Source organism: Homalodisca vitripennis, chromosome 4, assembly GCF_021130785.1.
Source record: "Homalodisca vitripennis isolate AUS2020 chromosome 4, UT_GWSS_2.1, whole genome shotgun sequence".
Classification (NCBI taxonomy): domain Eukaryota; kingdom Metazoa; phylum Arthropoda; class Insecta; order Hemiptera; family Cicadellidae; genus Homalodisca; species Homalodisca vitripennis.
The window spans coordinates 119,711,689-119,783,777 of NC_060210.1; the positions used below are offsets into that span (position 1 = coordinate 119,711,689).

At 35.9% G+C, this 72,089-nt stretch overlaps 1 protein-coding gene across 1 annotated transcript; it reads right to left on the reverse strand.

Annotated features, from left to right (window-relative positions):
• Positions 1-3,151: 3,151 nt before the first annotated feature.
• LOC124361169 (innexin inx1) lies at positions 3,152-32,708 on the reverse strand. Its single transcript, XM_046815209.1, has 3 exons — positions 32,123-32,708; positions 28,177-28,692; positions 3,152-5,383 (listed from the first exon to the last, which is right to left on the reverse strand). Exons 1-3 carry the CDS (start codon positions 32,642-32,644, stop codon positions 4,811-4,813), a joined length of 1,611 nt encoding a protein of 536 aa, XP_046671165.1. The 5' UTR covers positions 32,645-32,708; the 3' UTR covers positions 3,152-4,810.
• Positions 32,709-72,089: the final 39,381 nt, after the last annotated feature.

Consider the following 72,089-nt stretch of genomic DNA (forward strand, 5'->3'; position numbering starts at 1 on the left):
TTGAGTGTAAGAGATGTAATTTGGATCTAAAGCTATGATTTCATTCATTTTGAGCTTCTTCGTCGCCGATCTTTTTCTGTACCTATTCAAACAAAATAACTCCAGATTCCAGGAGTCACGTCTGTAACCTGACAATGCCAGATTCCAGAAGCTGCATTAAGAGGAAGTTGACCTTGAGCTAAAATCAACATTAAATTGAACCCACCCTTCCCTCCATACCTACTTTAAGTCTAGTAATTGGAGATGTAACCTTGTTAAGTAAGACACTTCCTGATAGGGAAAACGTCCTGGCAAAACTACTCGCAACCATTAGTGCAAGCTTCGACAACTGGAATTGTTATTCAATACTAATGATATATGTAACACTGGATCTTTTGTTAACCTTTAAGCTAGTCCGATAATAATAAGTAAGTCAAGAATACAACGCTATTTTAATAGGATTTGCAGAGAGAATTTAAATTAAATATTTATAAACAAAATTATAATTTTATAAACAAAATTCAATATTTCGTTCTCCAGCTAAAGTTGTTGTAACATAAAATAAAAATATGTTTTGAACTAATTGGAGAACAATAATTGCATATTCCGTTATGTTTAAAATTCGTGTCCGAATAATAAAATAAAACAAATACATAATATGAGTTTCAGATAAAATTAATCTTTTTGCAATAAGAGTTCAAGGGTATATATATAAGTTTGTATATTCTACTTATGTAATGTGTTTCATTTCTAAAGGCATCTTCTCATTAAGTTTTGTTTAAGTTTTTGTTCTAAAGGCTTTGTTTCTCTTCAAAGGTTGATACATAATCAACGCTCTACTCTGTTAAACCAACGAGCTTTGAATATAAAATGTGTTATGCTAATGGCACTATTGCAAGCAATTTCTTTTAAGTTGTCATTATTACTTTTTAGATTTTAAAACATGCCAGCATTTTACAAGACATAGAGAAATCTTTAGGTTAAGTGAGACGTCGAAGGACGAAAAATAGAACCAATACAAGAGATAAGATACCGGGAAGCCGGTTCTTCGAAGTTTCAGATAAAACACTGTTCCTAAACCCATCTTTTTGCCTCGTTCTATATGGAAAAGTACCGTAAACATTCTGAGGGAAAATACTTTAGATTTGTCAGTTCAGTTTGCAAATTATGGACTCCTGAAATTAGCCTATCTTTACATTTTTCGTTGATATTGTATCTAATATCAATAAATGACCTTTGTTTAAACGGGCTATTCTTTTTTAGAATTGTATTATGAAAAAATAAATACTTACTTCGAGTCAATAGTAGACTATAAATATAAAATTATAACAAAATTTGCCCAACTTGTATTAGTTAATTTGATTTATTCCCAGACTTCCTTAACATATTAACATGGCTCAAAGCGTAATCAACAATATGTTGGATAGTATAATTGTTTACGCAATTGATTTTACAAAGAAAGAAGTTTTTAAAAGTACATTTTCCCATGGTAATGGGTTACTTTCCAATACAGCTGAGGTCTGGGAATCATCGTTTCCTCGTACTTAAGTCAGCTGACTTTCCCTCTCTAAACATTTCTTTCCCTACGTAAACATCTCTTTCCCTGTATAAACAATTGAAATTCCTGTTTTGGCCAACATGAGCACTAATTAATGCTCAAGCAGCTGTTTTTAACATCAAAATGAATTATTATAATATAGAGTTATTCTTTTATGAAAGAATTACTGTTATTGACAATGAAATGTCAGATAACCTATTAAAAGATTTTGTGTGCCTTTTTGTGATGAAAAGTATCATTTAATATTCATCTCGAAAGTTCTACTGCTGAGCTTGATAGCATTTTCCCTGCTTGACTAGACTACAAAAGACCTTGGGTACTTGTTAGGTAAAAGCTGCTTCAGTTTACAGTAACGGGATTCGCACATTTCATTTATGAAACTAGAGAACCAAGTATAATACATATTCAAGACGTGTGCCATCTCTCCATGGTGTACTGTCTTGCACAGAGGGTCACAGTATAAGCATAAATATAGCATTATGGCATCAAGCCAAGTCACTGCGAAACAGTTACTAAAACAGTTGTCAGCATAAAATAGTGTTATATATCCTAGTGACATAAGAATTATCTTTGCCTACAGGTAAACAATTATATTTTATTTATCTTCATTAAAACTATATTCGTAACAGCTTCCAATATGGTTCAAATCAAGCCTCAACAGTTCAATAGCATGTTCTCCGATCACTGCTGAGAAACTTAGGAGGGTAAACCCTTGCAGACTGTTTTATGGAACATGACTACCACAGAGCAAACAATCAACTGTAACTAAAACTCATTTATGTGTTCCGAGTTCTAGAAAATCTCACCGAATTGTTATTTATATTTTAGTCCAGGAGACTAAGGCAAACTTCCATTGTATAAGTACACAAACTGGTTTTTTCTTGAAATTGATGGAGACATTTTTCAAAAGAAAAAAAATCAAATGTCAGCTACGCCAGAGGCCTGAATAGAATGTTATCAAAAGAGTTAAAAATATTTCTCCATCTATCTCAAGAAAAACCCAGTTTATGTGCTTATACAGGACCAACTGGTTATCAATGTCTAAACTTATTACTTCAAGTTAATAGACCTAAATATTATTTACTCTTGTAAATGATTTAATATTAAAACAGTATTTTAGACAAATTCTTTACGGTGATTTTATCATGGAGATAGGCATGATGAAATTTTGAACAAGAGTACAATAAATGCATCACAGTATCATGAACTGAAAAAGACTTTTCATTGGTGTTGAGATTTATTTAGAAGTTAACATATTGATAATGCGCACAATCTCTATATTAACTAAACATTTATGATGATCCTACAGGGTTTTCTCAATACTGTGTTGTCCACTCTTGGTTTCCAAGGATTAACCCTATTTATTTTAGAGTCAAAAGCCAGTTCTGTGGTCTCTTGATATATATATATTTTACACTTTATACTGAAGGGATTATCTTTGTTAAGTGCAACTCTTTTGATGGGTTCTATATGCATCCTTCGGTACTTCACTGTATCAGTTCAATTAATTTAAAACCTTACCTTAATTTGCTGATTATTTTTATTAAATGACCCAAGTTGCATTTTTGTTACAGAGAGCTCGGAATGGGATATGGAAATGAAAGACACGACAAATACTTGAACCAATTAGTTATGTATTTATATTATAGCATATTCAGCATGCAGAACAGATAGTACCTTATAATTATCTAGGTAATATGGAACATTCTTGTAATACGGAACAAGCCTTGCCTGTATGGCAAGGTAATATATCAGCAATATAATCTCTCTACATTCCTACAATAAACCTTAGTATCAAAATGTGTCTTTACATCTAGAATGTATGGAAGTTATTTGGACCCACAGCCTAAATTTGATCTGGTCGGTGCGGTGGAATAGTACTGCTACTCGTACATCCATTCACACTCTTATTGATGAAATCGGTAGCATCCAGTCGTTTTGTCACCAGTCACAATACAATCGAAAAGAAAAATAAAACCGCTGTGAACACATTCTGAATAATGATTCCTTCAGATTATTTGTGCAAACTGACCAAATAAAGGACGGTAACTAGGAAACTGAAACTGTACACAATGAAATCACACCGCCAGATCCAAAATGTTCCAGGGAACATGGTTGGAAGACTGCAGAGTAATGTATATACCATCTTAAAAAGTACATCGGCGGACTTACCCAACAATAGAGATACCAATATTTCTGAAATCTTAATAAATAATATAATAAATATATGATTGAGCTTGTAGAATGCATGTTCAACTACACGACATACAGGGCAAACACAGAGTGCGAAATATGAACTAAGTCAACAGCACATGATTCATGTATATACAAGCTACGTACAAATAAACACAGTCTGTTGGGGTAGAGAGAACACACCCCCAACTCACGGTCCACAAATTAGGCCATCAACTACTTATGCAGCTTACAAAAATAAATAATCACAGTCAGGAAGAAACACCGCAGTGTTTGAAGGCACTTCGCCGGCAGTCTTAGGCAAGTAAATGTATGTTCTGTATGTACGTCTACAATTTGTGTATTCAATACTTTGAAAAATGTGTACACTTAACCATTCAATCTGATACATAATTATTTTTATATAAAAACAACAATATAGGACTCATTCACACTAAGCATGTCCCGTAATAAAGAGAGCAGAGTGGAAATCAGCAATATGTAAAATTAATAATATTTTGGAAAGTATACAACCATTTCAAATATAATTGGCTATATCACTGTATGAAACCTGAAACTCTACAATATACAGTTACTTTTAGTATAAAATACATACAAACAAAATCATGATTGTACTTATAAAGTTGAAACCTTGAAAAACGTTAAACAGGCTTTAAGAGATATGGGGAGGCTGTGTAAAAAACTCATCGTTTGTACATAAAATACACAATACTTCATTAATTCAACACATCAAATGTTGTCTTATGATACCTTTCAAATAAGCCATTAGTAGTAAAGTTCTCTTACAAATAACATATCTCAGTCTTAATTATTATTCGTGGAAATGTTGTGAGATTTTAATAAAAAATGTCTTTAAAAAAATTTACAATACATTTTCAAACGGACCACTGTACTTCAGAGCAGCGTACAGAGGTTTTCGTTACAACATAAAACATCCGTGGGACGGCCTGGACACCGGGACTGTAATGAGTCGCTAAAACAATAAACATGGGCTATACAAATTTACAATACGATACAGGTGCCCTAGGGATCTAGGGGGATGGAATAGGCGGACCCCCCAGAGTCAAGGGGTCGCCGGTATCATTGACTGTTGCTGGCGGCCGTCTCGATCTTCTTGGCGAGTTCGGTGATCATCTCGCGGTAGATGATGGCGTCCATATTGCCCCCCAGCATGTAGAGGATCCACCAGTCGCCGACGTCCGTCTTGCGCACGATGGCCTCCGCCACCTCGATGGGGATGAGGCGGTTCCGCGCGCGCAGCAGCCTGGGTCGCACGGAAGGGCAGCATATGATCAGTGCGCGCCAGATCACGAGGATCGACAACATGGTCAGCAGTAGGATGAACCAGAACCAGATGAAGATGTAGGTCTTCTCGTTGACGATGTTGAGCGGCAGGATGCACAGACTGTCGTGCTTCTGGATGGTACCGGAGGCTCCGTACTTGTGGAAGGTGCACTTGGTCACCCGCGGGAAGATGTAGACCATGGGGTCCATCCGGTCCTCCTGCACCTGCTCGGAGAAGGACATCACTCTCCAGCCGTAGCTCAGAAATTCGCCGTCAAAGAACTTGTTCATGAAGTAGAGCTGCACCACGATGTTGACCAGGCACAGTACCTCGCAGAACCAGTAGCGGATCGCGTACATGTTGTGTCTCTGCAACACAAAACAGATCTGTTGTAATTTCGCTGGTAATATACTATCAACCTGCCTATCCACCTACCAAACCATTCTCATACTGGAAACATGTATTAAGGCACACTGTATCATACGAGCATAATAATGTTTTTACATAACAACTTGATTGAATAGTTATGTCAAAATGTACATCAACATTGCGCTGCTGTTTAATTATCTATTGCGCCCTTCCTTTATTCTAGTAGGTTTAAACATTTCCAAGACAACTGGAGCACTTCAGAGTTGTTCTTGAGCGAGCATTATCCATACTATGTTTTGTGTAGATTAAGGGTGGATTCAGTTTTTCTTAGAACTGCTTACTTTTTGTAAGGAATAAGAACATAGGTATTATATATAACATTAGTAAATACTTGGAAGTTTTAGAGCTCTAATACTATAGATACCGCCAAGCTCAGTAGACACGTCATGGAAAGGGTCGGACAGAGCCTGCCTGGGGGGCGATAATTATTGCTCCAGGTGACCTTCTGAAACCCCAGCCTGCCGAGGACTCTTCCTGCTGTTTCTTTCGTGGAACACCGTAAAGGATATTTACATCACCTCAATTTTCAAGAAAATTGGCAATTTCGCAGTGGAACGAATACAATTTGTTCTAGGAACATGTTTTAATTGTACATGAAAAAAGTAAAGAATGCGTTAATTCTCAATATGAACCTCTCAAAGAGCACACGTAAAAAGCCTTCAATGATATTTTTGATATATTTGCTCCAAAATATTATCATCCAAACACAAGAATTATTATAATTCCTTTCAGTTAATATTTTTGTAACTTGTGAATGTTGTAATAAAGATAATGGAATCACAACAAACAGTATATTTCGCTGAGAGAAACATATCTTTTTCTTTCCACGAACCACTCCTTCCACTGTATTAAAAATACATAAACACGTCACAATAAATGATGCAAATTTCTGAAATATTACGAAACAAGCACGTTTGTGAACAAGTACTCTCTACGATAACGGGTTATCTGATTTAAAAAAAAATATGATAAGACTAAGGTGACAACATACGAGTAGTTGAGTTATGTGCGAAAGATATAACACCAGTGTACTTACAAACATATTAATTTATGTTGGGATAAAATCAAACATTGCAGTATTATCTTCGGGGAGCATAATTTAAATGATGTGAAAGTTTATCAATCTTCAATAATGACCTCCATAACCATCTTTTGGAACTTCTCATTTCCAAATTTTTTACGACCAGTATCTCTTACGGTAGTTGTTGTATTGTACAGGCTGCATTGCCTCAAACAGATCCAACTGCAGTATTGATTAACAACGTTTCTAATAAGCAGAAGAAAGATGAACGAAAGTCCAAAATTTACAAGATCAAGATGGTTTTAAATCTCTTTGAAAACAAAAACAGGATTTCCAAGATTAGGTAGTAAGCAAGTTGTGAAAGGTGTAAAGTACACTACGGTCTGATGAACTTTCTGAAAGGCGTTTTAAAAACGGATCACATGTCGGGCTTCTATCGGCTACCGTCCGCAGCAGGCAAGAGCTGGAGCACTTCCGCCCTTTCTGGAAACCCGAGACGATGTACCAGCAGAAGCTCTTTCGCGCACAAAAACAGGAGGTCTAGCGGTGGTGTACCTTACCATAACAGGTAAACAAGGGAAGATCGGATCTAACAGAGGGTTGAATTGGGAACACCCTCCTACCCGAGATGGAATCTCCTTTGGATATCAAACCTGGAAAGAAATGGTGGAATGGATAGTGGTGATGGTGATTCATGACAGGGTAAGGCCGCCTAGTATATACAATACCTCAACCTCTCACTTAAACCTGTCACAATGGAGTGTGTGTGAGAGAGAGAAAGAGAGAGCGCGAGCATTTAGGAGTCAGGTTAATGCTTGACTTATCTGGTCTTGACATCAGTGAATGACAGGTTTATCAACAAATCAGTCACGGAAGTAATACTCACTTACGGTACACGATTAATCGAATTAAATTCAGAGATATTTTATTGTGGACTAGTAAATGCAGGTTTTAATTTCCAGTACTGTTCGTATTTCAATCTATGGAAATATTCCAATACAATCTGTTACAACCGCATTCAAGTTTTTTTCCAAAAAATTCAAATCCAAACGCAATTACAAACTATATCCGGCCTCGATGTCTACCAGATCACACGAAATGATCCACGCAGCCAAGGCCTCCAAGGGAGACCGGACACATCTAGAGCCGACTGCGTCCCCATGATTGATGGACTTATAAATTCAGATATTAATTTCCAGTATTGTTCGCATCTCAATCTATGGGAATATTCCAATACAATCTGTTACTACCACATTCAAGTTTTATCCTTATGTTTTTTCCAAAGAAATCAAATCCAAACGCAATTACAAGCTATTTCCGGCCTCGATGTCTCCCAGACCGCACGAAATGATCCACGCAGCCAAGGCCTCCAAGGGAGACCGGACACATCTAGAGCTGACTCGGACAGTGATGGCGGCCCCCACTGCGTCCCCATGATTGATGGACTTATAAACGGTGTCCCGCCCGGTCTAACGGTCGGCTTTAGTGAGCTCAATGAGTTCAATCTTGGTCTCCATTCCTTTACAGACTTCTCTTAAGTTGATCATGAACCAAGAGCAATTACTTGCTTCCTATGTTTAATATTGCCTGTAATCATAATTCTTTATTTAACTATATCTCCGTTTGCCTTGATCTTTTGTCTTCATTGAGACATGAAAACACAGTTGCCGCCATCAACTATCTTACTATACTTTGTTTGAAGTTCGTTTTTGACGTTGGAGAGATTGTGAAGGAAACAGGATTTTTCCGGACATTTGCCATCTGACTTACGCGTGTCACAACGCTCTGGTATGATTGATTTAATTTAACCTAGTTTATAATTACGTGTAGGTTAGTAATGTACCTGAAGAAGAGATCACATTACAGATCTCGAAACGTTGTAAACGTTGTATACTGATTGTTTGTATCACTAAAACGATAGCAAATGTCCGGATAATCCTGTTTCCTTCATCTTACTATATAGTCAACTATCTTATTCAATGGAAAGACATTTTCATACTTCCACATTAAATTTATTTAAAAAGCGCTTTCGCCGGTTAAGGCATCATCCTTATTCAACGTTAGATTTAGCACCAATTTACTAAAACAACAACAGCTGAAACACTCGCAACAGCAGATACAAAAATGAATGAATACCAATTAGTGCTAACGCTCATAAAAGCGCAATTTAAAAGGGAGATATTTTGCGAAGCTAATCAATCCAAACTGTATATTTGTTTCTTACGAAAAGGTCTTGCAAACGTGGTGCCATATTCCGATCTTCTTGTTTAAAAATATTCGGTTCACACCAGCTTTACGGAAACTAGTGAAAAAGGTATTTGCACTAGAATGTGCTGCAAGGTTTATAATATCGATTAAAGAGGCTTGTAATACGTTTCTGAAGCTATGGAAATATTTGCAAAGATTATAGAGCTTTCCACCATTGTGTAGAGTTTAGATCACACCATTACTACAACAAGACGATACAGGGGAAGAATATTCCACCTTCTCTATCTAGTCTGTGTGACGTGTGCTCTGATTCTATGCAGTGACATTACTTGGGTTCATTCTCTCGTCTGGACGCTGTTGGTGTACCAGTCAGGCATTACTTGGGTTTTAAAGTGGCAGTTCATTGAAGACCTTTGCAATTTTTTTTGCATGTTTTACATACTAGGGGGTTTTCGCACCTGAAGAAGTGGGTGGATTCCAATCCTCGAAATGCAGTGTTCTACTTTTCAAAATTATAATGAAGGCAAAAATTAAAAATCCTATTATCCTTTTTACGTGACATCGTCAATATAAAAAATCAATTTAATTTTTGGATTGACGATCCTTTGCCTGTAAACAATGTATATACTTTGAGCATCTTACAGCCCGAAGCTCAGTAACTCGTATCTCTCGATCGTAAACCCCACAAGTGGAAATATAAATGTCCAATTTAAAGTAACATCAAACGCGTAACTGAAAACAGATCAGATAATTGCCGATCCTTCGATAAGCCTAAACGGGTTTCCAAGTGGCACGTGAAGCCGACGGCGGTGTCATCTGACCAATAAAACAGGTTTGAATAATGGTCACTACTTCTGGTCTCCCGGTCGACACAAATCATCCAAACAAACGACCGAACGTCTGTAACGAGCTCTCCGGTCGATGAAGCTATCGATCTCTCTCTCGCCACTGCTCTGTACAATGTGGACCGCACAGCACACGGTCTGTAGTCGTCGTAGCGGTGGGAGCACCGCACATGGTGGATGGCGCTTTGGCTGCGTTTGGGGGCGAAGATGATCCATAGTGACTTTGACGACTGCTGAAATCTCGTGAAGCAAAAGCGACAATGAATGAAGTCTCATGAAGCGAAAGCGACAGTGAATGAAGTCTAAATGATGCGAAAGCGACAGTGAATGAAGTCTCATGAAGCGAAAGCTACAGCGATTGACGTCTCATGAAGCGAAAGCTACAGCGATTGACGTCTCATGAAGCGAAAGCGACAGTGAATGAAGTCTCATGAAGCGAAAGCGACAGTGAATGAAGTCTAAATGATGCGAAAGCGACAGTGAATGAAGTCTCATGAAGCGATGTACTCTCTCGACTCTTGCTGGACAGGGACAGCAGTTGCATAACACCGAAAAGGAATTTGCGAAGTCTTCAAATTATATGTTCATGAGCGTAGAATGGGTTACACAGCAAGATCCTAACAAATCACTGAAGGTAACTCTCTCTTAGAGTAGAATATTGAATAAATAATATCGTATTTTTATCGTGCACGATTCATTCACGAAGTGTAATGAAAACTGGTCGTCTGGGAACGCGGCTTAGTGTTCGACCCTAACCAGAGCTACGGGGGCTAACGTGTGCGGGAGCCCTATGTGAAGCCCATCCTAAAGGACTGTCCACGTCATTGGCCAATTCAAACTTATCTTCCAATCATTGTTTTAACGCGTAACTGTTTCTCACACAATCATTATTAATCATTGTTTTACTACCGTGAGAAGTCGCACTAGCGATGTCGTGTACATTATTAGTACACATAAAACGTTCAGTTGTTCATGTTCATAATCAGAACTCAAGTTGTTTACAAGTAAAATTGGTTTGATTGTGGCGCTCTAGTCGTAAATCACGGCTAAGTACACAAACAGAAATATGGCGACAAAAAGAAAATAACTTCATTATTATTATTAAATGAATAAAGAATATAATGTTTACAGTCCTAGAAACTGTACAAAAATTGAATTGTATGTGTACGTAGAAAAATATTAAATAATTTAAAGTATGTTTTACGTTTCAATAATATGTTTGTAAATAGTTTACACTACAATGAATGCATACAGTACAGGATTAAATATTACATAATGTTACCTTATTACATTATTTTAAAAATTAACTTGCAGCTTAAACACATCAACTAAATATAACTCATAAAAAAATTGTACTCAAGACTGTATGTATTTTGGACATAATTACATTGTCTTAGAGCTCTAAGCAGTAAATTTATTGACCTCACAAAAACTAAGATAAAAAGAGAGTCAAGGAACATAAAGCATGTATAAAATATCAACAAGAAGGAAGATCGGCCATGGTAAAATAAGCACTTCAAACTGGACACTGTTTAACAAGTAAAGTTATTATACGAAATTAAAAAAAAAAATTATAAAAAAAAAATTAAAAACCAAAATGATTAAGTAAATATTGAGCCCTTCCAAAATTTTCCCGTCAACTGTATTTAATCTAATAAATGTAATAATGTTTTCACATACACATTAGACATACTTCCTGGCTTTTAAAATTGTATCTCCTTGTATTTTTATTATAAGTACTACATTTTTTATATTATTACAGTTAACTACTTTTATTTCAGCTATGTGAGTCTGGTGATGTTCCTTTGAAAACGAAAGGCCTCACAGACATTGACATAAAATTGTATCATCATTGGAGCGTTTCTTTTTAAATTAAGAAAGTTTATTAGATTTAATTGCTAAAATACATCGATCAGTTCTTCATTGTGGTCACTTTGCACTCATAAATTTCCGTACGCAACCCTACGCGCGCCACGCCGCCGCTTCCATTGATTACAGACAACAAACCCTTGTCGCGATTCCCAGTAACTCCAATGTAGTCTGTACCGAGAAAAGAAGTCGCTGATTACCGTCAGAATCGTTCTGGGAAACTGATCTCGTCCATGAGCGGTGGGAAGAACAAACACGTCCTACTTCTCTGGTTCTTGCTGACAATGGTGCAACTTCAGTAGGCGCCGCAGAGATACCGACAGTTGGTTGTACAAGGGTCACTACACAGTTTTTGAGAAAGGCGTTGAACTTATTTTGCTTATTAAATAAAAGACATACTTTTCCTGACGCTTTAGACAACCATTTATCCTCCTGAACCAACCTTTCAGGCACTGACAATCACTATATACTACTTGAAAATCGCTTATGTTGATATTTCACTGCCGGAAAGAGCCAATGGGCGTTTGGAAAATAAGGAATTAAGTTGGAAGCCATTGTACATAATCCAGTGTGATGCGTTGTGCTCTGTGTCAAACTAAACATTGTCGTGAAGAATTAGGATTATTCTACTTAAGTCTTTTTTTGATTATTTATTTATTTATTTTATTCGTTCTTCAATTTTCTGAGGCAAGCGGTTATTAGTGTATCATTTAGCATTAAAATTGCGTGGTTTTCGAGAACATCAATGGGAACATGTCCTGTGAATGAATACAAGTTGCAAACACTCTCTTTCCAAACTTACGAGGGTGCTCGATTTTATTGGTAATATGAAAAAAATCAGAACGGTTGACTGACCTTATGTTTTAGGGCCAAATTATTATTATTAATTATCATTCATAACAATATCTGGCACCCAATGAGCCATCACTGCTATAATTGTTAGACCTTATCTGACTCCATTTCAAACGAGATTCTTTCTGTGGTTCAACCAACCGGTATGGCCCCCATTGAGAAAACAGTTCCTTACATGAACGTGTTAATGAAGGATAGTGTAGACTTGGCGAACTAATCCTAGGGCCAACTTAACACTACATATTTGCATCTCACTCGAACCAATTTTAAAACTATATAAAAATATTGCAAGAAAGTCTCTTCTACCCATGGCTTGTATACAAATGATTACGTTATCCATATTCTTAATCAAGGCTAATAAGATATCACGCTTTAATTCCAAACAATGGCCGCTATCACTAAGATATTAAGTTGGTTATCTCAGATTTCTTTTATCTCAGTAATTTGTTTATTTCTGAACTTTCCTATCTAAAAATTGTTATAAACAGCCATATCTCATAACTTATCAAGTGACTACTGTATGTTGAATTAAGCCCCTACGTTTTTGGAAACATAGCAGCTGAGATCTGGAAATTATTTTTTTATATACATTAATACCTCATCTAGTTAGACACGTCTTTTATGCAAATATCAACACTTCTCGTCTGATAGATATTAGGTACGATTGAAGAAAAGACAATTCACCGAGACCTCCCACCAACTCTAAAGTCCAATTTCTATGGCTTATTCTTAATATCCAAAATATATGGGGAGGGGAATTTATAGGTGATAACGGATAATGGTACAACCTCAGCGAAACCCACCACTATCAGTTATGTCAAATATGAGTTAACTGGTCAGCAACTGTATGATTCCAATAGTGTTGATCTAAATTACCAATACATGTTTTTCTTTGATTATCTTTTGAGGCCCTATATGAGACATCAAGGGATGATTTACGTAACTAGCCTACATCATCAACGGTACGCCTCTGCTTCGGAATCTTTCTTAAGAATATCAAGAAAATGATCCACACCTACAATGCCAAAAGTTGGTCGAGTTCCAACAAGAGTATTCGCATTATCCTTTAGAATTATGGATAATTAATCTATTTTAGAAATAACTGTATTATTAAATATAGACCTAATTATAGTTAGATAATTTATTGAAGGCATAGATTATATTGTATCTTTTAATATCTACTGTAATTCCTCATGCACCCGGTTTAAACTATGCTTCACTGTGGGGAAATTACTAACTGGGGGAGGAAGCTATTTTCTTCTTAGGAAGAATGTTGTAAAATCATTGATTACCAGTTATTCTGTAGAATTTTGATTCTTCGAATGATGAAGCATTTTTCATAATTTTAATCTATCTTTAAAGTTCCAAGGGTTTATTTTTATATATTTCCCGCTGACAAGGAGTTTTGCACGAATTGCCCGCTAAAGTCAAGTTGATGAAAGTTCTATAAACAACCGCAGAGAACTCCCGGTCATGTTCCAGGTTCATGCCGTAGAGATCAATACTGGCAGCATCAAGCATCTGCAGGAGAGAGAGCGAGAGAGAGAATGCAAGGGGGAGACCTACGCTCCCACCTGTTCTTTGCTTACACGTGGGCCGTTGTATTTAAAAGTATAAAACACTGTGATATGACTTTCTCCTCACTTAAAGGTCTCAAATTCTAGATTTTAGAGAATAGAATTATTTACGATAGAAATACTGTTTTCCATGATTTCGATCATAAACTTCAGAAAATGAATTTTTAATATTTACGTGGAAAGATTGTATTGTATTTTTGAACAGTTCATTTTTTAACTTCCGTCGTCAAATGAGAAAAAGCAAGAAGTGAATAAAAAAAACAACACTGTATTTGATTTAAGTGCAATACAAAAGAAACTGCATGGAATGCGTAATTAGAGCATGCAAAAAATATATGGGTAGATAAAACGTATACTGCAAACTTGATAGTACGATTAAAATTTAAAAATTACGCCGATGTTATTCGACGACTACCAGTTTGACATTACACCAATTACAAACTTGGGCTAACTAAGTTACCAGCTTCAGGTGGTTTTAACTGCGAGGCATGAAAGAACGTCGAGTGCTGGTTCGAGAGTTAGTCGATTACAACCTTGAGAATAACTCTTCCAATGATTACAAAATTATATCTAATATCCGATAGCACGTCAGCTACAAGCATCAGAGGTTGAAGGTACTAACTCGATAGTTCAGCGACCACAAGCTAAAGAGCAGGGCGGAATGTATAGCCAACCCAACAAGTGTTCTAGTTACGTTTTAGTACGCAAAACGATAACAAACTTCAAAACATGGACTATCATTAAGAATCGTGTAAATTCAATCCGTTTCCAAACAGAACAAGCGTTACAGCAAATTGACCCGTGAACTACATTGCATAACCATACCAGCGAACATTAGCAATGAAAATTACCTTTAAAACCATTCGTCCATTTTAAAGGCACTTCGGGCGAACATTCACTTAAGATTACGGCTTGTACAACCTCGCCGTTTATCTGCTTTCCAATTTTAATTGCGGCACTTACACGTTTACATCCGCCATCACTCTAAATGGACGCAATTTTAGGGCAAAACGTGCAATATACGTCCCGGTTGCATCATCATCTTCGTACTAGATCGTAACTTTGATCGTTGGCTTTGCTAACATGCTATAATGTTCTGATCGCGAGCGAGATTATCATTACAATGAGATCAATGTACTGTTATAATATTAAAATCAATCACATTTAGTACAATACTCTAGTCGATTGAAATTGAGTATAGTGTAGATCATAAACTCAAGAAAAGGAAAAATCAGAAACTTATCTTTTTTTCTATAGCAAAATGGTTTTCTCTATAGCACAATCGGTTTACATTCTTAGTATTCTTAGTAATCATATTGGTAAGTTGGTATCCTTGTGACAATAATCTGTATGAACCACGTTCGTTTGGTAGATCACAAGATAACATATGGCGTTCAATGAGTATGTAGCTCTGCCACGATGCCTAGCTGTCTTATTCTAATGTGTACATGTCAGGATGCCGTGTTACGTAACACTTCCTGGATGGTAATATCCATTAAAATGCACAATTAGCCTTGAGTTTTTTCCACATACTTGAGTACAGTGTTACAACATTGCAGGACTAATTCCTTAACACTTTTTGAGAGGTGTGTTTACATTTTTACAACTTGTAATTAAGACATTGAAATTTCTGCGTTGAACAGCCAGCAGTAATATTTAGTTTATTTATCACTCTGGGAAACTAAAGGGCCATTAAATGATAACAAATTGCCGTAAAACAACCCCGTTAAATAAAATATCTCACAAAATTAAGTTTAATATTTAAAAATGCCTTATGGAATAAATGTAATATTAGCGTTACTTAATTTTTTAAATATTCGGAAAGAAAGGAATATTTAAGGTACAAATGGGAAAGGAATGATAGGAAAGGTGCAAGTAGACAAAGATTGCTTATCTCGATACCAGCTTAAGCGATATACGAGTATTTGCGATCTCCGCTTAAAAAGACTTGAATCATATATACTCTCGTAACCCATTAAATGTTCTTAACTCTGTCACAATAATTGCTATGATTAAGTAATTTATACTTCTAAACGACTTAGCAACAAAAATATACGTGTGTTGGCGCAATTTTACTTTAAACTTAAAACCACAAAGTTAACCATCATTAATACATCGCTAGAGGAAATAGATTATTTTCGCTTCAAGAAGGCTCTGGGCCAAAACCATGTGATTTGTTGCTGATGGGTCGAAAGTTGGATATCTAAACAGTGTATAACTGTTAGGAATATATGCGGTTTTATCATTCAATGTTTCAGAAGCCGTCAGATTTATGAATATAAGGTAGTCAAAAGTACTACTTTGGTTCTGCAGCACATTCCACAGTCTGAGAGAGACGATGTAGAGTCCAGATGCAAACAACAGAAAGATCTTGGCGGCCAGAACCTCAACACCGAATTCCAGAGGAGGACAAACAACATCAAGAACGAGTCTGCCGAGGCAGTGTGGTGGCCAACAAATATAGTCAAACGCTTCGCAATTACAAATTAAAAACGAATTCCTATTCCATTGTCTATGGTCACACCGTCGAGTGCCATCTCCCAGCTCTGCTCTCATTTTTATAATTCCCGTCGTATGAATAACCACAGTTTCATTTGAAAGGTTAACAATGGAATCACACACATTCAGACAACGCAAAACACTCTGGACTGGTGCAAACACGCAATCTACTGTATTCCTTAATAATTACTGGGACAAAAGTCCTTATCTAGTTTTCATAAGAGTACTTTGCAAATATAAAACAAGTTCTAATTTATAGGCACAGAATTATGGGTTATTTTTACTGTTACAAATATTATTAGAACGTATCCAAACTCTTTCTAATTTATTAAATACAAATACTGTTTATTCAGAACAAAAAACAAAAAATTATTAAACTCCACCGTATAAATATAAAACCCACACACGTGAAAAGAAAAACTCAAGTGTTCGGTAGTGGATTTATAATATCTGTAAAACTAGACATCTGCCATAACGATAAGACCAAATATAAAGGGAGTATATGTTTGAAATTTATCATTGTATTTATGTGGTAAAACTCTACAATGCTGTGTGCTGCTAGAGATTTCTTCTACTACCGGCAACAGCAACAGCAACAGCATTTACACCTGGTAGTAGAGCGAGCATCCTTTTACATGACATTTCACTCAGTGGAATGATTGTAGATGAAAGAGATGACGTGTGCAGGAAATGCTTACGAAAGTTACATTGATACATGCATTGGATGACGAAGAAGCTGAGATATGCAGCAGTCACAGCCAACGAATGATCACGAGCTAGAATGACGAGTAGCTAGGATGACGTCTGACATTCCTGATCGCAGCAAGAGTATACCCAGGAATGATCTATATAGGATGCTGATTGAGAAATCGAACGTATTTATGTGTAGTAATCATCTCCTTCCTCGTTATGCAACCAAATAAGGAGCTCCTAAAGTAGAGGCTGCTGATGTTAAAGGTATTTATGTATATGGTGGTGTACAACTTAAGCCTGGGTAGTGATGGGGGCCGGGAAGATTCCCAAAAATTGGAAATTCATGAAAATTTGTAATTTTAGATGTTTTAACAGTTAAAGAACCTGAAAACTAGGTTAACTACGTGAATTCATACATTTTAATCCAAGAATTATCATTCCATGCATTAATTTCTCGTATAGACAATATCCAGGGAATTTATAGAACTAAAAGGATTTCGATTGCCATTATTAAAAGCTCAAGCATTTAAAATTCAAGCACGTTTTAAGAAGTAATTTTATCTTGGAACTCATGTTCTAATTCATAGATCTAAAATATTTTAAAACTACCTATTTTTATAAATTCCCTGTTTCTTTATGTTTTTCAGCTTTCCCTGGGAGTATTTCCTCGATTTTAAATTCCCAGGAATTTTACATCTCTAGGGCTGGGTGCAAACAATGGAGCGAAAGGTTTCCGGGTAGTCCAGATATTTTAGCAAGCCAAATGGAACAGTTTTCGTCTCATATCGTGAGGTAACCGGACTAACCCGTCAACTGTCACCATATTGAGAATTTTGGATTCAGAACCGTTCTTAGGTATTATTCATGGAAATAATTGGGGATTTCTCTTCGCCTTTGACTCCCCGAGACTAAGGAGGATCCTGCGCATTTATTTAGTCACTGAAGTGGACAATGCAGGAACGTGGGCTCGGCAGTGAAATCCCAAAAGACTCATTCGATCATTCGGCGCTGCCAATAATTGAATTATTATTATTGCTAATTCCAGGAAACTACAACTAATCGTGAACTGATAGCTGACGTAGCGAAACGCGATCAATAATGTAAGCACGGAAATAATAACAACTGCTTTTCTTGTGCCACAATGATAATAATAATTATTCGTGTTAACACTAAAACACCAATAAACCTACATACATAGCAATCATTCAATCATTCATTGTATCCTGTGATGGAATTAAAGTAACCCGACCCCTTTGCACTCAACATCTATTATTATGTACAGTTTGAGTTCTGCACCATGGTTCGAAAACTGTGATAGCGTTTAAATCACTTTACTCAGTTTACGGTAGAGTGATCCAGAAATTAATTTATATAAATAAATATGTATAATATTTATATCAGCATAACCGGGATGACGTTTTACTAGGTATACTCTTAACTGGCTTATAGTAGTAGTGATTAATTGAAGTAATGTACCGATACACGATAAAGTACACAATAGAAAGCGTGTTGGCAGATACAACCAGTTTATCTAGAAGCAGCTGATAACGTTATCTGTTGTGAAAACTGATTGTTAACGACCCCGAAGCAGAGCTAAACTGAGCTGTGTGTTATTAGAGAAACATTAAATCATCAATAATCTTTGAAAACTATACATTTAGACTGATCCGCAAATGTAGCTGCGCTTGCTATGCATCTTTGATACACCATTCCAAAATTTGTACTAGGCACATCGCCGCTGAGGTCAAAATGCGTTATACATCCAGAAATGTTTCAGTTTAAACATACACAACAACAATTATAATTCATAATTAATTAAGGGCAAAGGATGACGACCTTGGAATACTAGCCCAATGTTTACACAACAGGAACTACAAAGTTCGCAGTGAATGACGATTACAGTAGCAAAATAAATATCGTGGCATGTTAATCTCACGCAGAGACATCCTATACCATTAACAATGGTCGAGTTTGGATTACATTACAGACTACTAATGATCGTTCCGTAACTACGAAAGGATTAGGTTTAATTTAATAATGGGCACTTTGGTAATATCCGGAGGCCATCATATCCCTATCTACTATGTGTTGGTAGGCGATATAAGTTTCTGTAGGTTACCATAAATATGTTACTAGTAGTGCCGAAGTTAAAGTTAACCTTTACGAGCGCTCAAGTGATCCGGGCTGGAATTTAGGTACCATCTCGAGGGTGGTTTGCTTTTCCGCCAAAAGTGCGGGATAGGCGTCGCGAAGCCCGCACCGACAGCCATGTCATTTCCCCCTAAGATCACGTGCCAGATCGAACTTGATCTGACGTAGGAAAAGTTGGACGATCTGGGACGTGATATGAGGTCGGGAAAGTACCGATCAGAAATGCCCCTGGCCATTATCGGTGCGGACTTCAGTGGTACCGTACGGTGCCACCCCACACTTCCGGCGAAGAAAGCAAACCATCCCTCGAGATAGACCTAAATTAAGGCTCAAATTCACGTTAACTTTTTGTATTTATAATACGTACTATGTGTTTACCTACTAATACAGCCTAATAACAGATAATAACAAATTACCCAACATTATTAGGTTACCACAAATATACTAACGTAGTTAATACTAGTTAAACCAGTACTCCGGAAGTTTTACAATTTCCGAAATTGAGACATACCGATGAACAATGTCCCCGAACTCTTCTCAATTCGCTGGGATTCAAAGACTCATGAGAGCTGTATGCAAGAGAGATACTGACGCACTGCCTTCTTTATTGGGTGCAATTACAACTAAACGAATTAGCCACATACCGTACTCTAATTCTCTTAATATTGAAAAGCTAACTCACGATATTAGTGTAGAGAGCTGTCTGCACTAGTGTAAACCGATACCGCCCCACAAAGTCGTCAAGTAAACAAATTAGATAGGTTTATTGACAAACAAATTCTCGACATAAAAACCTAAACGGACGAGCAGAGTCGGAGCACGACCGGTAACAACCGGCAAAAACCGGTTCACCTTGTCCCACACTCGTCCCGCCGGCGCATTTCGTATTCATACACATTTCCCATCAACATCATACATTGTAACGTGCTTTCACTTTTACTACCATAACAGTTTGTTTGCTACTTTGATAATATAAAGAGACCACTCTGTCTCTATCTACTACTCGTCATTACACGATATAAGTAGGTACATGCGTACGTATTATAAATATAAAAATTTGAAGTTAACTTTCGCGAGCGCTCACGTGATCTGAGTTTGAATTTGAGTACTAACTCGAGGGATGTTTTTCTTCTTTCTTCTCCAGAAGTGCTGGGCACCCAAGCCCCGGTTTACGGCCAGGGGCATTTCCGATCGGTACTTTCCCGATGTCAGATCACGTTGGACAATCTGGCACGTGATATCAAGTCCGAAAAGTACCGATCGGAAAAGCCCCTGGCCAGAAACGGGGACTTCGGTACCCCGCATTTCTGGCGAAGAAAGTAAAGCATCCCTCGAGATAGTACCCAAATCCAACCTCAGATCACGTGAGCGCTCGTAAAGGTTAACTTGAACTTTGGTACTACTAGAAACATATTTATGATGACCTAACCTAAATCTACTTATATCACTTGATAACAACTAGTAGATATGGATAGAACGGTCACCGAATAATACCAAAGTACACAATTGCTCTATGACATGTTAGATTTTCACGAATTGATTCCTGCATTAGTAAAATTATAGATTATCACTAAACGTGTGAAGGTGTTCTTGACTTCTGAAAGATCTTAACCTGGCCTCATGCTTCTCAAGTGTCTTAGTTATAAGAATGCCCAAAGCTCAGCCTGAATAAATGTCCATACATGTTATGTAAAAAAGTAAATAAATAAATCGATAAAACTATTTTGACAAAAAAATTTAAAAGGCCGGTCTCAAAGACTGAGAATGATGATGCTAACTAATAATAATATTATAATAATACATGAGGATACTTGAGGATTTCGGAAATAGCCAATTTTATACGTTAGTTACACAAAACTACCAATAAGTTTGAGGATAGATCCGAAACCCATAATTTTCTTCAGCTGGTGCTAAAGTATGACACGTCTTGACACCTGATTTTAGTTAGATGACACAAGTTTTTCAATACATGAATAAAATAAGATTCTGACCCCCGAACAGTGTTCTTTTGTATGCTATAACTACAGCTATGGAAATGTCAGAAATGCTGTAATAATTTAAAATCATTCATCATCAATAACAAACTTTAAACAAGGAATACATTGTTGTTATTTAAAAAAGGAGACTAATTACCTCCTCTTGTTCACTTTATTTTTATTTAAATTAATTTCAATCCATTCATTTATTTCACTAACGGTAGCGAGTTTTTCCATCCAAACCTTCATAATTCGTGTTATAATTAAGATTAGTTCATAAAATATAAACCCTGTGATCTATATACCCTGTTTCTCAAATAAAAGGATTTTTAAATTCCCGACTACTATCATAATCTATCTACCACGTAAAATGTGTGTCATGTTGTCAAAATTTATCTGGTTCCGGAGGAACTTCTAAAGCAGTGATCTGCACTCCAAGCCGCATAGCGTGGAGAACAGAGAAAGCGTCCAGCGCCCAGCACCTACAGTCGCGCTCTAGCTGGAGCCTGAAACTGGTTCTGAGCCTCTAGCCTCCCTCGCCCCAAGTCTCTCTTGTAGACAAATTAAACTGCCCGGGGGTAATTAAAACTGGGCTGGCCGTGGCAGGAGGCAGGGACTGTAACTCAGCCCGCCTGACAGCCAAATTGCCGCCCGCCGTTAATTTACCCTAGGATCTGCAGTTTTGGAAAAAGTGGGATTCCGAGCCAAACCACCTCCAACACCCCGTCTCGGATTCTTGCTTTTATTGCGCCCGCGATGCCATGTCAGGTCCAGGTCCGGAGTAAATTGCTTTCGATTGCTTCTACTCCAGAGATGTTACTGTTGGTTCCTTTTCATACAAAGGTGGACGACCTATCTATGATTGCAGGAACCATAAAGTAAACTTCTAATTTTGAATCAATATTTCATGTGGTTGTTTTTAATGGGCGGTGAACAATGATCCTGAACCACCACTGTTAAAACCTTTCAAAACATAAAAGTTTGCAAGGCACGTCTCACTTCAAGTTGAAATACCATATTGAATAACACGAAATATAACTAACTGATGCATCAGGTATTATGAACTTAAGCACTTCAATTTAGAGATTTTCATAGATTTTTCACCCTGACAGTAATTTACAAGATGCCCAGCAGGATGATCTCATAACTCAAAGACCTTAATTCCAGTCATGTTACATACCTCATGCAAGAGTTCGGAATTTAAACGTATTCTTGACATAATGTAAGCTCTGCAAAACATCAAAATACAATTTGAGAATCTCAAAACAGTTCAGACCGTCTAGGTAGCACTACATTTTTCTGACATGATTATTGCAACAAAATAGTAAAAGGTATCTAGCAAATGTGATCTGATGAAATTGAAACAGTTTAATGCAAAAGATATTATTTTCTTTAGGTGTTTAAATTCTTCCCAATGGGGTTCAAAATAATGTATGAAAAACAAACCTACCTATATTTTAATAAGTTTTAAGGAGGGGTCCCTCACTACCTACAGATCTAGTGATATGGAATATCCCTATCCCCCAATTGGGGGGGGGGGTCTGGAAAGTTTCCCCCGGAAATGAAAAAATCCACATCTTAAAACATAATATAGTTCAACAAATATATTTGGAAAGTACTGGGGAACAGCTCATGACTCCTATAACCCTTTTGTAATTACAAAAAGTCAAAAATACATTTTATGATTGAAAATAATAAATATCCTTCTATACAGTTGAATGATTACCAAATTATTATATTTTATAGCAAGTAGGGTGGAGTGTGAGGTAATAGTTATGGTGTGAGATTGATTAATATTATAAGGAATGAAATTTCCAAAACTATCAATTTTCTATTTCCATCCCTGTAATAATTTAAATTTACCTAAGAGTCAATAGGAAACACCAGAAAACAAAACACAAAAATTCAAAAGCAAGTATCATTCAATATTTCTGTTGTAGCTTTAGTTTATTCTATGCACTGTGAATACACTGTTTGTATTTAGACATAAAACATTTCTTGGAAATGTTACGATAGACAGCAATAAGTTTGGGTGAATGATGTTAATATTTAAAATTTTTGACATAAATAATAAAATTGTACTGTAAATAGTACGTTAAATTCCAAACAGTAAGTTTTTTCTGCTTTCCTTATGAAAATTACCGTACATCTCTTGAAATGTAATAAAATTAGTACAAGAACAATACGGTACATATATTCCAGATATTTCAAAACTGTAGAGTTTGTAAGAAATTTATTTGGTAGAAAAAACTAAAGATTTATGAGAATATATTAAAGTACGAACAGATCAGTATGAATCTTTGCAAAAAATCTTATTTTCAGACAAAAGATACATAAGACAAGTTTGAATTATCAATTTTATGAATTCCCTTGAGACAAGATTAATGCACGCTAAGCTTCCGATCAGCATGGGAGACTTTTTGAACATTCCGGCCTGGAGAACGATTCCCAATAGACCGATGTATACCATATAAAATTTCATGGCAATTTCAACCCTTAAATTTAAATTTATGTAATTTGAAATCATATATAAAAATAGACACACAAAATTAAAAATCTGCTTAGATCATCAACAGGTGGGAAAGACTACTCTAAATGCTCAGCCAATTAAACTTCATAGCCCTTTAAATATTTAAATATATGAATATCTTCCAAGGGCACACAATCAAGAGATTTATTGTAACATTTCCTTATGTACCCAGTGGACATAAACCAAATTCACTTGCATCTGCCAAACCGTACAAGTTAACACAAACAGTAACCAGTAACAAACATCCATTGATTTTCAGGTAATAGAAGCTATTTCCTTTGTGTCAAAGGCACTATCCTTCTAAATACATTCAAACAATCATATGGTATGAGATTTTATTATGAAAAGTAGTAAATTACAAATAGGCTGTAGATCCGTTTTCCAGTTTTGAGCAACATTTCTAATTTCAAAACAATTGATTTTAGCGAAATTAGTTCTTCATCAGTATGTGTGTACATAACAAATTAAAAAGCCTTTTACCGTTAAGCTTGGAATCACATTTTGGCATCACCAATAATGGTGGGAGAGGCTTCGTTGAATGTTCAACCAAACAATTTTGTAACAAGTAACAAAGTGTGATTTTGCCACTTTTGGAAAACAAGCAGAGGCAGTCACTACTTGACTTGAAGTAATGGTGTTCAGAGGCAAGTGCAAAATATTAAAAAAGCAAGGAGGCATTTAAGGATAAATTGATAATTATTCTGAAATATTTTCATAACAGGATTACATTACTCTTGCTTTAACGGGCAAATATAGTATACTGTGTTACCTATTTGAGCATGACAAGGCATTTTGCAGAAACTTTTTTTGAAAAAATCCAATAATACATACAAATTTTGTTGCAATAATACATACAAATGTAAACGCCCAATAACCATTTAACAATATTAGATTGGCTCTTACTCTAGTTAGGTTGACAGAGAGAAATCAATGTAAAACCTGTCAAGTAAAGAGACAAGAATAAATTATTATAACAAATATGTAATATTTAAGATAAATATCATTCAATGAAGATCATTCATAAAGAGTAGGCCTACTTGCTCTGGTGAGACTTGATTTCAATGGTCCGTATTTATTGAAATTAAATTCATTAAGCTGTTAGCATTTATTAATTCAATCTTATTCATAACTGTCACAATAAGAAAATTTTCTCATTTATATAAACAATTACTTTAACAGCAAAAGATTTTTTCGTGCACGCAATAATCAAGATGACAAGAGCGTTTTATACATCACGCAAACGTACTGTAAATTAGTGGTTATGAATCTATTGGTATCATTAAATTTTTTGTGATATCAATTCATTACAAACTGCATTACTAACATGTTTATGATTACTTAAATACAACAGATAGTTAACAAAATTATAAGAACTAGCAGCTACCCATGGCTTCGCATGCAATTTTGTGGGTTTTGCACATGTATAAGCACTTCTGGTTCAAGTGATTTATATTTCCGACGCTAATGTTAAGTTTACCTTGTTCCTAAGTTCAAGAAAATATGTTAAAAAGTATAATTTATAGTCACTGTAATGTACTTCAATGTTAGTATTTTTTGTTCCACTGCTGATCTTGCCTCTTGTCTGATCAAGACAATATATATCTATACACAGCTTTGAAAACACTACTTTTGTCGGAAGACAACTAGTTTAGGTTTGATAACTATCTTTAAATGTAAAATAAAGATTAGACTATATTGTTTCATATCTGCATTGCAAGCAGTTATCCGCTCCTTTGCACGCAATACAGAAGGCGTTGCACGTGTATGGCTCGCATGAATTATATTTCCGATGCCAATGTTGAGTTTGCCTTGTTGCCATGATCAAGAAAATACATCAAAAAGCAAATGTTTATAGCCATTCTAATTAACTTTGTTAGATAGTAACATTGTCTTTTAGATTTAATACTTAATATCTGATAAAAATGTACAGCTAAAAGTACATTATGACACTACGGGTTTGTTTATTTATAAACTGAGAAATAATGTTAATATTTTAGAACATTTAGAGCTGGAATAAGTACATTAGTTCAAAAGCACAGTCCAGCGAGCGAACTTCCATCTAGCATAGTTCAACTAAGCATTGCCAACTGCTTCAAAGGGAGTCTTCGGAATCAAATTCTCACAATCTTATGTTTTACATTTTTTAAGATAGATACTTACCTAACCGCTGAAATCTAAAACAGCGTTAAAAATATAAACAAATTGATAATAATAAACAATGTTTATGCAGAACAGTTGATTACATTAATTAACGACCTCTTATAATTCATATTACACAAATTCAGAGACCAAGGTGGGATTTTGTCGCTATTTTCGACAGTGGGGCATAGTCGGGAGGGATTTTCTAAATAGGCTTATATTTATCCCAGGGACCCTAAGAATGTCCATGTCAAATTTCAGTGTAATCGGTAAAATAGTTTATGTGTGAAAGCAAAACAAACTGTCAATTTTGCATTTTTAATATTATTAGGACCTAAATACAACAAATAGTTAACACGATTATACACAATTCTTGCCGCTAACACGAAGTGCGTAATTTAAAATAATAATTTTTATAAGGCCTTTGCCTAATTCCGTCTGAAAAAAGGTAACATTTTCGGTGCGGCTCTACACTGAGTGGACTTGAGTACTCTTAATGGTCAGCACACCCTGAGGTTATCTGCTGTAGTTAATGTGTTAACCATATGATATAATAACTCCTTACTAATATACACATGTAATTGTATCGATAACCACAATTGTATGTCATGAAAAATGTAACTTAAATGACGCATAATTTTTGTTACTTTCCTGAGAAATTGTGTTTTCGCGAATTACAGAAACGATCTTAAGAAGCATTCAGCTGTTACCTTTGATTCCGAATATCTTAAGAAGCTTTTAGCTGTTATCCTTTGATTCCGAATATCTTAAGAAGCTTTTAGCTGTTATCCTTTGCTTCCAAATTAGAAGCAATGTACAGGATCTATTTCACTAACTGTTGATTTATCACAATGTCTCAGTACATAAAATACTTAAAAATTACAAGAGAATTGGTCCGATTATAAGCATAACCTGTAACTTGTAGCATCAAGAAAATTATGGATACCACAAAATGACAAGAAATTACAGTTTCGGCTGACATTTCCTTCAATACCGATGTGTGTAAACTGCGTAAGATGTACCACTGTCATGATACAAATGATGTATGAATGTGTCAACAGAACTGACAACTTCATGCAGCTATATATCAGAGTAAGATAAAAGAGAAAAAAAGCAATGTTAATTGTATTATCTGATCTGCACCTTGTTATTTGTCATTATCTGTCAATCTGTTAGTTGGCAGTTGTCCATAGTTTAGTTGACACCTCAGACAGACAATGCCAATTGATGCTACTTAAATGGAAATCATGCACTGTCACTGTATTACAAACATCAGTCTGCTTTCATATAAGTATAAATAACAATACTCGCAGGTTGTCGAAAAAGCTTAAATTCTAATATTTAATACAATCATTGATGATGCTTGATAATTTTGCTATCTTATATGCGTTTTAAAGTGTGGTATTGAATTATTTAGGTCTCCTTGATGTTGCAAGATGTGGGTAACAGCACATCAATTCTTCCTCAGGTACTGAGCTAAATCGTGCGTAGACCCCTGTAGACAGGGCAAGAACTGGAGGAAAGTAGATGTTTCAAGTACGTACTATAGCTGTCTAACTTACTTTTCCTGTCCACCAAAGACATGTTTGCAGTAAATAGAAGATCTTGATGAAAGATCTTGATGTTTATTGCTGTCAATTACTATTGTACAGGTGTATGTTAACAAGTGCAGTATAACAACTTTTGTAGCATGTTACTGTTACACTAATTAATTGTTAGATGTTTTTTTTCAAAAGCATGTTTTATAGAGAATTTTAAAATGTTAAAGAATATTACGCTATTTTAAAAAATTTGGCAAAAGTCCATATCCTTCAAATGTTTGTTTTAGAACAATTTTAGACCAAATGGTATTTAGGCAAACACTAATTATATTTCACAGAATAAAATTATTGTTATAGTCTGTACTACATTTATTTCAAGGATTAAAGTAGATTTATCGAATATATCGTAAAATACAACAACTTATTTACTAAATTATTCATAGTAGACTAAAATATCTCAAAATTTGTTGCACGCTTCTTTTCCTCATATAATTGTGTAATATTCATCAAATATTCTTTATTTTATTGTGTTCATTTATTACTGTTTTAAATCGTATACATACGTTACTCAACCTTTATTATTGTACAATCCAATAAGTTCCAGGCTATAAAAATAATAAAATGCTTATGTTTAGAGAATATGTGGAATGACTGTATGCAAACAAAATAAACTGGTGTTAATTTTTTAAATTTCAAAGATAGTCTAATCAAATATTTTCTATTAGGGAAATTTATTTTTCTCTTCTGAACTTAAACAACCACTTAACAATTATTGTAACAGTAATTAGTAACTATCGGTGTTAGTGCTGCCAGATGAGTTATTTTAGTTACCTTGACATGTCTCAGGAGATAGTCAATGAGTGCTTTCTTCTTTTTGCACTTTTCCTCTTCATGGCACATCCCGATGTTGAGGCCCATGATGATAGATCTGAGCAGTCCTCCTTCCCAGGCATCCCACAGGTATTTCGGAGTGTAGCACAGAATGGCTTGAAAGAACAGGACAAAACAGACCCATTGGTAATAGGTGTAGTATTTCTTGGCGTCATCGTCTCCAAAGTCGTTAGCAACTCCTGGATGAGCGACCTCAACCCCGACTTGTCGCTTGAAGGCGTCAGGCATGGTAAAGGTGGAGGTGATCCAACAGTATGTATTGATGGGATGGGTCGGCAGGCCGTTGACAATACATTGGATAGGGGTGCCCACGAACTGGGTAGCGGTGATCACCAGGGAACATCCCAACAACAGTACCGTCGTGAATGTGTTATGCAGACGAAACACCGCGGTGTCTGTCGTGATATCCTGCCACTTCAGGTAGTCCTTTAATCCTCCTAATAACTTCAACATATTTGTTCAGGTTGCTGCAGACTGTTTGGTTATTGTAAACAACCCCAACGTTCAAAATGGCCGCGCTTTTTTCACTCACTCGTTCACGGAATCACAATATCTTCAGATCAGATTTCATAGCTTCCGCAGGTTCGTATCACCACTAACAGGTTATGTTTTCAAAACTCGCAACACGATAACTAAAACACGCCTAGTTTCGTATGCCACGTTGGACGTATGCCCGAAGCACTCGCTCTACGCTTCCCCTTGCTCACTGCTCGCGTACTACAATTGATACTATCCCCACCACTCCCACTGTCGACCGCTCCCTGCCCCTCGCTCCCCTCTCCCACCAGTCTCCACGCGCTACTCTCAAACGAGGCTCCAAGTACCGTTGTTCTGCTCTCCAGTTCAGCTCTCCCCCCTCCCATAGATAGCTCTCCCGCGAACTCTGTACTTTTGTATTAATTTTGGTAGTGAACTGCAAAATAAAATAAATTAAGTCACGTAAACGGCTTTAAGGTAAATCACGTTTTGTGTCATCAACTATTTGTATTATGGGATATTTTCATTTCCTCGTTTACATGTAATGCTCGTAATAAAGCTTCAGGTAGCACCTGGCTTGAAATTTTAAATTTACATTCAATCAGAGAAAACTTTGGATTTGAAAATTGTATATTTCAAACACCTACCACAATAAAGTAGAAATAATTAAGATATGTCCCAAAAATACGGAAATGATCTAGTATGTCTTAAGTAAATTTGGTTGGATCTAAACAAGAGACACTAAACACCCTCAAGCTACATTATATTATGAAAATGTATTTTTCCTTACTACACGAAATAATATTGCATAGTTTTGTGAAACTTGAAAGGAATTATCAATTATTTACAAAAAATTATTTTAATCGTTCTAATCACAAGAAGACACCATTTATTGAAGGATGAGGTGTTCTTATTGGAATACACTACTTTCAATTAATTTATTAAAGGAAAGTCACAGTTATCCAATAATTTTATTTTTAAATTGTTGATTCACACCTGACGATGGCATCTTTGATGTTGAAAGCCCTCGTGTATAAAAATGAAATTATTGGATAATTATGACTTTTCTTTCATCAAATAATAGAAAATAGGCACCATTTAGTTTGCCGATGAACGGCCAGAAAGAGCGGGTTGTTATAAAATCAATAACGAAGGCAATGCTTCCTTCCTTTATATCATACCGACATCGTAGGATCAAAATATGCTTATTTATATTTTGATCAACTAAGCCAGAAGTAAATATTTCGTCGTAAACTTGTATTAATTTTGTAGCCACATATTAGCAGCAAACGTAAGTTCGTGGTTAAGTCAATATGGTTTATATTTGGAATGATTAAGTTTAGGAATGATCATGACCAATGCCAGAACTCAACAGTTACGCAGATGGTCTGAATTCTCCTAATGACTTAAAAACTATTTTACTGTATTTTACTATTTTAACTAACTCAACTATTTTAACTAAATCAATTCAGTGTATTTTGCACGTTCGCTACTACAGGTACAGTGGAGCAGCCTCTGACTTGTCGCTTAACATTAGATACGGCGTTGCTCGGTAAGCGAAGTGTTTCTTTTATTGCAAACTTTGGAAGCATTTTGTTTGCAATCAAAACAAAAATTATGATTAGAGTAGAATAACCTACCTAATTCAGAATTATGCTTAATGGGTACACAATCGCACGTTATCCCTTTGTAGCTTCTGTATGAAGTTATAAGTTTTAATATAATTCATTTATCAACGGAAAACTTAAAATTAAGTCTATGTAATGTTTAGCAAATGCAAACAAAGGCGCATTTTCATATGATTCTTCTAGATGTATCGACATGAATTTAGTACGACACCAATTACAACTGCCGTATTATTTTCTATCACCTACTGAATAAATTATGATAGTATCCAAAATACTTAAAGACTCGAAACCCACTTCGCAGCAATTTATCACATTTTAAGTCATATAATTAAGATTATATTGGTTTGACTTGAATTGTGAAAATTTGGTTCAAGGTTTTAGCCAAGGACGGAGGAAAGTCAAACAGGACAGTTAAATGGATTCCTAAAGCTATAGTTAGCCAATGTAAAAAAGTTTCTCAAAAAAGTCCTCCACACTAAAATATTGTATGAATTTCTAAAAAAACATTTCCAAACATATAAATAACAGTAATCTTAGAAAACAAATTATCTAAGTCTGAGAATTTGTTATGAAAAGCGTTAAAACAATTTTAAACTGTATTAAAAACTCAGTAGATTTTAGGGTTTGGGAAACTCCCTAGAGTGTAGTTTTAAAATTCCAGTTTTTTTACACATCGCATCATAATCCCGCTTCACCTCAATATCATTTTAGATAGATTTTGTATACAAAATGAGCATATTGCAATCGCCCTTAAGAAACATTTTTGCATAACTTTACCGAACAAGACACCCAGAGCCCAAAACCACCCCCTGTTGAAAAATTAAATGTTATGCAAGAGACATTTACTTTTGTGATGTGCCAAGAAGATTTTGTTATCGAAAGGCCTCCTAAAATTATTTAACAGTAAAACATTAAAACATTTTAATGTTTTACAATATTCGTTAACTTATTGTGATTATTCACTATAGTGATTTAATTAAGAAAAGCCAACATAAGGCCAACCTTCAACATTATAAACAACAGGTTATATGAACAACCAATGATAACACCTTATTGTTTTTCCTATAGCCTACACATCTCAAAGGAGTAAATTTTAGTTTGCCCATTCCAAATTATGAGCAACTAAGAAGAGCAACTGTTATAAACTTGAAAAAGTAAAAACTTTAATTTAAACTATTCAATTTCGACTGCTTTATCTCACGTTAAATGGGGTTGGGATGGAGTATAATAAGAGGCCACTACCAAAATAGAATCATATTTATGATTATTTAAACTGTAGAAACAAAAATTTTGACACGAATTACGTTATAGATAGACTACGTTAAATTATAATATAATTTAGCTGTTTTAAATCTAAAATATTAATAATTTTATTGATGAATAAAAAATTATCTACGTTATGTGTATCTCTATAAAATGTAACAAAACAATACAATTTAACATTTAGTTACTTTTTACTGTTTTTAAGGATAAATGTGTGTGACAGCTAGTGACACAACATATATACTAGCGGCCATTACTCAAGTACCATACAAGTGATTATACTACTTTGAATTAATTTGGAACAATATTGTTATTTAATACATTAAAAAGAGCTGATAAACATTAATTGTAATTCAAATGTTTTTGTATTCGATAGTTTAAGTATTTCTAATTGATAATTTAGTACCCTGATACGATTGCAGTGGTGGCCTCTTACTATACTGCAGCCTCGAATTGCGGAAAGAAACTTAAGAGGTCCAGAAATTAAGGCTTATTATTAGAGTTTAGTGACTAACTACCTTGTAATGCTTCAATAAATAGTCGATTAATGCTTTCTTCTTTTTGGCCAATTCTTCGTTATGGAGTATGGCGATCTTCAGGCCTGCGGTGGCAGACTTCATGAGTCCTCCTTCTAGGATGTCCCAGATGTACTTCGGGGTGTAGCACATGACGGCCTGGAAGAACAGGGCGAAGCAGACCCACTGGTAGTAGGTGTAATACTTCTTGGCGCCTTCGTCCCCGAAGTCGTTAGCGACCCCCGGGTGGGCGACCTCCACGCCGACTCGACGATTGAAGTCGTCCGGCATGGTGAAGGTGGAGGTGATCCAACAGTAGGTGTTGATCGCGCGGTTCCACTTCTTCAGAGCGTTATCCACGAGACACTGTATGGGGCTGCCCACGAACTGGTTGGCTGTGATCACCAGGGAACACCCCAGCAGCAGGACCGTGGTGAAGGTGTGGTGAAGTCGAAACACCACGTTGTCCGTCTCCACCTCCTGCCTCTTCAGGTAGCCTTTCAACTCTCCCAGTAACTTCAACATGACTTCAAACCTCTAATAGGCTGATATAGTACTAAACAAACCTATTATATTCAGTACGGTCACAATTTTCCTCAAAGAAGGTCACAGTAATAATACAACACGACTTTTGTATCTGCTGTGATATTTTGTGTTTATTAAACACATGTTTTACTCTCTATTGAAACATATGTTTTACCCTCTGTTAAAACTTGTCAACAGAGTAACGTAACATAGAGTATAAAATAAAAAGTGGAAATTCAATGTTAAAAGTTGGTGACAATATTTGATTTCAACACACTCTTGCGTTGTAGTGCCCTCACTATCTCACCGGAAACGGAATGTTCTAGTTTCCGGTTTATATCAGTGGCGCCAATCTCAAATTCTATAACACGATATTGATCCTACAAACTTGTTTACTTACTTTGATGTGCAGATATTTTAACCTAAATTAGATATCGTATTATAATTGTGTTAAAAATTTGTAATTGTTCATATTATAGTTACGAAACTAAGTTAATCCTATAATTTCAAACGTTGGGGTCTTCAACTCTATGCATTTCCCTACTCTGATGTAATAAGTTGTTTAAACTCTATATCAATTGTAATTTCATAACTACGTAGTTTAATGACTCAATAATATGACAAAGAAACTACTAACTAAAGTGGTGGAATAATATAATTTAAATTGCACACAAAAACATTGAAAATTTAACATTAGTCACTATTTATTAAAATCCAATATTTCAGTAATATTATCCTCTTTGAAAATATGAAAAATTATACATTCATACAAAGTGTGTGAATTTTTAAAATGTTAATGTTTATGTTATTACTCAACAATGTAGGCTACATAGTATGTTCTAAATAACAATTAAGACACTATAGCAATGATTGTACATTATTACTGCACAAAAATCTATTTAATGAATTGATACATCTGATATATTTCAAATCAAGATTGCACTTAGACATTACTCTCGATACTTATAAATTATCAATAAAAATCTAAGACTCATTTACAAATTGGTCAAGCCATTCGTTTTCAAGATAGCGCTTAGCAATCATTCATTTATCGATTCATTCTTATTGTACGGATGTGAAATATTGTTTAATGCTAAAATATTAGCTAATATTATAAATTGATTTTCAGATTTTTGCACAGTTATGTGGCATATGTAATATTCCAATGGTCCTCTTAATGACATTTCCATTTTACATATATCGTTACCAAATCGTGACGTCGGGCATTTTAACGACATGCAACTTAATTCATGCTTAGACTAATATTTTCCTTACGAACCCCACGTCTCTCCTATTGAAATAATACATTATCGCCAACTATCATATATTAACAAGCCTGTCCCAACAGTGATTCAAAGGTCCATAATTATACACTGGATCGGTACGGTAGTGAAGATGATTTTAGGCTAGGAAACTTTTTGTGATAAATTCGAGATAACTTTACTGAATATAGAAAGAGCAGAAAAATGTTTTTGATCACTCCACGTGAAATTAGTACTGAAAAGTAGGAAGTTCAGATAATTTGTAATCAGGCCCAAATAAAAAGAACTGAAGAAAAATGTGAAATATCCTCCTGAGAATGACAAGTTTAAAACACTTAATTTCACATTCACATAATTTTCTTAAGTGATAAGTGAATAAAAACATGTTTCTCTCCGTAATATAACTCACTACCTTTTACCCGCGACTTCGCTCGCATTTAAGCTATTAAATAAACATCGGAGATCATTACTATAGAAATGAATTAATGTGATAACCCAGTACTATTAAATACAGACCAATCTTACGCATGAAACGGCGCGTGGTCTGCATTTCTGCATTATGCATTCTTCTCTCATGCGATTGTTCTGGCGTTTCTATCGCTCTTCTAGTTGCCTGCAGCGCAGCTTGTCTTTCTGAGTGAACTTGTGCTTGAAGAGACGTTCCGGCTGCTCTCAAAACACTTTGTCGCTGTGCTTGCTGTTGTCGTCTCAGCTCTGCGTGAATCGCTTGATTCCGCGAAACTTTTGCTGCACGGGCCCGCGACTAATTTTTGAATAGACCAGATTTCCGCCTCCGAAGCATTTTTAAAAGAACTGAGTAAGAATTGGAATCAGTGAGTAAGATATAAAATAATGAAATAGCATCCAACCACAAAAATTACACTTGGCCTCAAAAATTCAAATAGTTTTACATTGCATGTAATAATAACAGAAGAAAATAAAATTAAATATAGAAGAATTCCGAGCAGCTGAAATTATAATCAATTGGATGGATGGATTGGATTGGATTGGATTAGATGTTAACGTGACCATCGATAATACAGTGTGCAGGTATGACAGTACTCAGGGTTGGAACTTCATTACTGGGATGCTAGATGGCGTTGAAGTAGAGAGATTTTGAGATATTTGACAAATTTTTTTAGTAAAAAATAAATTTTGTTTATTAATATCCTATATTACTTCTAATACCTCCAAGAATATGTGTACAAAGTGTCATGATGGTCGTGTAAATAGTTTTCACATGAAAGGGTAACAAACAAATTTACATTCGCATTTATAATATTAGTAGGGATGTATCGTACATGCTGTAAAATTTCATTTTTCTATATTCATAAATTTGTTATTAGGGCCAGATTACAAAATTGCCTAAATTTCCTAATTTTTTCTGGGAATTAATTTTACATGGAACGAAAAAGTTTTATCTTTTTATACATTCAGAGAATGTATAATTCATCTTAACGAATTATGAATTCATCATAAAAAAATTCTCTAAATCCAAAACCGATTACACCACCTTAAGTATTTTAACGATACTTTGCTTGGAAGAGTAAAATGTATTTTTTACAGTTTCTGTTATTAAATGTTGTAAAAATTTCAGAGTTTTTGTTACGTGGTCTTTGTAATTTACAAAAAATGGTGGCAGTGCCGAAAAATATAAACGGAGAGTGAAAAATATGTGTAAATGAAGTGCATACATTATAATAAACAGAATTTTGATAATTTCGTTAACTAACACAATCTTATTTAACCCTAAATTACTTCCAATATGTAATAATAGTTTACTAAATGAATTGTTACCAAATTTACGAGTTAGAGATATATTCGTTTTAGTTTTGATTTTCAAATTTTATTTCTACTCTGAAGAACCGGTATCCTCCAAATGTACTCACACAACTCAAAGTGCTGCTACATGGTCACTAAGTGCTTTTCAGTATTTTGTTTCATTTTTACTGATACTATTGAGGCTCAAGACTACAGGCTGAAAATCCTAGTCAGTCAAGTACATGCTTAAATTTACTTACGTTTTTGGATTGTAAGATCCACTGCTCTGTAATAAGAACTCCCAAAACGTCTTATGCAAAACCGACCAACGCAATTGTTAGAATAAATGGGTTTTTTTTGCTCTGATAGTACACATATTGTGTTAATATACTATTTGTCATAAAATATAAATTTACAGTCCTCTTTTTAATTAAGCTTACAGTTATACAATATTTCGTATATTTCATTTAACTGTATGTTACTATTTTTATCGGTTTCCTGATATTTATACACGGTGCTCCACGAGTAACCTGACAAACTTCTGAGATTTTCCTCTCATCAAAATAATTCATATAAACATTTTCCGTAAACGCTTTGTTAGCGAACTACAACTAGCGAAAGATTTCACCCTATTTTCTAGGAAAGGACGGAAATAAAGCAAAACTTTAAGATTCGAAAGAAACTATTATTTTATTCGTTTCATCTATATAGGCACTAACATAATCGGTAATGACAATAAGTAAGTAAGAGGAAATGAATGGCAAGATCTACTTTACTTAATTCTGTCTAAGAGGCGACTATAGTGGAGTTCATCTTGGTTTTATCCCCCATAAGAACCATGTTAAACCTCATACACTTTTATGGCCTTATTTTTACTTGTTAGAGCTATATTTTAATTATTTATTACAGAGACTTTAATATTAATTAAATATTATATCATTAATACGTGTTCAAAAGCTTTTTATTTAGTTTCTATTCAACACTTTATTGATTATTCGGAAGAATTTCAAACTTTTTTTATACTTCATCATTAAAATAGTAAAAAGTATAAACTCTACAACAAGAAAAAAACAGATAGCGTTTAGATGCGTAGTAATAAGATATTCAAAATAAGTCATTTTCCATAACGCTACGAAAAAAAATAACGGCGTAAATGTGCACAAGGTTTGAGATTGTTCTTAGAAAGATCAAGGTCATCTCACTACAGCCGGCTATTCAAATCTTTATTTTACGTTATCTTATCTGTATACACCCAATGCCGATACATCATCGTCAGTCAGGATGTAGAAAGATATAAATAGTTGATTTCCTCTGCAGAGTCCTCAATGGTGTTACAATCAGGTTTAAATATAACAAACACTTACATGCAGATACATAATGTGAATTATTGTAACTGGGGTGGAATCGATGTTGGGTTGCAAAGTTATTAATAAAAATATAGTCACAACCTTTGAAGCTACCTTCTCTTTTTGTTAATTTCACGAGGTACTGTAGAAATGTGAAGGGTAATTCTGGACTATTTTACATTAAGACTAAATGGAATAGTCTTTCCAGCTAAGACGGAATAAGTGGGTAGGATTTAGTGACAAAAGTAACATTATTAATTTATTCTGATGGGATAACATCTTGAATGAAGATACAACAAATTGCTTATAAAAAATGTAGTAAATCTTATAAGCATTCCTGAACGCTTGTTTTTATCTAGTTTCAGAAAAAAACGGAGTTGTGGTTTAAATTGAAACCGCCGCCATATTGAAACTATTGCGTACAGAGCTATCCAACGAACTTAGGCTAGACATTTATAAGATTTAACTTGTTTGGGCTAATGTAGGAGCAGTTACCTTTTCCATAAACCTCGATATCTAGCAGATATAACATTTTGAATGTGGGATGGTTTTTGACTCTGGAGTTCAAGTTTGGTGAAGTTATGCAAAAAAAGTTTCAGTAGAGTTACCACGAGGACGATTGCAATAGGCTGATGACTTTATATTCAAAATTGACTTAAAACAGCTGATGAAGAATATATGGAATTGTTATAAAGTAACAAATTGATTAGCTGACTCTGTACAGTCTTTTCAGGGCTCTGATGTCACTTTATTCCATCCACTGACGTCAATTTGGATGCCTTGGAGAAATTCATGCTGTAATTCCACTTAACAGCTAAGAAGTTCGGCTCAAAGTCAATTACAACAACGCGTTTTAAGATGCCCAAACTATACACCATCATCTTCTCCTCTTCCCATAAGTAGACAATCTTGTTCTTGGCTCCGACATTGTACTTCTGAGACTGAGCCATCCTTAAGTATTGGTTACCTCACAATTTGGCCACTTTCGCAGCGTACAAATCACTGAACACCAATTCATCTCCTCTTGCGAATCATCCCTCAGAAAATGTCCTTGTATAATTTCTTCACTCGATCTTGTGCCTCCTCTGCACTCCAATATCAACGACACCCATTGCGAGAGAATGTTCCAACATCAATATAAATCTTAAATAGCTATTTTCTTTCTTCCTGGTAAATCCTGGACATGTATTTTAGAAAATTATGTATGTCAGAGTAGATTTTATCCTTTAATTGAGAAAATGGATCTCAGTCAAGCAAAACTCACGAGTGCCAGAGTTCGACAAAATTGGAACGAGACAACGATTTCTTAACCACATCTTGTTTTTTATGGAGAGAAAAAGAAAACCTTATTGTACCGAACAGCAGTGGCGTAGCTACCTTGTGTGGCACCCAGTGCGGAAGTTGGTGGTGTCACCCGATCGAAAGTAAAAAGCAATACATTTTATATGATAAAGGTCATGGATATATATTTTTCTTTTTAATATCTATCACTATAGAAATAATACACGTTTAACAATTCACGCCAACCAAACACAACACACTTCACGAAACAAACGAGCAACTGAAACGTCAAAGATCTCGAGTATGGGACGGGGAATCCCCCACGACAGCGGCAGGCTCTTTTGCGGGAATACCCGAATTATAGGCTACATAGAGCTGAGCTAGTGCTAGTGGGGGAATCCCCGTAAAATAAATTTTTGTGCTAGCGATTTATTTTTTGTTTGTTTGTACATTGTTCTTAAAGTTGAGAGACCGGGTGGGTGTGTAACCCCAAAAAAGTGACACCTGGTGCGGCCCGCCCCCGCCACCCCCCCCTTTTGCTACGCCACTGAATAGCAGTACATGAAATCCTTGACAAAGACACGAAACTAAAAATATAACGGTAAGTGAGTCCTTTAACACGTTGGCGAGTTACAATCTCAGTACCTATCTGCAACAAGTCATCCGACCCACCATTACGAGTGACGAGATCGTCTGGAGAAACCTGTCTTGAACCCAGAGGCTTGGTGACTTCATCTTTCTCAAATGATCCGGCTGAATCATTAGAAACTGATCTTTCTGAATGATCGTGGCAGTTATTAGGTGGGGGAGATGACCGCAATGACAATTTTTGTAGAAACATTAATTTAAACTATCTATTTATTCTCATATAAATTGTTAGTATAATACCGTAATAATTGGCTTTGAAATTGTTGGTTAAGGTATATACTATTTATTACAATAACCCAAAGTGATCTCAAAAAGATATGTACATACATATATGTATATGTGTATGTTCATTATGTGTGTAAATATGTTGTGCTGTGAGCATACATGTTTTGTGTTGCTACACATAAAATAAAGAGTACGAACTAGGAGGGTTCACTTCTGTCTCCCTAATGTATTATACCTTCTAGTTGAATCTACTCTGGGTAGAACAAAAACTATGTGTTTGGGGTTCCGCCTACATCGTGCAACCCCATGGATATCCATGAACGGTTCATCATTGCCTGCAAGTGTAGAGAGAGATATTGGGATAAAAGGATGGAGCTCCCTTGCTGTTATAGGGGTTTTCCAGACGAAACATGAAAGAGTATTGTCTTCATGCTTGCTGAAAATGGCAGGTGCCGGACTGGCCCCAACTCTGTCCTTGTGATTGTGGGGGTGCGTGCGATTGGCAACTACCCGAACTACCTGGATCTTCTGCTACATTCCCTAATTGTGTTCCCTAATACTGTAAAAGTATTACAATCCAATTCATTTAAAACTCGTCTCAAATGTCTTTTGGTGTTTAACGCAATTTATTCGATGAGTTCATGATGAGCCGCTGGAATTTCTTAAACATCAGGTAAGATCTAAATTAGTGTAACTGTTTGCAGAGAGTATGTAATGTAAGTTTGACAGTATGGTTTAACAATGTGTGAGTGTGTGTACAATATTATTTTAAGATTGTGATACAATTTAAAAATTAAAGAATTACAGGGCATTAGCTATCGTTGTATTTTACTAAAATAAACACTACGTTTCGAGTTCTAGAATCTATCCTCTTGTTCAGGCGTTAAGGGGAGCACTTCGCCCTATCTTTCGTAATGTTAACATAGGTACACTTATCTCAAGAACTACTTGAGGTATCTTTCATAATTCTTTTTTTCATTTAAAGAAAGAGGGCTTCTAGGGGAACACGTGGAACCAAAAAAAAAAATTTTTTTGGCATATACCCTAAAAGTTTATATATTTTTGTTTTAACGCTTGTCAAAAACCTATATAAATATGTGTATATGTATGTATATAAATATTGAACTCAGTGAAATGTGATGTTTTTAGTGGTTCCACATATGTAAAACAGTGCTACAAACATACAAAAAAAATTTCATATTCCTATCCATTTGTAGTTTTTTGAGAAAAATGTACTTTTGTATTGAAAACCGCAACTTTCGGAAAAACACAAAAAAAAACGGAAAAAATACTGCTTTAATTACCTTTTTCAGTACATTCCAGGTGCATAGGCTGGCTGATCTCCTTCCTGCTCCTCATATTCATCCTCCAGACTTCTTTTTAGTAAGTTTTTCTTCTGTCTAATTTTTTTTCTCTATATCTTCTTGAGCTTTCTCTGCCTTCCAAATTCCGCCGCCGGTCAAGCTTTTTCATTGCTGTAATAAAATGCTGCCACTGGTGACACTCCTATTTCTTGAAATACTTTGCATTTGCCAATGTAGCCATCATTAAAAGCTTGTAACAGCTTCATATATGCCAATATTTCAAAGTTTTAATCTCCACAAATGTTCTTTTAGGTATGTAGGTCCAAATGACATTGTTGAGGGGACTCATTGGGATTTTGAGTTTTTCCCCTTAGTACATTTGCCCAGTAGAGTTGGATTGGCTAGATCTTGAAAAATAGGTTTAATAAATGTCATTAGGTTTTCAGGCAAGTGAAAATGGCTGCCATGATCATAGTTTTCATTGGATTTTACGGCTTTGCGGTACTTACACCAGGTTTCTTCATCATATGGACATAGTTCCATGTTGAGGCCTTTCATTAGAAGACATCACATGGAAAAACTCTGCCCAAATGGCTTTTTTCATGTCTTCAACAGAGTTTGTGTTGCGGTCTAATTGCCAATCCGTAGTATTTTTGGAGCTGAATAATGGCAGAATCCTGTTAGCTTGTTCTTGCCGCCAAGTCGTGAGCCGTCAGGGAGTGTTTTAGTCTTAGCTTTTAGATTTTTTTAATCTCGATCCCATCCGGTTTCTGGACATGGCCTATGCATTCTATCTTTGTTATGGCAGTATCACCATAGGGCTTGGCTTCGCATACACTGGAGTACGCCTTGCTGTCTCCATCACCAAGGTATTCAAGGTAACGAGCCTCATACAATGCCTGCGAGCGCTGAAAAATTGCGACTGCTCCAGCAACTTTCCATGGCTCCACTAGAACCTTCAAAGTTTGCGATACAGCCATCACCATGCGTGTTGTTTAGGTCTATTAGTGCATCTGCAATATTTAGATAAAATCTCGATGTCTAGGACCTTACCGGTTGATAAAGATGTCACTGATACCACTCCATTTAGTGAAAGGTGACCCCGCTTTCTGCCATGAGCCATCAGCAGCTATAGCGAGGTCTCTGCAACCATCATTATCCGATACAGCTTCTTGCACAGCACTTTGCATTGACTTCTTACACACTAACTCAGCAATTGAACCCAACGTAATGCTCATGTTCATGATATCTCAAAGGCGGAGGTGTAAGATTCATAAAAGCGCAAATTTTCTCCGCAGCCACTCTACCTTTGCCTATGTTACGCATAGCATAAACCAAACGAAGATTTAGGTCATAAAATGTGTTAGGCCTATCAGACTTTGCTTCATTCTGATTAGTGGTTAGGCCTGACTAATTCAGAGTTTGTCACAGTAATAGTGTTTTCACAATCAGAACAGCTGACTATAATTTTTGATGCTAGGCCTACAATGTGTTTTACTTTGTAAACAAGTTGGCCATGGCAATTTTTACACACTGAAACGTTACTAAGAGCCTCATTCAACAATCCTATATTAACTATACAGTTTTCAGACTCATCATTTTCATTCAATTGGTACTGTTTCAAAAAAGGACTGACCTTCTTAGAAGATGCACTTTGAGGTCTTGGCCTATCCACATTTGGAGTATTGGTACCTCGATTGTTACTTGATCCTGAGAAAACTAGGCCTAGGACTAGTTGGAGGGTTATGTTGATTTCCTTTGAAAACGCGTTTCTTGAAAGCAGGCTTTGAACGTGGCATTATAAAATTCACTACACTTATAACAAAAAATACTCAGAACTCTCCACTAAACTCACAAAAAACCATAATCATTTTACGTAATTTTCACTCTCTAAAACAGAAAATGTCAGTAACCAAAACATGTATGCTACCTAGGTTATAAGCAATGGTTTATAAAACAGATGTTTTGTTGGTTAGTGTAAGTTGTTGACATAACAAAACTGTCACTGCCAACCAAATCATGAACATGACTGCAACGAAGTAGTACTATAACAGCACCATTCAAAGTGTGACTGCTACAGGCCCGAAACTGCCTGCAGGCCTATTTAAAAAAAAATATTTCGGACACTTCTAGTCATCATAAAAAAAATTTAATACCAACCATTGTTATCGGGCCCCACCCCCCCCCCCCCCCACCCCCCCCCCCCCCCACCCCCCCCCCCCCCCACCCCCCCCCCCCCCCACCCCCCCCCCCCCCCACCCCCCCCCCCCCCCAGATTGGAAATTGGAATAGATTTTATGATTTTCAAAGGCTAGGAAGTATGGCTGAAGGTATCTAAGAATTACATGATGCTGATAGTGAATGATAGTTTTCCCATTCATGATCAGGTGATGTAAATGATTCCAGTAGCTCCATACTGTGTTAGTCACCATGACCTCCATCCCTGATACAGAAAGAAGCATTGGGAAGAGAGCCATGGTCGGCCTGGTTACTAGTTATGCATGTATACGAAAACATGTATCATTGGGCGCACAACATAAACAAATAGTGTTAAGCAATCATTTACAACATCATCTTTCAATTGTCAAGCAACCACTGTTTTTATAGTTTGTCTTAGCTTTATCGTTCTTATGTTAGTACTTAATTTAATAAATATTTTTGTCGAGTTTCCCATTTTTATTTATAGGATGCCAAATTGCTTTTCACTACTTGTTAAGTAGTTTATGTCAATAGTATCCGTGTCTTAAAACTTTTTTCTCGTTATCAATTTTTTTGCTGATAGCATCACTATTCCAGTTTCTCAACTGAATTGGAATAGAGAGATACTAAAACACAATGTAATTATACTCGTCTTATTTCTACAGTAGTTATATTCTTTGTTACTTACGTGAATCATAACTCCCACATAGTAATTTTAAATTAAATAATAATTAGTAATATTTAAGCATAAAGTTGTCATAACCGGTGAAAATATACCCTCTGTTGTTGATATCGACAACAGTTTCAAATTAAGTAAGAAATTCAGTATTAGGTTGCATTTATTGCAAGTACACATTTAACAGCGTCGCCTTGGTGAACAATGTACGAAGGTCTTGCCGAGGGAAAGTATAGGCCAGTACATAGCGAGCGACCTTGGCTGTACAAAGGCAGATTATTGTAAGCTGCGACAAAGCACAATACCAGCTCTTTACAATGCGTACGGCCCTTCAACCAAAAGCAGCTTTAGAGTGATTTGGTCGCAAAAAACGCCATTGTCTTCCTGTTTATTGTCTTCACTTATGATTGTACCTTCAAATATTGTATTGGAAACCCTGGCAGATGTAGGAACTAATTTGCACAAACAATGTACTATATTGTATTATAGTATTCTGTGGTGTAACTTTACAGCAAGATGCAGTTTATAAGATTTACAAACCCTACGGTTTGTATAGAGATACCAACATGTTTAGATGTTAAATGGAAGAGAATACTTTAAAGTACTAATTTCTCCTCTACAATAAAGACATTTTAAATTTAATTTCATAATTAAGTTGCAATTTCTTAATTGTCCTACAAAGGCATACTGTGATTGTTATTATACACACGATTGTTACTAAAAGATTGAAAACTACTCAAATATTTTTGTTTCATTAAAAAAAATCTAATTGCTAATTCATAAAACGTTTCAAAAGAAATGCATGCGTAAAAATAAAATGGCAACTGGTATTTTAATTGATTTTAAAAGTTGTGTACTTCCATATAAAAATCCGAATATATTGAAAATAATGCAACAGTTACTAAACAGAGTACTTTAAATTGAAAAAGCTCAACGTATGAGTTTTTGTTCTGTTCATTTTGTACACCCATATGCTCCCATTATTACATGGTGTCTTGCTTTGACCTCATTGAAGTTTAAGTGAAAGATAGGACTTCATAGAGGTAATTTCGTCTCCAATAAAGCCAAGTTTAATTTGATTTTTCATCTATGACGTAACATCGTTTGACCAGACGTCACGCGGAGGGGTGATATTTGTCATCCCAGTTGTAAGATAAATTGTGATAGGTAGAACGTGCAGGATGTTGTATTAGGCCGTATACTCTTTCTAAAGGGCCAAGAAGCAAGACTTGACTATTATAATAATTAATTAATTAAATCTAATAAAACAAAACCACTAAGCCCTATGCTTATACAATGTAAATTGGCTCTCGGCTTCAAGGCTATTATGTCAGTATATCACGAGTTAGTCTATAGCTTTAAGACAGTTAGGAGAATTCAGTGGCGTATATAGAAAATTATTTCGGAGGGGCTTAGATATTGGGTTGTTTACTAGCCATAAAATAGCCTCCAAAAACAGAGGCTCGGGAATCCTTCCTTCCCCGGGAACTTTTGAGCGTCAAGACATTATGAATGTGTTTTAGTTTTTAATAAATTATTGAGTGCAATTTTAATGTTTCTCTTTCAAAATTTACCGGGAGGCTTGATCTCCCTGTGCCCCCTTAGATACGGCCATGACAATAATATATCAATACTGTAACTATAGCTACTGGAGTTGCGTGATTCAAAATGTAATAGTTAGTACCCATGGCGTGCCATAAATGTGATTTTATGGCACAAATGCAGGAGATGAAAGAAGCCAGGACAATGAACCAAGAAAAGAGATCCTTAGTAATTTTAATCCTCGGCATTCCTGCGGTATCTTGTGTCCTGGGTTTGGAGCGGGAAGGATCTGTTTGTTCCTGCCATAAATTCCTGTGTTCTCAGTCAACATTGGGATATTTATTGTGGGCTTACCGTGCCACAGTGACGTAGCCACAACATTGTTGGTGGGGGCAGGAGTGAGGGCTAGCTATTGGTATAGCTAGCCGAATGCAGAGCCTTCAACTCTGAGTTATTGTAAATAGATCAATCATCTTAACTCTCTTAATTACTTAAAGCACACGCTTTATTCTAACTCTCTTAATTACTTAAAACACACGCTTTATTCTGATTTTAGCTATCAGTGTCATTGGGTACACGCTTATGGGAAATGCTAGAATGTACAGCTTTGACCAATTAGTGTTTTACTAATTAATTACTATAACTACTTTATATCATATTAGATAAATAGACACCTGTAAATTTAAAAGTTATCTTGGTGAGTTATTTTACAAAAACGTTTTTAAAGAATAAAGGTCTGATTTTGAAATAACCGCTTCTAATAAATGTATTCAGTACGTTCTGTGATTGTAGACGTTTAAATTTCTTGTTAGTTTGTAAAATAAATATGTACATTGAGCGTAAACTATGTAATAAGATTCCTAACTATTTTTTGATAATGAACATATTTTTGTAAGACCTCCATTTTATTCGGCTGTCATTAAGTTGCAAAAACTTGCGCAATTGAACAAGAATTTATAAGAAATTTTATCTCGAATACTGTTGCGGTTGTTCACGCATGACAGTAATATCTCAGAAATGGCTATAATTGAAATTTTACCACCCGATACTGCTCTCCAATATTCGACACTGGTTGCGGCAGCGCTCGCGAGAGCTCTGCGCGCGTTTATACTAGCAATTTTTACCGTCGAACACAAACTTTCGCAACTTCTCTCCAGAATAAACGCTGTTTAACAATGTTGAAGGACGTCATCACTCACACAAAAAAGTCTATAGTAATTTCACAAAAAGGTGGTTGGAGAAAGTTGAGAGAGAAGGAGAAAGTGAAGGGTATTATTCGTGTTTCATATCATAAATGCAACAAATTTAGCTTCGTCAGTTGTCTTTTCAAATTCATTGTCAAGAGTTACATTATACATAAGGCATGAAATAGTTTACTAAAAGGTATTTTCCGTTCTTAACAGACACAATTAAATTGAATTATGAAAAGAGGTTCGCTTTTATGAGTACAAGTGTAAAAGATATATTTGTAAAGACTATTATATTTTATTATTCATAACAGCTTCTTGATTACTAAATAGACCATGTTTGTCTGAACACTATTACGTTAATAACTGTTATTTTTAGCATAATTTACATTATGAATGTAAGTAATTTATATTATTTACACACGGTCTAACAGCTGAGCAATTACGCTAATATATTGCCAGTAACACAAAACAGTGTTGCAGTTACACGTAATTAATTCAAAACAGATACCTACAGAATAAGTGGTTGTAAAGAAAGGACAGGTTATATCTTTACACACGCCAAGCGTTAATAACAATAACAACAATTTCCTGACAAATTGACATAATCTGAACAAAGAGATTATGTATGTAGATTGCGACATCTGGGTTGTGCTGCGACCTAGCGGTCAAAACCGATCGGTAGTTCAAGCGCTCACCGACAGAGGCGTTTAGTTGTACTTTATTTCTCAGAAATGGGAGCAATAAAGTGACTATCACTTTGTTCAACTAATTGTTGTTATTTCGTTACGTATTGTTGGGACAGTGTAAATTTGTCTCAATTTGGGAGAGAAGTTTTAATTCATGAGTAGAACTATAGGGCGGTAATCTCTTGAAGGTCGTTTTAAGTAATTTTCTCTTGTGGTACTAATACAGTTATTTCCCAGCAACACTATTAATAAACAATTTGTATTTTAATCACCAAAACACTGAAAATTATTTTGGTTTCTACCATAACTTTAATACCAGAAGGGTTTTCATGTTAGCTGTTGTTAACAATGCTCGGTTGCTTAGCCTATAACTGTAAAACAGCTGTTTTATATTACTTATTTGGGAGACAAAGTTACGCTCTCACGAAGTAAAGTGAGATTTTATTTCTTGTGTAGAGGTAATGAAAAGCCCATTTACACCACTATCAGAGGTAGATTCAGAGGGGTTACTTGGGTACCATTTCGCAGTAAAATAGGTAGTTGAAATAAGTTGGAACAAATAACAAAATTTATGTTAATATTATAAATACTATATTTAAACAACCATGCGAAACCTGTTCTGAATAGAATCTAGTAAAATATTCTAATGCGATAGTAATCTATTCCTTTGTCCATGTTACACTTATGTGTATCGTAGTTCTATTGTTCCAATTCCCTTGAAATATTTTTCGTTACGTGTTTATGAACTGAATTATATTACAAAACATTAGCCAACTGACGAACAATTAATTTATCATTTATTAGGTACTGAATAAATTACGATTAAAATAGTTTAAAACTGACTGTGTGAGATAAAACTCAAGATGGAAAATCCAATCGAACAACTCAATCTTGTTCTTTTTTCCATTTAATTTTCTTAAAACGGAATTGGAGTGAAAAGTTTACATACACCGTATAATAATGCTCAGTCTTGCCAAACAATGGGGATGTAGCAGAATGTCAGCAAATGTATATTTCAGATTCATCTTCGATTCATCTTGGGCCAAATGTCCTACGAAGGATCGATGACATTGAGAAGTCTTAATAAGATAATAGGCAATGTTGGAATTTTAAGAGTTTAACCCTAAAAAACTCATTTAATCAGTTCAATCCTAAGTTTACAACCTGTGTACTCAACAGTTATTGTAAAATCTGAGTAACAGTTGATACGATAAATGTGCCTCAAGAAATTTGTTCAAAGTTACTTCATATTCAGCTTTTATTAGTACAATTTGTGTTCTACAATAGCGTGGCAGAGGGAGAACTGAAATCCATTGTCTGCAAATACTTGTACTGAACAGACGAACTGAAATCGAATCACGGATATTGCTAATAAATCGAAATCCAACGCACAAGACAATCGATTGAATAATTGACAGCACCTTGCAAGAGATTAATTTTACAACCAAATCCTTTTTAAACGATCAAAGTTTGTTGTTTTTGGTTACCAAATCGATTTATATTCCATACCTCTTTCGGTAAATGATTACTTAAAGGTAATGTGTGGACCTTACAAAACCAGAGATTGCAAACTGTTTCTTACACTCGCCCAAATATAGCAAGGGCATTCGCTGTAAGGCATTCTGGAATCTTGTAATTGAATAAACAATTTTTCTATACAAAAATTATCGACGGCCAACTATAGCTTTGGCCAATAAAATTAAAGTTGATTCTGTGATTGGTTAGATAAGTAATTAAAGAGTTAAGATTTTGAGTTTCTGAAAGAGGATTATTCCTCCTATTTGACATACTTAAATCTGGGTAGTGTCAGGTTATGTCATTTCCCCACAGCTTGAAAGTAACCTAAAATCTGATTTATCACATCATTTCATGGAAGAGCAATAGCACATAATCGCGGAAGTCAAAACTATACACAAGAAATTACCGGATTTTACTCTGCCACCGTATGCGAGAATAGGACAAAACATAGGGGAAAGAGGGCAAATATCTTTTACAAGATATTTGATTACACTGGTTGTATTGCACTGCAGTTACTGACCAGAGCCTGCTGTTTACATGAAATATATATGCATGTGGTTAACCGAGAACTCTAGAAGTGAGTATTGATTTCAACTGGCTTCTGCAAACCATTTTCACTCATTATCTAAGAGTGTAAGTACCAGTAAATGGCTGATAGTTGGGTTGTTTGTTGTAATAAGATGCGAGTTTGTAAATACTGAATATTATCCATCTCAAAAGTTTCTGGGCCAGAAGGAGTTTTCTTTGTCTTCTAAATTCGTAGATAATCCAAACTAAAAGTTACTACGCCAGGAGTTTTTTCTCTTTGCCTTCTTAATTTATAGAGAATCCAACTCAAAAGTTACTAGCGCAGAAGGTTATATCGGTGCCTTCTAAATTTGTACGTAATCCAACCCAAAAGTTACTAGGCCAGGAGGTGTTCTCTTTGCCTTCTAAATTTCTAAATAATCCTTCTCATATGTTACTAAATCAGACGGTTTTCTCTTTACCTTCTATATTTGTAGATAATCCAACTAATATGTTACTAAATCAGATGGTTTTCTCTTTACCTTCTAAATTTATAGATAATCCAACTCGAAAGGTACTAGTCCATGAGGTTTTCTTTTTGCCTTCTAATTTTGGACATTATCCAACTCAAAAGTTACTTGGCCAGGAGGTTTTCTCTTTACCTTCTAAATTTGTAGATAATCCAACTAATATGTTACCAAGCCAGGAGGTTTTCTCTTTACCTTCTAAATTTGTAGATAATCCAACTAATATGTTACCAAGCCAGGAGGTTTTCTTTTTACCTTCTAAATTTGTAGATAATCCAACTAATATGTTACCAAGCCAGGAGGTTTTCTCTTTACCTTCTAAATTTGTAGATAATCCAACTAATATGTTACCAAGCCAGGAGGTTTTCTCTTTACCTTCTAAATTTGTAGATAATCCAACTAATATGTTACCAAGCCAGGAGGTTTTCTCTTTACCTTCTAAATTTGTAGATAATCCAACTAATATGTTACCAAGCCAGGAGGTTTTCTCTTTACCTTCTAAATTTGTAGATAATCCAACTAATATGTTACCAAGCCAGGAGGTTTTCTCTTTGCTTTCTAAATTTCTAAATAATCCTTCTCATATGTTACTAAATCAGATGGTTTTCTCTTTACCTTCTAAATTTATAGATAATCCAACTCGAAAGGTACTAGTCCATGAGGTTTTCTTTTTGCCTTCTAATTTTGAACATTATCCAACTCAAAAGTTACTTGGCCAGGAGGTTTTCTCTTTACCTTCTAAATTTGTAGATAATCCAACTAATATGTTACCAAGCCAGGAGGTTTTCTCTTTACCTTCTAAATTTGTAAATAATCCAACTAATATGTTACCAAGCCAGGAGGTTTTCTCTTTGCTTTCTAAATTTGTACAAATCCAACTCAAAAGTTACTGGGCAAGAGGGTTATCTCTTTGCCTTCTAAATTTGTATATAATCGAACTCAAAAAGTAATAGGGCAGGAAGTTTTCTCTTTACCTTCTAAATTTGTGGATAACTCAGCTCTAAGACACTAGGCCAGGAGTTTTTCTATTTGCCTTTGAAATTTGCAGGTGGTTTTTAAAGAAAATAAAATTGATCCTAAAAACAGTTGTAGTACATTTTATACTATAAATCTACACTCTACTATAGGACTTATGTAAGGTAATTCGATACCTCGTACACTAGTACTATATGTTAATTATTTAATAATATACGTTCAATGACTGATTTATTAAATGAATTAAACTGAGATAACTGATTGAATGGTATGATATAAGAATTACAGTTACGTATAAATGATTTATAGCGCCCGCGCCTGTCACATTAGACGTGCGGTGAATAAAGCAGTGAACAATAGAAACGTTAAACATGTGTTAGTTTCCACCGGTGGCGCGTTGTTGTATGTAAAAATATCAATCCCATTTACAGAAAAAACTGGTTGAAATCTGGTTGTTTACGCCGCATTTAGTAAACGATCAATGTACCAATTACTGGATACAATTGTTTATCAGCTACCCAAATATGGCTTTCATTGGATATCGTCGTTATTTACCCAATTATCTTCGAAGGAAAAATTACGAAAATCGATCACATCCACGATCCTTAAGAGGTTATCCAGATCTTATGAAGATGCATTAAACACAATGACTCGAAACTTTCCTGGCTGAAAATGTTTCATCAACGACAATCTTCCTACTGATCAAAACAAAGACTAAAAGAATGTCTTTTATCACGAAAGCCATAAAAATGCTGAAAAGCATTCAGATTTGTTAAACAAGGATTGATCATCCATTTTTAAGATAAAATCAAGTAATATGGCGGTTTAAGAAGGGGTTTTATTGTTTAGTCAAACAATCAATCTTGATCCAGGTAGGCTAATGTACGAGATGATGAAGAATGTAAAACTTTATGTATATTAGATTTAACAAATAGTTTGATTAGTGGTGACCATGTTTGATAGTTGATAAATTGATCAATTCTATTCTGTGAATATCCATAACTCCATAAAACCTTCTTACCATTACACTTGATTAAATGTTTTTGTAGTAAAGTCGGCTCCTGTGTGGAGTTACAGGAACTTTAACGGATTTCAAGTGACAAATAATAATAATATACTTTATTATCTCTTAAACAGGATACGGATACCTATACAACTAATAATGTTGATAAAGATAATTAACAATGGAAGACACATATTGAATCTAACAAAGAATATCGTTATATTGTAAAATAACGTGTCCGATACCCTTCTACAAGACATAATGACTTCACTTTAATGATTTAGCAGTATTATTAGGCTACTGGAGCTATTCCCGCACATTTGATGAAAACCCCAACACGTCACTCAAAACATAGATGATAGTCATGAGGCTGTCCGTGAAATCCTTTAAACTTAGACCTTACTGAAACACCAACTTATTTCCTACATAAAATTTAAGGGTATTTGACTTGATTTAGCACCTAATTAGTAAGAGTACAACACGATAACTATTCATGTTCCTAACGTGTACATAATTTTGTGGAGTCATGAAAAAGGGAATATTCCTACCACTTGATGATTGATCAGACTGAATTGAATGAGGGAAAGTCACGTTCTAGAATAATTTATCATGCCCGCTTTAGCTTAAGTGATTCGTTAATGTTACTTAAAAATTTATGTAAATCCTTTTATGTTCACTGGATCTCTCGGATGTGTGTCACAACATAACCTCAAAGTGAGTTGGAAGATGGCTACGGAAGCCGCTGTCTCGGTACCACCACTGCCTCTGCAATTATGCCGCCATTCAACATTCCTGTGTCTAAGGTCATCCAGCCTGAACCCTCCCCCACCACGGCCATCTCGATAATTATTGCAGACGTTTACTGCTCTCCCGTCCGGTATTTATGTGGTGGTGATCGCCCCCCATGAATGTTTAATGCGGGGAAACATGATTTTAATACTCACGATCATTATGTTCTCATTTATGGGCTATTCTAGGATTACCCGTGTTACGGGTTATACGATACACACGACACGATCTCTCGTAGAGGGAACAGCGCTCACACCACTTATACCTAAACCTCAACAGTCTTCCAGAGATTGGTGTTAGAATTTCTGTACTAGTGGCCATCTTGTTTTACCCCTGAAGAACACCATAAAGCCTATCTTCAACGTAGAACCTTATTTTTAATCGAAGATTTATGTACTATATCTCATTTTAAATATACAAACGTGTTTTAGTTTTATAAATGGTTTTGTTTGTTTTTCAGTAAAATCTGACTTCTTTTAATTTCATAGTTTCAATTAAAAAAAAAAATACAAACTTTGAGAGAAAATTAAAAAACGTTTACATTATTCATACGTGTAATGTAGCATATTATGTTGTGTTGTAGTTGTGCAATGTGGTATGTGTCATTTGTTTTTGTGTGTATTTGTTATGTCGTATGTTGTATGTGTGCTAAATGAGACATATTCCTTAATTACACGACCGAATTTGAGAGCGTCAAAGTTTTTTTATGGTACTTAAACAATGTACGATGAACGAGTTTGTTTAATCCAGCGTGATTTGAGAACAAAATGTATAATGGTGGTCGTTTATAACTATGTAACGTTCAATGCAGATTACTGTAGTATTATAAATATAGTGTGGTTGTAATGTGGTAATCGTGCCTATTATAACTTGCCTCGTGTTGGAACGTGAAATAATTCTTGTAAATTCGGATTCTTTTTAACCCGCTGAACAGAAAACAATACATCGTTGAAACGTATATTAATTTTGGACCATAGAAATTATTTCAACACGAAATAACTCCTGAAATAGATCGCGGTTCCCTTAAAAATAAACACTCACTACAATCAACCATTAAAAACTCTCAAAATTATATCAGCTTACAATTAAAAATATACTAAGACAGTAGTTATGCTGTGAACTGGATTCAACTTGTGTTACTACATAAAAAAAAAAACAAAAGCAAGAGCGATAGAGATAGTAAATTAATTATCATTGCGGCAGCGCACCTACTCAAATTTAGTGGCATTATTGCTTGAAATCTGGTGGCCTCTTACCGGGAAAAAGGTTATTTATTTATAAATAAAATATGAGCTAAGTTTAGGGGATTATTGTCTCACGGACGAATAATAATAATGTTGTCTTCTGCAATTTAAGAGCCAATATTATACATTTTTTTAAAGGAAAAAGACCGATCTGATATTTTGGGTTCCACATTCCAGGCTATTTGCGTGTGATAGGCGTCAAATTTAGGTGAGCTAAGTACATACTAGATGTTGAAAAAATTGGATATAGCATCCCCTAAATATGATACCCCCACATATAACGTCCTATGGATACTGGATATAGGCTACTACGTACTGAATATCACTTCTTGGACATTGAATATCTTAGATTTGGTAAACATTGGCTACAGCATCACCTGATTATGACACCCCCGTAGATTAGGACACATCCTCTGGATACTGGATACACTACACCCTGAATACAACACTTCCCAGGCATAGCATCCTCTGGATACTGGATACACTACACCCTGAATACAACACTTCCCAGACAGCATCCTCTGGATACTGGATACACTACACCCTGAATACAACACTTCCCAGGCATAGCATCCTCTGGATACTGGATACACTACACCCTGAATACAACACTTCCCAGACAGCATCCTCTGGATACTGGATACACTACACCCTGAATAAAACACTTCCCAGACATAGCATCCTCTGGATACTGGACTACTACACCCTGAATACAACACTTCCCAGACATAGCATCACTCTGGATACTGGATACACTACACCCTGAATACAACACTTCCCAGACATAGCATCCTCTGGATACTGGATACACTACACCCTGAATACAACACTTCCCAGACAGCATCCTCTGGATACTGGATACACTACACCCTGAATACAACACTTCCCAGACATAGCATCCTCTGGATACTGGATACACTACACCCTGAATACAACACTTCCCAGACAGCATCCTCTGGATACTGGATACACTACACCCAGAATAAAAACACTTCCCAGACATAGCATCCTCTGGATACTGGACTACTACACCCTGAATACAACACTTCCCAGACATAGCACACTCTGGATACTGGATACACTACACCCTGAATACAAACATTTCCCAGACATAGCATCCTCTGGATACTGGATACACTACACCCTGAATACAACACTTCCCAGACAGCATCCTCTGGATATGGATACACTACACCCAGAATAAACACTTCCCAGACATAGCATCCTCTGGATACTGGAGTACTACACCTGAATAAAACACTTCCTAGACATAGCACACTCTGGATATTGGATACACTACTACACCCTGAATACAACACTTCCCAGACATAGCACACTCTGGATACTGGATACACACTACACCCTGAATACAACACTTCCCAGACAGCATCCTCTGGATACTGGATACACTATACCCTGAATACAACATTTCCCAGGACATAGCATCCTCTGGATTACTGGACTACTACACCCTGAATAAAACACTTCCCAGACATAGCACACTCTGGATACTGGACTACTACACCCTGAATAAAACACTTCCCAGACATAGCATCCTCTGGATACTGGACTACTAACACCCTGAATACAACACTTCCCAGACATAGCATCCTCTGGATACTGGACTACTACACCCTGAATAAAAACACTTCCCCAGACATTAGCATCCTCTGGATACTGGACCTACTACACCCTGAATACAACACTTCCCAGAACATAGCACACTCTGGATACTGGATACACTACACCCTGAATACAACATTTCCCAGACATTAGCATCCTCTGGATACTGGATACACTACACCCTGAATACAAACATTTCCCAGACATAGCATCCTCTGGATACTGGATACACTACACCCTGAATAAAACACTTCCAGACATAGCATCCTCTGGATACTGGGACTACTACACCCTGAATACAACACTTCCCAGACATAGCACAATCTGGATACTGGATACACTACACCCTGAATACAAACATTTCCAGACATAGCATCCTCTGGATACTGGATACACTACACCCTGAATACAACACTTCCCAGACATAGCACAACTCTGGGATACTGGACTACTACACCCTGAATACAACACTTCCCAGACATAGCACACTCTGGATACTGGACTACTACACCCTGAAATACAACACTTCCCAGACATAGCACACTCTGGACACATGGATTCACTACACCCTGAATACAACACTTACCAGACATAGCACACTCTGGATACTGGATACACTACACCCTGAATACAACATTTCCCAGACCATAGCATCCTCTGGATACTGGATACACTACACCCTGAATAAAACACTTCCCAGACATAGCATCCTCTGGATACTGGACTACTACACCCTGAATAAAAACACTTCCCAGACATAGCATCCTCTGGATACTGGGACTACTACACCCTGAATACAACACTTCCCCAGACATAGCACACTCTGGATACTGGGATACACTACACCCTGAATACAACATTTCCCAGACATAGCATCCTCTGGATACTGGATACACTACACCCTGAATACAACACTTCCCAGACAGCATCCTCTGGATACTGGATACAGTACACCAGAATAAAACACTTCCCAGACATAGCATCCTCTGGATACTGGACTACTACACCCTGAATACAACACTTCCCAGACATAGCACACTCTGGATACTGGATACACTACACCCTGAATACAACACTTTCCCAGACATAGCATCCTCTGGATATTGGATACACTACACCCTGAATACAACATTTCCCAGACATAGCATCCTCTGGATACTGGATACACTACACCCTGAATAAAACACTTCCCAGACATAGCATCCTCTGGATACTGGACTACTACACCCTGAATACAACACTTCCCAGACATAGCACACTCTGGATACTGGATACACTACACCCTGAATACAACATTTCCCAGACATAGCATCCTCTGGATACTGGATACACTACACCCTGAATTACAACACTTCCCAGACATAGCACACTCTGGATACTGGACTACTACACCCTGAATACAACACTTCCCAGACATAGCACACTCTGGATACTGGACTACTACACCCTGAATACAACACTTCCCAGACATAGCACACTCTGGATACTGGATACACTACACCCTGAATACAACACTTACCAGACATAGCACACTCTGGATACTGGAATACACTACACCCTGAATACAACATTTCCCAGACATAGGCATCCTCTGGATACTGGATACCACTACACCCTGAATAAAACACTTCCCAGACATAGCATCCTCTGGATACTGGACTACTACACCCTGAATAAAACACTTCCCAGACATAGCATCCTCTGGATACTGGACTACTACACCCTGAATACAACACTTCCCAGACATAGCACACTCTGGATACTGGATACACTACACCCTGAATACAACATTTCCCAGACATAGCATCCTCTGGATACTGGATAACACTACACCCTGAATACAACACTTCCCAGACAGCATCCTCTGGATACTGGATACAGTACACACCCAGAATAAAACACTTCCCAGACATAGCAATCCTCTGGATACTGGACTACTACACCCTGAATACAACACTTCCCAGACATAGCACACTCTGGATACTGGATACACTACACACCCTGAATACAACACTTCCCAGACATAGCATCCTCTGGATACTGGATACACTACACCCTGAATACAACACTTCCCAGACATAGCATCCTCTGGATACTGGATACACTACACCCTGAATACAACACTTCCCAGACATAGCATCCTCTGGATATTGGATACACTACACCCTGAATACAACACTTCCCAGACATAGCACACTCTGGATACTGGATACACTACACCCTGAATACAACACTTCCCAGACAGCATCCTCTGGATACTGGACTACTACACCCTGAATACAACACTTCCCAGACATAGCACACTCTGGATACTGGATACACTACACCCTGAATACAACACTTCCCAGACATAGCATCCTCTGGATACTGGATACACTACACCCAGAATAAAACACTTCCCAGACATAGCATCCTCTGGATACTGGACTACTACACCCTGAATACAACACTTCCCAGACATAGCATCCTCTGGATACTGGACTACTACACCCTGAATACAACACTTCCCAGACATAGCACACTCTGGATACTGGATACACTACACCCTGAATACAACACTTCCCAGACATAGCATCCTCTGGATACTGGACTACTACACCCTGAATACAACACTTCCCAGACATAGCACACTCTGGATACTGGATACACTACACCCTGAATACAACACTTCCCAGACATAGCATCCTCTGGATACTGGACTACTACACCCTGAATACAACACTTCCCAGACATAGCACACTCTGGATACTGGATACACTACACCCTGAATACAACACTTCCCAGACATAGCATCCTCTGGATACTGGATACACTACACCCAGAATAAAACACTTCCCAGACATAGCATCCTCTGGATACTGGACTACTACACCCTGAATACAACACTTCCCAGACATAGCATCCTCTGGATACTGGACTACTACACCCTGAATACAACACTTCCCAGACATAGCACACTCTGGATACTGGATACACTACACCCTGAATACAACATTTCCCAGACATAGCACACTCTGGATACTGGATACACTACACCCTGAATACAACACTTCCCAGACATAGCACACTCTGGATACTGGATACACTACACCCTGAATACAACACTTCCCAGACATAGCATCCTCTGGATACTGGACTACTACACCCTGAATACAACACTTCCCAGACATAGCACACTCTGGATACTGGAAACACTACACCCTGAATACAACACTTCCCAGACATAGCATCCTCTGGATATTGGATACACTACACCCTGAATACAACATTTCCCAGACATAGCATCCTCTGGATACTGGATATACTACACCTTGAATACAATTCCCAGACATAGCACCCTCTGGACACTGGATATACTACACCCTGAATATAGTACTTCCTGGACCATACACCTTACACTTGGCAAACATTGGATATAGAATCCCTTAAATATGACATATCCGGATATAACATCCTATGGATATTCAGGATTAACTGTGGCTGATAATAGTGGAGATTGTGGAGACTGGCTAAAACCCAACTAGTGTGACATCAGACAAGTTATCAGTACAGTGTCAGTAAAGCTTCATTATGTAAACATGGACATTTAATTTTTAGTACAACCTGGATATAACATTTCCTGGGCATGAAACACCCTGAATGTAACATCGAATAACATGGCATCCCTCGATATGAAAGTCTCATTTGTAACACTTCTTTAGGATGGATCTTCCTTGATTTTAAATCGTTAATCTGATTAGGAAATATCCTTTTTTTCCTCGTAGTGTTGGAAATATATTGTATATTATTAACGATATGATAATTAGTGTTTTGTTATCCAATATATACCGTACTCAAATCCGAAAGGTTAAAAATTCAATTTTATTTAATAAGTATAAATAAAAACAACAGAATAAAAGTGAAATTTGTTAATGTTAATCGGTATCGATTAGCTAATAGTCCATTAATTAAGATTTTCATTTCGAATCATTTTAGAGTTGTCCAAATACTAAATGATTAATAGAACTTAATTGACCACAATCTGTTATATTTAAACTTTAGTAGGCCTATGTATTTAACTAAACTTCTTGTTAATCGACATCGCCCAACCATGTGTTAGGGGTTCTTATAAGACTGTAGGTTATATTACGAGTATAAAATCCCGGTCTTCCAGTGTTTTAAACATAACGTTAAAACAACGCAAACTACAAGTCGCACACTCTTACACAAACAGGATGCTGAAACTCTACACTCACATCCGCTCAGTGTTACCACCAGTAGGGGAAACTATCTCGACCAAGACAAAAACTTGACCTTAAGAAACCCCCTCAATATTTGGCTCACTTTCTTCTCCCCCCCCCCCGCCCTAAGACTACAAGGGGAAATAGCGATGGCGACCTTTGTAGAGATTAGTCCTTTTATTGCAATGTACATTACCTTGTTTTTTATAAAATGACACATTAAGGTTGGTATCCAATAAAAAGATAAATTATAAAGTTGTAATCCAATCCAATCCTGATCCATATCCGGTTTATAAGTAGCGGCATTTGCTATTTTTGAAGGCGTTAAGTTTTCAAAGACAAAATTACTCAGTTTTGTGACTTTAAATCTCGTGCCTTCCTAAGGTGGATAAATGAACAAACATTTACAAACCAAGGCGAAACAAATGTTACAAAGGGTCTATGGCGTTCAAGAATATGTCCCTGCCTCATGGAAACACCAATAAAAATAACATGTTGCAACTACACAAATTGTAATTGAATGTGTATATAATTATTTTAATTCATCATTCATAACTTACTCGTCTCCTCGTTTATTAATATCAGCAATATTAAATATAACTTAAGAGGAATTCTGTAACAATGGTCGGTTAAGCTGGAGATGGTATTATTAATGTGCCGAAGATATTCTAAAAATGTGAAGATTTGAAAAGTGGTACAAGAAATAAGTTAAGACAACATAAATAAAGACCTGGCAGCTGGAATCGTGGACCATTCTTATTGAGACAGCTCCAAGAGGTATATTACAGGGGCGTATCTAGTACTTATTTTCAGAGGGGGCCTTCTTGGTTTTGTTTACTATGATTATCTTTACTAAACAGATCATTCTGAATTTGTACACAACAAAACATCAAATGTTTAGAAAGAATTTAACAAATTCTACGAGCTTAGTTAATTTAAATTAAGTTCATCTTCTTCTATGGGGCGACCATGCACTTAAGCCTCTTGGGCCTTCTGCGCACCATGTAAGTATACCCTGAGGCCTTCCAGTCTACGGTTTCAGCAGTTCTACAAACCGCCGATCATGTCCTCCTGGGGAAATTCGTCACCCTTGTCCAAACTACTAAAGATGGCGTACCGCTCCCTTGCTATTTGCAGGGCAGTCAAACAGCAGATGTTCAGCAGTTTCCTCCTTTTCATTACACATTCTACAGAGCGGGTCCTCTCGAAGGATACCGAATCTATGAAAATGTTTCCTTAGGTGACCATATTATGTAATCATAAATTTAGTGAATTTTACTGCTTATGGTTAAATACGAGATGATCGATGATAATATGAATGATTATCACTAGAAAATAATACAGAACGAAAGATACTAATGTTGTGGTGATTAAGTGAAAGTCAGTTTCATATAAGAAGAGTGGTCCATGAGGATGGCAATATACGAGTAAATAAGCGAGGCGTTGGTTTCCAAACTGCTCCTTATCCACAAAAACTCATTTTTAAAAGATTGAGCAAATTATGAAAAACCTGTAAATAATCTCAGACGGGGATTGGCATCAATTTATCATTCTCCAAAGATAAATAATAATAATCATTGTATTGCCTTAAAAACATATATATAAGTTTTTATATAATATTGTACGAGAACAAAGGTTTGGAACATTCACTGCTGGATGTAGAATCTTTCGGAACACTCTTGGTAGTTGAAAATGAAACAAAAGTTTTGCTTTTTAATGGTTATTTATTTTATTTACAATACAATTTTTATTGAATCACAAAAAGAGACTTTAACCATTCATCTTTTTAAGTTTTTAAAAGTGGTGTTAAAGTATAGTAGTAGTAGTAGTAGTAGTAGTAGTAGTAATACTTATTCATAATGTGTTTATTCTTAATTTGAATTTTAAGTCGTCTTATCCTCATCAATAACAACACTCTCTTCTATTGTTTGTTGCCGTTGCTCTTTTTCTATTTATTATTTTTGTAGTAGTCCAAATCCAAAGTTGTCGCCATTCTTCCCCAAAAATTGAGGTTTGTTTTTTTACCAAACGTATTGGTTGGGAAGCCATTTTGTATGAAGATTAGCCTACTTTGGAACATATTATTCAAACAGAGTTAGGTTTGATTTTTGGAACAGAATTTTGGTAGTGGATAAGGAAGAATTTGGAACATTATTTAAGTTTTAATATCAATTTAATTTAATTAGGACAGGCATGTGCAGCTCAGCCATCAGTATAAGTAGATACCAATCATTCAATTTTCGATTTTTGGTATGACGGACGGTGAGTCCTGTAGAGAATAAGTATGAAATATATGCAGAAAACTTATACTTTACTGAGGTACAAAAAATACTCATACATGCTTTGTATTGAACCTTATTGCTGTTGCACCGAGTAGATATTATATCTGTTGTCCTCATAAAAAAGTAAAGTGGTATCAGTTTTCGTTAAAATTTACGTGAATGTCTACTGATATATATATATATATATATATATATATATATATATATATATATATATATATATATATATATATATATTATGTAAACGATGAAACAAAAGCAGAAGCTCAAAAGATGAAGCTGGTGAAGACTGTGCTAACCCAAGGAAACTGGGATCTGGAGCAATGGAAGAAGATGGAATATAAGGTTAATAATTAAATAAGACTAAAACTGCTCCAATAGAAGAGAATACATTTGTAAAAGGTGAGTATCTTTAGAACTAGATTTCAGGTTGACTATTTTAAATTACTTGTTGAGAGTGAAAAGATTAAGTACAAAATGAAGCCCTTTAAAACCACTTTTATCTCGTTAATGTTTCACCATACCATAATTAATAAACTTCTTTTGTACTGTTATCAACAGTATATTATAGTTGTAACAAATAATGTCAAGAGAGGTTTCATTCTTTCTAATGAAATCAACAAAGGCACAAACACGTCATTTGCCTCTAACCTTGAACTAGCAGTTGCTCTTTGAGTTGTTTTCTTTTTTTAGTTCGGTTGATTCCGTACTCACAAAACAACTTTCCAAGATGGACAAAAAAAAAAAATACTGCAGAATGCGGACCACCCTCACTTTCGAAGAACCTATGTTTTCAGAAAAGAAAGTAGGGCCGCTATTGTCTGAAGTTGCATTCACCGAGAACCACCTGCGAGAATGCGACGTTGCCGGGTCTGTCGTCTCCTCGTGCTGCGGTGTTGCCAGATCTCCGGGTAACGGCATGTTCAGGCTGCAGGACCAGACGACTTCTGGGGAGAGACGGCCGATTGCTCCTGACCCGTCCGTCAGCCAGTAGCGCAGCCACGGCGGGTCGCTTTTGTGCCATGTAGCCTTGTTGACCACTCACTCAATGCTTCTCATATGTACAAAACTACCATGTTTTTGGAAACTCTCATTGCCATATCGTTATGTGTTTAGATTACTAAATTGTTATAACATATTTCCATGCGTAATATCTCATTGTATATTTACTACTCGTATAAACAAATAATAATATTTAGTCTTGAAATTAATTAATCTTATTTACTTCTTTTAAATCTTCCTGACAACCTTTATTTTATTTTATTCCTATCATTGTTTTACATTGTATACACCCAAATCCTCACAGATATTTACTACATGTTGCGTCGGCACAGCGGTAGGCCTATACTGAATTTTATTCCTTTAAATCAGTACTATTATGTTCTACTACAGGATTGGGATTCTATTTAGTGATTGTAGAATGTTATTTTTGTTGTGTTGTTTGGTAGACACCTAACTGAAAAAGTAGTAATTTTTACGAAAAGTTTGTAATGTTTACTATCTAGTAAATTAGGGGGTCCTTTTAAAAGGTAATGGAAACATAGTTACATTCAGCTGTTGTTTGTGTTACACACTTACAGTTAACTGGGTTTTCAAGTCAAATGAAAACGTGCTCAATTATTATTTTAGTAGAGTTTCTTTGTTCCTTCACACAGAATTCCTTTATTCAAAGGACATAAAAGAATATTACAATATTCTACCTATAATAAACTAATACCTACTACTGTATAGTAAACTATTTGTAATTATAAAGTTGGGTTTCAGTTAGTTGTTTTATTAAATTTAATAATTAACAACATCTAATACTAAGTACTTTTGCTGTAAAATTAAAACTGATTAAATAAAAAAAAACCATTGAAGCAACCAACATAAATATGATGTTTTTAAACAAAGGCATGTCTATTCTTAAGATTTATTAAATACTTTTCTTTATGCTAATGTACATTTTAATCAACATTGTTGGTGGAAAATAGTCTTCTTCACTCTGACCAACATGGGTCTAAAGGTCCGTAAGACACCTAGATCATAAGACAATGGTGTCTATGTTCATATTGTACGGAAGGGTATAATTCGTTAAATACCATATGCAACGAAGACATTTATAATCAATAAACCAACACGTACTAAAGCTCTTTTTATGGATTATTATTGTTTCTGTTATTAAAGCTGATTATTGAAGCATAATTACTTTGCGTTTTCAGCCGGAGTAGTGAATGTTTCTCCACAGGTAACTCAAATATTACAGTATATGTGTAAGTATGTAAAATATCTAAAATAACGTCTGTTATTAAAGTATTTTCCAGTTTTGTTTTTAGACCAATAACTATTTGCAACATCGTAAACCTAGTCGCGATAATTCGTAAACTGAAGTTTTCAAACCCTCAACGATTTGATAATTAAGAGTTGATTTTTTCGGATTTGAAATTTGGAAAATGTACGTATTTACGTAATAGGACAAAAAGTCACTGTATTTCATGGTTACTAATAACATGCGGTGCTCAGGCAAATACCATGATCAGGCATGCACCATCATAGATAGAACTTAGTGTTAGGCCTACATCTGTAGAAATGAAGCGTCCTGCAAAATTTTAAGTCTTTAGGTCAATTTGTTTCCAGTGGGTCAATTATCGTGCGGACAGACAGACTGAACTTGTTGAGCCCCACGAGTGATAGGCTTCGCTAACGCTCAGCCAATTAATAACATTAGGTATGTTATTAATATAAACCGAAGGGCTCTCTAACTAAAACGACCACAATTCTTTCACTTCCAGGGTTTCTATATTATTTAATTTAACAGTATTGATATATTACAGTTATACCTTCAAATCTTACTTTATTTGTGATATCACTCTTTAATTGCAAATCGTGTATAATAATTCAAAAGGGATGTCTGAATGAGCACGTTTAATATGCAATGTTCTAGTGGCAAGTCATTTAAATTTTCAGAAAACCTGACGTCATCACAAAAGCGTGAGTGTACTACGGTCGGAAGCAAGCAACTGCAGCATGAGTCACCTGTCCTATATCTACTGCTACGTGAGGAAATGCCTTTCTTACAGCGTAATGCTTTTTAAAGTGTCTTAAAAGTGTGAACAAAGCACTTTGAGGTAGTGTACACTCTGGCGTCGACTTCCAGGAAACGAGTCGTTATCTGTTGACACGAGCGGGACTAACATTTACATTCCTGATATGAACCGCGCCTTATCCGTCTATTGTTATCGCATTCCTTTATTGTTATTAACATACCGAATACAATATTAACGAATAATGAACAGTTTATAGATGAATATCTTCAAATGACTGGCTGAGCGTCAGCGAAGCCTATTACTCTTGGGGCAGGAAAAATTCCATTTCTGCGTGTAGCTTCATTTGTATACTAGGCAACATCCAGGTACGATGACGGAGCCTATTTGGCTGTGCGTTAGTGGAGATTTTTACATTTATCTTATGGGTAACGATGATGACAACGAGAAATTGCAGAATAAATAAATTTGAAACAAACAGAGTACGATCAAGTGACACACGTGTAGCCTAATTATTCGCAAAATAGCTCGAAAAATCTTGAAATGCAGACTTCAAATTCTGCATGCAACTTCATTTCAACGTAGGCAAGATAGGTTCTGTGATAGTGCATGCCTTTTCATGGGATTTGGCTAAGCATAAATAAGCCTGCCCTCAGTTAGCTGGCAGAATAATTTCTCTCGTCTGCCAGGGATGCCAAAATCTTGTCTATATACAACATTGCGAAAGATGGTAGACCTGCATGCTACATGTATCAAGCCCCGAGTTTAAACTGCAAAGTAAAATTTAACAATGGAATAATGTATCAACATACATTGTCTGAAACTCAACACCAAGGTTAGATATGCAAAACCCAACTATTTAGAGTACAACACAAAAGGCTTTCTAGTGTATAGTAGTGTTTTGTTTTGCTTTTTAAGAACAGAACGCAAACTGTTGCCGCAACGTTTCTCACTGTGCACTAAAGGCCTAAAGATCAGCAGAGAGCTAGTGTTGTCAATTAGTAACAATAACTTTATGTATGGTTGTCTGTCTGCGTGTCCGCAAGTCGTCTCAAGAAATGAGCAGTAGACTGCATGGAGCTTCAACGAAGCCTGTTATGCAACAAGTGGTGTAGAGTACTCTTACTTTTATTAGGTTGTTCCAGTTATGGAAATAAAGACTCGACAAGTAGATATTCAATTTACATAACGAGTTTTTTAATACGTCCAATTCTATTTTAATACTTAAATATACTTGTATTTATCCTTACTCAATGATTAAGGTTATGTCTCTATTAAAAGGTAGGTCTAAATGCTTCGCTAGTGTTTTATCAACGATGAGTCCAAATTTAGTCCTAGATCATCTCACAAAAATGGTTATATAACCTCTGTCAATGTGCATTCGCTGGCTGGACTGTAACAATAACAGGTAGCGTTTCATAACAGAGTAATGATAATACAATATAGTTTATATGGTTCATATACTCCGTACACGGTATTCCAATATCATCTTAAAATATATATTTTTAATTTATAACTAAACCATTATATTATATTATTATAGTCTAAGTACCAAGAACGTAGCCAAGAAAAGAAATTTGAGGGGTCCAGACAACTGATATTTTCCCGTAGTGGACATAGAGTAAGACCCCATTTTGTTTCTTTAAAAGTAAGTTCTTGACCCTTTTCTTTATTGAGAATTATCTTGCAGCAGTACATGTTAGTAATACTGAATTATTTAAATAATAATAATCGTTTACTAAAAAATGAAAATTTGGGGGTGGTCCTGACCCCTTGGATCCCCTCGTTGGCTACGTCCTTGCTAAGTACTTTACTATACATCCTTATGTTGGTAAATAAATTTGTTTTAATAAATACAGAATAAACATATATAGCACTTTCCATATTAACGTTTTATTTCTCTTATTAATTTGACTTCATTGCAAATGCTACAATTAACAAAGTGTTAGTTTGTTGCAACGAAAATTTGGTTTCTGAAATTAATCTCGCAAAACTGGTCTTAACGATGTTTTATAACCTCCACGTCTTTAGCGGTCGGTCTAAGTGAGATAGATAGACAAATAAACGTCTGTAAAATGACTCATTATCGCATTGCTAAAGTTAATAAGTGAAAATCACTGCTTGTTTGATGGTATATGCGGTTTGATATAGTAGTGGAAGAGACTGATGATCAGACTAAGAAGAAGAATAATGTCAGTTTAAGTAGGCGTGTTGACACTTGCAGATCAATCAGCTGACGACACATGAACATCTGCAGACAGACTCGCAGCACAGTCAGCTGGCAGCCATCTGGGCACGAGTCAGCTGCTGTTTCTACCAGCTGATGCTCCTAGCCACCTGCCGCTGCGCTGCTGGGCTTGTTTACAGCGGCATTTAATAAACAGGTGCCTGGTGCCACTTGGTAAATGGAAGAATCGTAATTATCTGGCTCCTTCGACGTTTCCTGCCTGCATCATTCATAAGGCCTCCCCCCCACTCAGGTCTAACTTCAATTCTGATTTGTGCAATTCTGATTTTATACATTCCTCTGCGTTGTTTGTATACAATATGCACTCTGCTGATTCCCACATTCAATTTTGGATTGCAAGGAAAAACGTTGAAATAGTGGCACTTTACTGTAGAGTTGTTTAAATGTTCAATGTTTCATATTTTATTAATCATCATGAAGAAGACCTCTATTGATCCTCCTCTATTAGTATTAGTCTGCAATATAATACAAGTTAATAAACTGTAAAACTGAAAGTTGTCTATAACTCTTATTCATAATTCTGATTTTTGTTCTGTGTTGTGTATACATATGCTAGCATCATTCATTAGGTCTGCCTCCCAATCAGGTCTAACTTTAATTCTGATTTGTGCAATTTTGATTTTATACATTCCTCTGTGTTGTGTGCTCATTCATAAGGCCTGCTCCCCAATCAGGTCTGACTTCAATTCTGATTTGTGAAATTCGGTTTTTACATATTGATCTGGGTTGTGTCTACATATGCCAACATCGTTCAAAGGGCCTGCCCCCCAATCAGGTCCGATTTGTGCAATTCTGATTTTACACATTTCTCTGTGTTGTGCGTACATATGCACTTTGCTAATTCCCAGATTCAATTTTTGATGGCATGGAAAAACGTTGAAATAGTGGCACATAGAATTCTGTAGAGTTGTTTCAATATTCAATTTTTCATATATTATTATTCAACATGAAGAAGACCTCTCTTGATCCTCCTCTATTAGTATTAGTCTCCAATACAATACAAATTAATAGACTTATTATAGATTTCAACTATACTTGCAATAAACTGTAAAACTGAAAATAGACCCTTATCTCTTTATCTTATTCTCTATTATTATTACTCAGCATACCGCAATAGTCCAGAGACGATATAGAAATGATATAGAACCTTAAAATTTCTGCTTTGCAGATTGTCTATAACGTTCTAGGCAATATCGTGTGTTGCAATATCGCGATGCAACAGGACTGTTGCCTGTGAAAGCTGTTTGCAGACTGCAAACCTGTTGCCTCATAAATCATATCTTGATTCAGAGAGAACCACCGTATCTGACAGAGACCGTGTGTGCCAGAGTGAGGTTGTTATAGCAGTGCTTTGGTGACCCCACTAGCTCCACTCTCCCAGAGTGAGGCTGGATAGTGATTCACGAGGTTTTGGTTTGGGTCATAAATTTTAAAGCTCTTTCTAGTAATACTAAGGGTTGAATGCTGCAAATTTTCACTACTGACATCTCCAATGAAAGTGTTGAGAGATTTGAGAAGAAGGATTGGATAAATGAAATGGTAGCATTCCATCTCAACTCAAATAATTTACAGGTTATCTCATTAGTGATATCTATGAAAGGAAATTGTGTTGTCATTTGAAACGTACCCATTATGAAAGTCACTGGGATGAACATTGTTGAATGTCCTGAGCTTACAGACTGACCTTTGGAATGTATACAACTGCCTAGTATCTTCTTATATGCTCTCCTCTCCATATATTAATACTGATGTAATTATTTTAACATAAGATGCTACATCCACTGTAGGACAAAGCATCCAGAGTCCCTGGCCATTGTTTATAAAATATTTGGAGGTGTTTATGTAAAGCTGCCAGTTTTATTTGACACCATATTGCGAAACAATTTGTAAACTGTCTCGGTATTATTGAGGCTATGATGTGCCCATAACTTCCTATAACTTGATAAGTAATAACATAAACACTCTGGATTACGGACTTAATTAAATTTGGCATTTAACTTTGCGAAAGCTAATTTATGTTTCCTTCTTCATGTGTCAAACGGTAACCAAGAAAATTTTATATTGATATTAAACATGCCAAAATCAAATTAAACTATGCAAAGTCTCAGTCGTAACATATATGGTACCTGAAAAATTCTTAGGTAAGCAAACACTGAATTCTGTCTACTGTTTAGAAGTCCGCATGGTAGGGAAACTTATAGATGACATTTTCAGATCATATTTACAGAAAGAACAATTACAGAAACAGATCACAAACACGTTTTCCAGGATGCACTGTAAGTCTACAGCAGAGAGTTCGTGTCGTCAATTAGTAGCAAATACCTTTATCAGTGCTAATCATAATTATTGTTTGCTGTGGATGCTAACACTTATGTGATAATTGGCAGGTGTGCACTCACCTTGCTTACGGTCTCTATTGCTGCAACTTCACCAACACTGGTTCTTTGAATTCTTCTAGATAAATAACAACGTGTGCTTTGGATGTTTATAAACGATAACGACGTAAGCATCTTCTACTTCATAATTTGAACAATTGTGTACAACGGATATTTATGCGTAATACTCTTTGGAAAAATTGATCAAATTTCCAATATCCTCTTAATTCAAACAATGCATGCTCCCAACCAGAGTCAATTATCGAATGAAACGGAAAATTAAAAAGAGTATTTTGAAAAAGTATGATACACTTGTTGTAGTTCTTTATCTTTAACCAGCAAGTACCAGGTATACCTGGTGTATCTAAGAGCCGTCACACCCGCAAGCCGTTATAGTTTATGGCTATGACGTCACAGACACTTGGGCGTGTTCTCCGATCTTCCCCCCAAGACTTATGGCTAGCTGCAACAGCGAAATAAAGAGATGATGTCATAGCCAGATCTGGCTTCAGCGTCGATGGTTTCCTTTTCATGCTGAAGACACTGGTAGATAATGCAACGTATCTGAACGGGACTGGAGACCAAGCATTCTGATTGGTTGAGTAGATATTTCAACTGTTCTGTGTATCTTTGACTGATGGTGTAGCTACTCTGACTGACGAAGTTCTTTCTCAGTTTGGTAGAGCACATATTGAGACTGGTGGAGTGAATAATAGAAGAAGATATTTTTTCTAGCGGAAATGACACTCCCCATGATGAACTCTTTAACTGGTAGCGTAGTGTAAATCCTGTTTTTGAGGCAGTAAACAGAATTGGTAAATTTGGTTAAGGGGTTTATGGTTGTGATATAATGATTGAGATTAGATTTTTAAATTTCATAATCTTAGCCCATTAAGATACCTTCCCTGAGGATAGAAAACGACAGCAAAATGTTTTCAATACAAACCATAGGCATTTGAAGTAGTCATTTTGTATGCAGACTAAAGAAAAATGGTTTAAGATAAGGATATTAGTTTTCCCATTATCTGTATGAATTACGACTTAAGATAACGACATTTTAACGAAAACAACATATATAACTTAACTTTTCAACAATGTATCTCATAATTCATAGACATATAGTAAACTATTCATATCCTTTTCTTCTACTGTTCTCGTGTTGTCTATTTCAAAATGGGCTAAATGGGTGCTTTAAAATGCCGACAATTCTTCGCGGACTGATAAAAAATTGTTTTTATGCATTTTATATATCATCCTTAAGGATAAAGATACATCTCAATAGTAACATCAAAAAGACTTCATCGCCATCAAATCAGGAGTTTTTCCATTCATTGAGCCGAAGTGGTAAAGGCACTCTGTCTTGTCGGATTAAAGAATTCATGTAATTAATTCACAGAACGCCTACATTTATTTATAGATGAACGTTTTTCATCAAATTATAACACGAAAATATTAAATTATAATTCCAGCACAGGTCTAAAAGCTCAATACCGTGTGTGTACTGTTATGTATCGCTGTGACTATGAAATTAAAAAAAGATAACGCAACTGAAAACCAACAGCGCTGTATTGGAAGCAGTTTTCTTTAGTCATGAGATGATGTCTTCGTTGACCTTTAGATATAATGGCGCTTTACAATGATGTCAAGACCTCCTCTTGATGTTGAATGCATGATCTTGACGTCAGCTAGGCTTGAAAAGTTAGATTTAACAGCCTATCCATAAAACCAGAATCTCGTGATACGGTGTTACGTAGCAGCAGAGCTATCTTGGTTATATTGGCCTTTGGACCACTAATCTATCAAAGTATAATTTCAATTTAAATTTCAACTAATTTTATTCAAAAAAGACATTATAGATTTATAACAAGCCCCATGCAATACAAAAAGTGTTGCGGGGGAAACATTTTGGTTTAGATTTGTTCTTGGTTCCAAATAATACGCTTTCGCTTGGCAAATACTTCGTCATGTGATTCAGAAGAAGATTGGACACTAGCTATACGTCACGCATCCCTAAATTATAATAGCCTTCAAATACTTAATCCGATGTAAATTGGTAATACATGATAGTGGACAACAGTCTTTTAATTGTCAATTAATTGTGAATGTTAAGTTTATCTCCAGTTCACCTTCCTCTAACGTGCAGCTTCTGAAATTGTGCACCTTACGAGACAAATGAGAATACCTCTTCACCTAAACTGCACTACTTTTTGTAGTCTGGATGTCTCTGATGTCGAAGAGGTTTCGTTTTGAGCTTCTTCGTTCTTCGTCGCTGACTGTTTTTGGATCCCTACAAACACTACTTCAGATTTCAGAAGTCAAGTCTGCAACAGCATCAGATTTCAGATGCTGCACTAAGAAGAAGGTGAACTGTCTTCGATCACTTAACTCTGAAAGTAACTATTGGTAAATGTTCGGAACATTTAACCTATGTGATCTAAGGAGTATCTACGCCAGGGGCTAATATAAACAAGGCGTAGTTAGAGACAGGATGTGCAGTGATTATGCAAACACAGAGAGATGCTATCAGCTGCGAGCGGCGCGGCGATGTCCACACGTGTTCCTTCTCCTTAGTTCGGTCAGCTGAGCCGTGCAAGAGAAGTAGTGATCTAAGTAAAGAGTCTGTTGTAAATAATCCTTTTTTCCCAAAAAAGAAATTGAAAAAGATATTTTTCGCCACCAACAATGCGAGAAATTCGATTCCTTTCGTTGTTTTTATTAGCTGAGCTTTAGCGAAGTCTGTTACACGAAAGGCTTAACATGTTCATTTCTATCTGTCAGCACGATTGTCGATAACAAAATGACCCCATACACTTGAAATTTTGTATGAAGCTTCATTTCTGTATAAGCAACACTGATTTCCATGGGGTTTGAGAAACGTTAGTGAGTAGTTTTACCTTAGCTCTATGGGTAACCATGATGACTAAGAGAAGATAGAAGAATGAATAAATTTGTAAACAAACTGAATACCATCATATAGGATTTTAACATACG

Excerpts from the sequence above, each read along its gene's own strand:
- LOC124361169 (XM_046815209.1), bottom strand. The coding sequence starts at position 32,644 with ATGTTGAAGTTACTGGGAGAGTTGAAAGGCTACCTGAAGAGGCAGGAG. Across the intron at positions 28,693-32,122 it reads ATTTATTGAAGCATTACAAG|AATATGTTGAAGTTATTAGG; the intron begins GTAGTTAGTCAC and ends GCAACCTGAACA. Across the intron at positions 5,384-28,176 it reads ATCTCCTGAGACATGTCAAG|AGACACAACATGTACGCGAT; the intron begins GTAACTAAAATA and ends TTTGTGTTGCAG.